This window comes from Poromitra crassiceps, assembly GCF_964638095.1.
Source record: "Poromitra crassiceps genome assembly, chromosome: 10".
Classification (NCBI taxonomy): domain Eukaryota; kingdom Metazoa; phylum Chordata; class Actinopteri; order Beryciformes; family Melamphaidae; genus Poromitra; species Poromitra crassiceps.
The window spans coordinates 53,182,709-53,254,797 of NC_139631.1; the positions used below are offsets into that span (position 1 = coordinate 53,182,709).

General features: G+C 43.1%; 2 protein-coding genes and 2 long non-coding RNA genes across 5 annotated transcripts; 2 read left to right on the plus strand and 2 right to left on the minus strand.

Moving 5' to 3' along the window:
- Window positions 1–4,198: 4,198 nt before the first annotated feature.
- Window positions 4,199–22,208, minus strand: LOC310783144 (endophilin-B2-like). Of its 2 annotated transcripts, none has more exons than XM_083643936.1 (11): window positions 22,084–22,208; window positions 20,285–20,426; window positions 17,035–17,163; window positions 15,832–15,965; window positions 14,346–14,438; window positions 11,088–11,150; window positions 8,732–8,755; window positions 7,167–7,256; window positions 5,927–6,027; window positions 5,113–5,317; window positions 4,199–4,755 (listed from the first exon to the last, which is right to left on the minus strand). In XM_083643936.1, the coding sequence occupies exons 1-11, from the start codon at window positions 22,144–22,146 to the stop codon at window positions 4,648–4,650; spliced, it is 1,152 nt and encodes a 383-aa protein (XP_083500062.1). In that variant the 5' UTR covers window positions 22,147–22,208; the 3' UTR covers window positions 4,199–4,647. The 2 variants fall into 2 exon arrangements, with proteins under 2 accessions (XP_083500062.1, XP_083500061.1); XM_083643935.1 differs by having other exon boundaries at window positions 14,334–14,438.
- A 1,230-nt stretch (window positions 22,209–23,438) lies between these two features.
- On the minus strand, window positions 23,439–33,726 carry LOC310783247 (phosphatidylinositol 4-phosphate 5-kinase-like protein 1). Its single transcript, XM_083644069.1, has 10 exons — window positions 33,631–33,726; window positions 31,149–31,330; window positions 30,992–31,042; window positions 30,129–30,283; window positions 29,186–29,310; window positions 28,282–28,316; window positions 28,115–28,170; window positions 26,989–27,101; window positions 25,479–25,641; window positions 23,439–24,294 (listed from the first exon to the last, which is right to left on the minus strand). The coding sequence occupies exons 2-10, from the start codon at window positions 31,323–31,325 to the stop codon at window positions 23,880–23,882; spliced, it is 1,290 nt and encodes a 429-aa protein (XP_083500195.1). The 5' UTR covers window positions 31,326–31,330; window positions 33,631–33,726; the 3' UTR covers window positions 23,439–23,879.
- A 9,709-nt stretch (window positions 33,727–43,435) lies between these two features.
- On the plus strand, window positions 43,436–45,559 carry LOC310783871. Its single transcript, XR_014553111.1, has 4 exons — window positions 43,436–43,518; window positions 44,709–44,826; window positions 44,935–45,015; window positions 45,156–45,559. It is a non-coding gene; the product is annotated as an uncharacterized lncRNA (long non-coding RNA).
- Window positions 45,560–64,381: 18,822 nt separating this feature from the next.
- LOC310783867 lies at window positions 64,382–65,991 on the plus strand. Its single transcript, XR_014553107.1, has 4 exons — window positions 64,382–64,504; window positions 65,208–65,331; window positions 65,440–65,520; window positions 65,655–65,991. It is a non-coding gene; the product is annotated as an uncharacterized lncRNA (long non-coding RNA).
- The last annotated feature ends 6,098 nt before the right edge of the window (window positions 65,992–72,089 follow it).

Here is a 72,089-nt window from a genome sequence, read left to right on the forward strand (position 1 = left end):
CCTTAGAGCTGTTCAAAGCACTAATTATGTCAATGACCTCAGGTACAGAGATTTCCTGGATGGTAAAAATTGGTACTCCATTGACTGTAGGGTTATTCACCATATTTACAGAGCATGTGGATACGCCAAACTGTTTCGAGATGTCATCAATAGATTTTATGAAGAAGGTGTTGAGTTTTTCAGCCAAGGTGACAGGGTTGCTCACCAGCCGGTTGTCGACATTTAATTCCATAGCTTTAGTGTCCTGTTTCATTTGTTCAACTGTTCAACTGCACAGTTCAGAGATCCCTCCCCCCACACGCACACAAACATCAGATTCATGATGTTTTACAGCAGCGATTTAACTTTTGTACCCTGGGTTTCCTGTGGGCGAGAGACATAGGCAGTGATAGAGAGAGAGAGAAAAAACAGAATTTGGTTAAAAAAAGTTAAACACGAGATCCCGCTGTAAAAAGTTCAAACTGTGTGTGAGACAGGCAGAGGCAGGTTGAACTTTTTTTAACCAGGTATCCTGCAGTGTTTGATATGTCACCTGGACCAGATCTTTCCAGGTACTAAATCGGCTGGGATCCAGTAGATCTGGATGGATCTACATGCTATGGATGTATGGATTTACATGGTATCCCTTGGATCTTTTATTGTCTCTATATCCATGAATAAAGTCAATGAATCAAAAGGCTTATTTTCATTGTGGACTTTTTCTTACCCTGATATTAACCTAACCAATCATCACTCCTCATGCCTAAACCCAACCAATCATCACACTGCATGCCTAAACCTAACCAATCACTCCTCATGCCTAAACCTTTGAGTGTGAAAGTTTTTGCCATTGCTTTGTGATCACTTGTAGTATTACAGCTATATATTTTTTATATTCTTTGGCCAAATTCATTTAAAAACTACATTTATTTTGAATGTGCTAATGTGCTGTGTGCCATATCTGGCTTTATTTGGGCGCGGGGGGGGACTTCATTATAAAGGAACTTTGAAATCATGAAAATTTACTATTTTCTTAGCCCGCCCACAGATTGGTCTAGCCTCCCCCAACCCCCATCCTTAGAGAAAATCCTGGAGCCTGTTCCTTTCATTTTATTGCCCAAAATTGTAGTTTGTAGTTTTAGTTAAACTACATCAAAATGACCAAAAAGTAGTTTAACTACTTGACTCACTACGCAAATATGCATGTAGTTGAACTACCAGCACGCTACTGCAAAATGTAGTTAACCTATGTAGTTCAACTACATGTAGTTCACTACTCCCCAACACTGCCTATGCTGTGTGTGCGTGCGCTCACGCACTTGTGTCTGTACTTCATAAGTGTGTAGGGCCCCGTCAAAACTGCCTTTCATGTACGCCACTGCATATAGGCCTATTTGTGTATGCATGCATGGTTAATCAGACCTGAGAGTATACAAATTATTACTTTACTTTTTATTAAATCCCATACATTTCATTCATTCAGCACAGTTTAGAGACAGGCAATAAATATTTGTGACAAAAAAAAAGAAGGCAAAAATAAATACAAGGTGAGATAAAACAGAACCACAGCAGCAAAGGTAAAACCCAACACAGTTTGACTCAATTTACTGAACCAAGTGCAAATTCTGAAGCAGATTACGTGTTGAGATGATGTTTTTCCGCCACAAAAGGATTACGACATAAGTGCAGACTGGACATCCAATTTTCATGCGTTGCGTTTAGGCAAGTAATACACTTGAATTAAGGTTGGGGCTGGATTTAGGTAACAGACTATTTGGTTAGGGTTAGGTTAAGGGGTTTGGTTGTGGTTAAATAGGAAAAATGTTTGCTGAAAATGAGAACTTCTCGTCACAAATTTGGAATTGAACTGAACTCAGGTCGCATGCACGACCTCCACACCCATACTTTCCATCTTGCTGATTCAGCGTCAAACTACTTCCTGTTTCCAGTCTTACACCACCTCCTGGTGATGGGTAAAGCCTCTGACGTTTCATGCACAGAGCACGTTATCTGCATTTCAAGACATCACACTCGCTCCAAAACGTTGACGAAGTTGAGTGCATCATGCATGTACACATAGTGGATGTGCATCATGCATGTACACATACTGGATGTGCATCATGCATGTACACATACTGGATGTGCATCATGCATGTACACATACTGGATGTGCATCATGCATGTACACATACTGGATGTGCATCATGCATGTACACATACTGGATGTGCATCATGCATGTACACATACTGGATGTGCATCATGCATGTACACATACTGGATGTGCATCATGCATGTACACATACTGGATGTGCATCATGCATGTACACATACTGGATGTGCATCATGCATGTACACATACTGGATGTGCATCATGCATGTACACATACTGGATGTGCATCATGCATGTACACATACTGGATGTGCGAGGAGGACCACATTTCTCATTGTGCAAACGCTTTGGTACTCCTGAAAACATCCAACAGGGACAGGCTACGAGGAGTAGCACATGCAGCACTAAGACAAAGACACTTCAATGTTTTAACAGACAAAATGGCAACGGAAGAGAACCTTGACTGGGAAAACCTTCCTGCTCAGATCGCAAACTCACTGCGTTTGGTTCTGCGGATTTGTAGAGCGAGACGGAACGTGAGGCGACATTATCAGGATGGTTTTAACCAGGCTAACAAAAACCACTAACGAGGCAAAAGCAAACGGGCAGAATACATCTTCATTATAAGGAGTTCGAGTCTTGCATGCTGTAATGTGCTGCACAGTGGAGTCTCTGCTTCAGTAGAGCCTGGACGTCGCTTTGTGAAGAGCACATTCTCTGGGTTACAGCAGATGGCCTCAGCAGCTCCTTCACATCGTCTTAAGGCAGTTAGGATGGGAACGCTTCATATTTGTTTGCTGCAAGAGTTTTCCTACCATGAGGACATCTCCATCTTCAGTGCTATGGGTGAAGGTGTGAGAAGCGAAGGAACATGACAACATGGGGAACGTTGTGTCAGGAAACGCAAAGGATGCAACAACAACTCTGTCACTAGCAAGTCTTCCATCCAACAGTCAAGTCAATGTTTTCACACGTCGTGCGAAGAAAAATCGGAATTAGGTACAAAAAACAAAAGCATCCATGAAAGACGGGGATAATTTCAAGAACTGTATTGATGAGTGTTGGGCAAGTTGTTATGATGTGACTTAGTGTCGGCATCGACCGTCTACAAATATGGACAGTCAGCGTGGCGTCACCCATTGGTTTGGCCGTGTTGAAGCGTAGTGCGGCCGTCGCCATTTTGGACACTTGCCAGCTCGCACGAGACCAGGGGTTTCCCTAGAGCCGCAGCTCCGCCTGCTATTGCTCCATGACCTGTTAAGCACCCCCAAAACAGTCTTTTCTCTCATCTATTTGACTCTAAACAGGCGAGTTATATAAAAATTCACACCCCTTACAGTTGTTGTGAAAGGTGAAATTAGCTATAGGCTATAGGCCAAAATGTGTTTTGGCCCAGGCTGTAAACATGCTTAATCCTGTTGTAAACTCGGGCATTTTAACATGGGGATGAACAGGGAACGACTCCCTTTTGGATACAGCCTCAAGTGGCCATTCGACGAACTACAGCTTTCAGTATCACTTCCGCGGCTTCCTCTGCCAAAGCCCGAGCTAGCCCACTGAGCTAGCCACTGAGCTAGCCACTGACTATCAGCTAATAGTCATATGTCGTGCTTTCATCTGAAGACAGAAAAGAGAAGAAAAATAAGCAATATTCTAATGCTGTCATAACAGAAGAAGCAAAAACACAGTTTGTCGTTGCTTCATCTTGAAAGTGTTCAACTTGTTGAATCCCCACATCCAAAATCATTGGCATTGATGAATTTAAAATCGACCATAAAGGGACTGCGGCAGATATTGCTTGTTTTTATAGTGCATCATATCATCTCAACTCTTCCTGCTATCAGCTTTCCTCAGAACTTGGCTGGAAACCCTGCTAATGACAGTATCTGCTTGTTGTCATAGCCAGACTTTATCTGGCCTTTAAACGTTTGTTAGATGCATGATTACCTGAACCTTGGGGATGCACAACAATAAACAAGAAAAAACGATATATTAAACGACCAAACCAATCAAAAGGAATGTTGTTGTTTTTATCACCACCTATAATTTTTCAGTATTGTCTCCATAATCGCTGCCGTTTAGTTAACACATATTTTTGTTATTGAAAACCAGGTGTGAGTGTGTTGTTTTGTTATTGTACTGAAAACCAGGTGTGAGTGTGTTTTTTTGTTATTGTACTGAAAACCAGGTGTGAGTGTGTTTTTTTGTTATTGTACTGAAAACCAGGTGTGAGTGTGTTGTTTTGTTATTGTACTGAAAACCAGGTGTGAGTGTGTTGTGTTGTTATTGTACTGAAAACCAGGTGTGAGTGTGTTGTTTTGTTATTGTACTGAAAACCAGGTGTGAGTGTGTTGTTTTGTTATTGTACTGAAAACCAGGTGTGAGTGTGTTGTTTTGTTATTGTACTGAAAACCAGGTGTGAGTGTGTTGTTTTGTTATTGTACTGAAAACCAGGTGTGAGTGTGTGTTTCAAATCAATTATTTTTGCGCATGCTTACAGTGGAAGAGAGAGAAATGCATTGGAAGTCAATGACAGGTCCTCATGGCTGTGGTGTGTTTAGCTGAGCAGCTCCAGGTATGTGACAGGCACTTTTCCTTTCAGGTTGCCTCTCTCTCCAACCAGCCAATCAGAGTCCATGCCTGGCACCGTGTAAACTGTGATGAGCTGAAACACACAACAAACACAACAACAAACACACATTTACACGTTATACAGACAGTATCAGCCACACTGATAGGAGATCTCTTCCTACTGGGATTGGTATCATTTTGTATTTTTCCGATACCGGTGGTAAAACGGTAAAAATGGTACTGGTTGCCTAAATAGTGCCTGAACCGATACTTTACAGGAGATTTTAAGTGTCTTTTGGGTAAAAAAGAAAAGAAAAGAGGATTTCAATTGCATTGCGCCAATGCAAATATTTTTTGTAACCGAGTTCCTCGAGGAACTCGTTTCAGTTCAAAGCGTGCATATTATTTCTGTCCGCTAGGCGCTACTTGCTGGTTGATGGTGCAGCCTCACCTCATCAGCCAGAAGGGAGAGCTCACTGGAGTCCGCAGCATCATAATCATAGAGGACTTTGGCCTTCCGGCTTCCCGTAGCTGGTGGCTGCACCTCCTCGATCTCCAGGGTGTCTGCCTCCAGAGGGCTGCCCAGGGCCCCGGGCAGAGGAGGGCTAGCCGGGGCCGAGGGCTGAGCAGAGTTGACGGCGAAGGAATTGGGAAATCTGAGGGAAAGCAGGCAGAGGCCAGAGGTCAGAGGTCACCGCCAGGTCACAGAGAAGAAAGGCACATAACAGGAAACATGAGCACAGCACGAGTGATACTCACACATCTCCACTGCTGCTGAGGGCATGGGAAACAGCAGAGACAAGGCGTCATTTATCTGACTCTCCATAAACAACACACACTGTACTGTACATATATATATATATATACATATATATACAGTACATATACATACATACATATATATATATATATATATATATATATATATATATATATATATATATATATACATACATATCTTTCTCTGGTAGGAGACTCATGTCTCTTAAGTGCAGATAATCTCGCTTCAGGAACAGCACATATCCTGAGGCTGTTCGTTTCCTGAACTCCGACGTGCTTTTTACCTGCACTTTGAATGTAGACCGCAGCTGCACAAAGGAACATGCACCTTAATGTGCGTGTTGTAATGCACTTTATAACGGCTCTCACCCTATTGGTATGTTTGTATAACTGTTTTTGCTGTTCTTATTTCTTTTTATGTCCGTTTTTGTCTGTTTTTAGAGCTGCAGTGAAACAAATTCATGATAGATGGATGTGGTCCTCACCTGCCCAGCTCTTTCTGTAGCTCCATGCAGTGGAGGTGACACTGCTTATAGTAAGCTGCCTGGGCCTCCACAAACTCATGCAAGCAGCGCAAGTGGTTCACCTGCAGAGAAACAGCAACAAACCAGAGTCACTTCTAAAGCTATGGCTGACACAACTTTGACAGGGTTCAACGTAAAAAAAGAAAAAAAATACAAAGAAAGAAAACTGCGTGACGTTTAGTTAGGGGGTAGACTGAGTGTTTTCTCATTTATAAATGTGTTCATGTTTTCACCCCTTCTGATCATTTTTCATATTGTGAAAACAGTTCATAAAGCACGGCGCGCTGCGAAAATAATTCCACCTGCTCTAATAATGACTGTAGGCTAACATTTATAATATATATTATAATATAGTATCATGAACATTGTACATCGAATTTGCCACATTTTGTTGGAAAATAGACATAAAATAAACTCAATATGATACAAAGTCACAAAGAGCAAGCTCCATTTATTTATTTCAGTTTGATCGTCTTCAATGTTTCTTTAATGTTGCTCAATCTGTGATGCAATACAGGAGTGTTCATGTAATGGTCTGCGGGCAGCAATCAAAACATCCACCCTGCAGCTGTGGCAGCAGCCAGCTGGTGATGTGCCATGTCAACAGGAAGCAGTGACGGCCATTTCTGCAGTTCACGATAAGGCCAGAGGGTTGGGCCTGGGATACAACACTACACTTCTGAATGGCAGTGTTTTGGGGGGTGTAGTGGGTGTGGGGCAGAGGGGTAGAGACCCCCTGGGGGGGGGGGGGGGGGGTCACGGGACACCGATGGGTGGGTCACGAGATGATTTCCAGAATGTGTGAAATTGTCCGAAAGAATGGTGTCAAGTACAGAATGTGTGAAATCCAATTTAAAAACGATTAAAAACAGCATTTTTAACCATAATTTTATGTTATGCTTTGTTTTGCTTATGAAATTCTCCGTTTCAATATTTATTGTTGCCAATACCCTTTAAAAAATAATTTTCCAAGAGGAGGCGTGCACCTGTAAAGGAGGCGTGTACCTGTTGTAAAGTGGTGGCCTGCAACCATCAAACAGCACCTATGGCCATATCCACAGTGCTGTGCCACCCAAATAAAACAACAAAATAAAAGATGGCAGAATGATGTGTGTGTGTGTGTGTGTGTGTGTGTGTGTGTGAGACATACATGTGTGTGAGACATACATGTGTGTGTGACATACATGTGTGTGTAACATACATGTGTACTGCTGATGCCCTCCAGAAGCAGCCGGGTGACCTCCTGCTGTCGCTCAAACTCTGTCTGGGCCACACGGAGCTCCTGTTCAGCCTGAGACAAGAACAATTAGACACGTTTACTTTTTCTTTTCTCCACAACTGTACAGTACTATAATCCCCCTGTCGATCTGTGGAGAGCTGTTTCTCTGACACATGTGCAGTCACCAGCCCTTTCTCTGACACATGTGCAGTCACCAGCCCTTTCTCTGATACATGTGCAGTCACCAGCCCTTTCTCTGACACATGTGCAGTCACCAGCCCTTTCTCTGATACATGTGCAGTCACCAGCTGTTTCTCTGACACATGTGCAGTCACCAGCCCTTTCTCTGATACATGTGCAGTCACCAGCTGTTTCTCTGACACATGTGCAGTCACCAGCTGTTTCTCTGATACATGTGCAGTCACCAGCTGTTTCTCTGATACATGTGCAGTCACCAGCCGTTTCTCTGATACATGTGCAGTCACCAGCTGTTTCTCTGATACATGTGCAGTCACCAGCTGTTTCTCTGATACATGTGCAGTCACCAGCTGTTTCTCTGATACATGTGCAGTCACCAGCTGTTTCTCTGATACATGTGCAGTCACCAGCTGTTTCTCTGATACATGTGCAGTCACCAGCTGTTTCTCTGATACATGTGCAGTCACCAGCTGTTTCTCTGATACATGTGCAGTCACCAGCTGTTTCTCTGATACATGTGCAGTCACCAGCCCTTTCTCTGATACATGTGCAGTCACCAGCTGTTTCTCTGATACATGTGCAGTCACCAGCCCTTTCTCTGATACATGTGCAGTCACCAGCCCTTTCTTTTCACCTGACAGCAAGGAGTTTCACCGGCAGGATGTAGTGCGTGTGGGAGGATCACCTTATTCCCCCCAGTTCCCCTCCCCCCAAACAACCAGAGGAGGCCCTAGTGCGGCGACCAGGACTCATACCCCACCGGCTTCCCACCCGCAGACACGGCCAATGGTGTCTGTAGGAATGCCTGACCAAGCTGGAAAGAATTGACCCTGGGTCTCTGCGATGTTAGGTGAGTGCTTTGACTTCGCCCCCTTTGACACGTTTACTTCTTCTAACTAATAATAACTCGATATGCACATATGTTTGTTTAAAGGCATTCTGGGAAATGTAGGAAATCACTACCTGAAGTAGTAGTCGTGGACGAGGCAGTTTGAGGGGAAAGTGGGTTCCCCCCCAAAAATACCTTTATCTAACCGTGATCTAAAAGTGTGAGAAGAGCCACCTGGGTGGGATTTCCCTTGAAGGCAGTCAGTATGGGAATGTCATATTTCTGCTGCAGATGTGTTCATATTGTGTGCGAGGTCAGGGGATGTTCATCTTGCTCATCATCTTGCTCTGGCCAAAACAATTCTACAGAAACAAGTTTCTGCTTTCACATCCATGTTTAAAATGGTCAAACCCTTGTAGATATGTAACATGTCATGTGAACTTGTGATTTGCTGTAGGTGTGGTGTGATGAGGTCACACAGCCTGGTGAAGCCTGCTGACACTGTTGCAATAATACTCACTTTTACTACTTCCTCACTCCAGAGCTGCGAGGCACAAAGCACCAGAAGAAGAGGGAGAGAGAGACACATTAGAACAGAATCACAGCTGCGAGGCACAAAGCACCAGAAGAAGAAGAGGGAGAGAAAGACATGTTAGAACAGAATCACAGCTGGGAGGTTAAAGCACCAGAAGAAGAAGAAGAGGGAGAGAAAGACACATTAGAACAGAATCACAGCTGGGAGGCACAAAGCACCAGAAGAAGAAGAGGGAGAGAAAGACACATTAGAACAGAATCACAGCTGGGAGGCACAAAGCACCAGAAGAAGAGGGAGAGAAAGACATGTTAGAACAGAATCACAGCTGGGAGGCACAAAGCACCAGAAGAAGAAGAGGGAGAGAAAGACACATTAGAACAGAATCACAGCTGGGAGGCACAAAGCACCAGAAGAAGAAGAGGAAGAGAAAGACACATTAGAACAGAATCACAGCGTTGGCACAACCAGTACCAACGTAACGTTACCTACAACTCAATAAAGAATCATCAATGATTTTCAACATCTACCAATGCACTATAAGATAAGAGGCTTTGAGAACGATTAAGAGAAGGATAATGTCTTATCCACTTTATTTCTAGCCGCCATGATGTGTAATTTTTACACTGTTTTAACTTGACAAAAAAAACGTCTATGAGGATTTCACAGCAGAGCCATTCTGCTCTACAGCCGTGTCGTTCGGGCGCTGGGATAACGTAATGCATTGTAGGTAGTCGGCTACTGTGGCTAATGCTAGCGGCTAGCATAATAGTTACTTTACATGGCAGTAAAACGCCACTGAATGCCCAAATTGATTTAACTTTTAACCATTTCGAGTAACACAGTTTCCATACGGACCCCCAGCGTTGGTTAGTTGTTTATAGCGTGACTATATTTATAACTTTTGTAACGGACTCCAGTTTCTGGTTTATAATTCGGGTCTGCAGCCGAGTATAACAAAGGAAATGGCAAGCTGCAACAATAAGTCACGTTAAACCGGACCTTGTACCCACAATTATTTTTTACAGTGGGGCATTCAAAAATAAGGTGGATAATGACTGTAGGGACTTTGCCATTTTTAGCTCCTGTAATAACATTCTTGAAGGGACTGAGTTTTGCTGTGATATACTGTCGTTTTACAGTAGAAGCATACTAAGCCACTTTTAAACATGAAGTCTGGATCATGTCTGGCTAGCCAGAGCAGGATATTTTCCGGTTTTACCTTTTTAAAACATGAGGGGTCTTTGTTTAGAAACAGCTGGAAATGGTCAGTATTCTCTCTGCCAGTGGGCGGGGGGAGGGGGTGCGGGAGCATGCACGTTATTCCCTACAAGGCAAATAGTTGTCGTGTGAGTCGTCGTTGGCGCTGTGCTAAGTTGAAACAGCTTTAGCGAATCTGTAACCAAACTCCAGTCAAAAACATGCCATTTTAACGGAGCTACGGAGGGTCCATTCCGACCACGAGGGGTGGCAATGTGCCAAAAATGAGCGCTTCCGCCTTTCTTACATAAAGCCGCCCAGTCAAAATAGTGGTCGGACCATCGTCAATCACTGTGGGTGATTTATTTTATAAGTGGCATTCAAGTCATATCTGACTAGTTTTCAATGTATTTCTCCCCACAAAAGTTAGGCTAGGCCTATGTCTCACTTTTTCTGACATGGGATTAAGCAAGCAGCGCAGCAGTAAGCGTCCCTCCTCTGTGATGCACAGGACCTGTCTGCCTGCATAGCTGAAGCGCGTTGGGATCCCTAGGCTCTACCAAACAATTCAAGCCGTTTGCAGCACTTGAGGAAACCGTGAGTTTGCTCGTTTAATTCGTTGATATAAGCGATTGCCCGAACGATTCATTAATTAATAAACTACGTGAACGTGAAGTGCCACCACCCGCCCACTCAGACATAGCAGCTACATGATCAGGATCATGACCTGCCAGTGTTTAACTACAGCTGCTTTTCCTATAATGCGGATCTTATACAAGGGGTTTTGATGGATATGATACGGACTCACGGGAGTGCGCGTAAGCCGGCTAATTGTTGTTTAACATGCAGGCCAACCGGCTAGGAGCTGGTTATAATCCTGATTCCACTGCATGTTAAGAAGTGGCTCATGTGTCTAATAAGTTAATACGCTAATTAGCTTGTTGCATTAGGGGCATCTTCATTTATTGGTTTCAAATGAGAAAACAGAAATGTTGCCGCTATAAATAAAGTCAAATTGATTCTCTATTTCTTTACTGTGTATAGAGAGAGATATACCCAAAAGAAAAGCCACATTTAATACTCAGAAAGATTTTTTTTTTTTTACCGAAATAAGGAAAATAAAAATATTCCATCAACTCCTTACCGCAGAGGCGCTGGCAGAAAGCACATAGTTGCGGGGTCTGGTCTCCTGAAAGTCAGGTGCCATCTACAGGAACAATACAGTAGTGTAACATACGGTAACATCTACAGCAACAATACAGTAGTGTAACATACGGTAACATCTACAGCAGGGGTGCCCAATACGTCGATCGCGATCGACCGGTCGATCGCGAAGGTAGTGTGGTAGATCGCATGGCATTGAGGGATTTTTTTTTTTTTTTTTTTTATAATAAAATAAAATATAATGGAAGTACATGCAGTTGTTTATTTTAATTATGGATCATAATACAATGCAATTATATTGTAAAGTGAGAAAAAATAAATCATGTATTGGGGGAAAAAGTGATGCATCGATTTAAGATGCATCGATAATCGTAATCGAATCGAATCGTAGCCCTCTGAATCGTAATCGAATCGAATCATGTGGCCAGTGAAGATTCACAGCCCTAATGTCAAGTGGTTGTGGGACAACGAGAAAGTGTTGTGAGGTTAGTTACTGCAGGCTGGAAACGATGTGTGTGCGTTTGCGATGTTGAAACTGGACTGGTAGATCTCGGGAGGCTGGCTACTTGAAAAGTAGATCTTGGGTCAAAAAAGTATGGGCACCCCTGATCTACAGGAACAATACAATAGTAGTGTAACATACGATAACATAGAGACATGGCAAACCAGTGCAACAAAATGAACAAATAGCATGCACAGAGAGCTACGGACGAATGAAACGGAAGACAGTGAAGACATGAAACCATTATCTCTGAAGTGGCTGCTACTAAACAGCTAAAAGCTAAAAGCACTGATGATGACTTTAGAACTTTAGAACAGTCCATCTATGTGTTTGTGCTGGACCGCTCGCTATATGTTTGCCAATATATGGGGCAGAGATTTTCCTTTGATTCAAAATCAAATATCAGCCTCTGGTTTCTCCCTGACCTGCCTTGTTTTTGGTAGATTTAGTTTATAATTGCTCAATAAAGTTTCTGTAAATTAATTCTTCATTTAGAGGCAGTACTGTGTCCAAGATTTCCCCCTGCCATTGAATAAGAGGGTGGGTCACCCTGCTGACACGAAAATATTGTTTCTATTTTAGTGTCCTAAATATTGTTTCAGAGGCTGCAAACTCGACAAGAAGAAAAATCTGGGCGAAACACTATTTGATAAAAAAAAAAAAAAGCATAAAATCAGACCAATTTAAACATTGAATATCAGTACACAACGTCAGCGATCAGCAGTTTTAGTCGACAAATGTTGGCGTCAGCCTTCAAAGAGCAGTGATGGTCACACCTTGCTGGACTTGCAGTTATGCCAACATGTACCCGAGTCTATTTGATCAGAACTTTCATCACCTCGGCTGTGTTTGTGACTAACGATAAAAGAAAGGTGCAGTCATGTGATGCAATGGCTTATGTAAACATCCTTCCTAAGCGGGAAATGAGTCGTGACTCATCCGCTACAAAATACATAGTCTTTGTCTACAACACCTGTTTGCTGCCTGGCAGAGACAACTCATGAACATGCACAACATGCCCACATGCATACAGGTTGCACACGTCTGATTTGATCTTTGTCAATGAGCAGAATTATGCCTCCATCATCACTCTACTGAGAACAAAGATAGTCAGATTAGATAGTCAAAATCAGATCTTTCACCTCCAAAGGGAGCAACCAGAACAAACGTAAGCATTTCAAGTGTCCCCACAAGAAAGGCAGTGGGGAGTTAGAAGGCACAGACGTTCCTTGGTACATGGTGTAATGGGGCAAGCATGATGTCGATTAGGAACTTCTAGTCCAGGCAAACAATGGAAAGTAAGCAGAGCCACACTGGATCTCAATATCACATGTTGTTATTGTTGTTGTGTTTGTCCCAACATCCAAGACGCAGGAACAGTCTGCCACCAAACTGGATTGTTGGACTTTGGAGGGAGAAGAGTAGCCTGTACTCACCCCCTGGTCTAATGATGCTCGAATGCCTGGACTCAAAAGTACCAATGGACTAGTCCCCGTTTTCCAAGGAAGGAAACAACCTTTTTCTTCTCCAGGCCACAGTGCCTGTATGTCCTTCAATTCAGCAGCCACTTTCACAATTCAGCTAGCCAACTAGCTTTTAAAGCCCAATTCATGGTCAAAGTTTTTCTCTCGTTCCCTTGCTTTGCTCTTCTGTTAGCATAGCTCAGATGCATTTTAGCATTGCTAATTTCCTCAAATGCATGTTTTAATGCAGTGTTTCTCAACTGGTGGGTCGGGACCTAAAAGTGGGTCGCGGGGCCGTTTTGAGTGGGTCGCAGATGTGTGCATGAGAACAAAACAGTTATTCTGGTCATTGAGGACGCTGCCAACATGACTGTCTTTCAGAGGCTCATTTTGAAAGGCAGAGTGAAGATACTGAAGGTACCATATGATACTAGAAGACCTAAGGCATCCATTGGTACCCACATGCCATGCTAGCTTGTTGCAAAGGGGCTAAATGACACAAATAAATTGGACAAAATTCTGAAAATTGGGCCGTGGCTTAATGACTAAGGAAAAGTGTGGGTCATGAGGCTAGACCAGTTGAGAACCACTGTTTTAACGGGTTTCTCTGAATGGGAAAAGCATGTGAGACGGGAAAAAGAAATAAGCCAAAGTGAGCATCTGAATTCTTTAATACTCACTTCTCCCTCACACTGTGAACATTTAAGACACAGACATGGTTAGTAGGGGGCGGGGCTAATCCCGGTGGCAGCTAGAGAGTGATTAATGACAATGAGTATTGATTAGGGGTGGTGTGGGGTGTAGGGCCATATGATTTCCACAGTGAAAAAGAAATGTAATCCAATTTTAAACATGGAATATTGCAGAATTTTCTATAATTTGGCTGAAATTTATAAAAGTAGGCCTAATTATCAAACTCAAAAGTAGACCTAATTTTTGTAGTAGCCTAAAGTATTTCATTAAAAAAATGTAAAATAAGACTAGAGAAATAATTCAATTTCAACTGGGGTGTTTTGAGAGGGGGGGTCAGTCTTGCATTGGGACCCTTACGTCACTTCACAACTTGGTTTTCACTTTGAGAAACAAGTCGACGAGGCTGTCAGAGAGTCAAGTCATTAAAAAAAAATCTGAAACCCCTCAATTAAAATCAAATTTGAAAAATGTAATTTGACGAAAATAAAATGGAATTTGGGAAAAAGAAAAGGGAGATCAGAAGAAAAAACAGATTTCATATGGCCCTAGGGGTGGAGGAGGGGTTGACAGAGGGACTCACCGCAGCCTTGGCCTCTGCTGCCTGGGCCTTCTTTAGACGCGTTTTACAGGCGTCCAGATCCAGGCGACGATTCTCCAGCAGGCGGCGTTCTTTCTGAAAGCAGAAGACAACGACAGACAGCAGCTTCAGCCTCAGGAGCCAGAGACAACTGAAACACACACAAGTCAGGACCATGCTGCCCTCTAGTGGTTGTGTTCACAGTTCAAGGAGAAAAGCTTTGACTTCAGTGGGAATTAAACATGATAGTAATCCCATTTGCGATCAAATAAAATAAATTAAAAATACTTTTCCTCTATTGACTGTTACCCACTGAGCCACCATGTGCAAGTCCATGTGCAAGTCATATATTGAGAACCCATATTGGGAACCCGCAAAGTCTGTGTCAATACAAGTATTTAGGTAGATGTTAAATGATTTCAGATTCAGTTGCACTAACCTCGCAGTAAGCAACATTTGTCTCTTCGTTCACAGTAAAATGCTCCCAAATCGCTGACATTTTGCTATTTTAAAACGGTTAAAATGCAGCCTACACTTCACCCTACAATATAGGACCTCTGGGCATGGGCTCACTTCAGCCTGTATCCATAATTGCTTTTTAGGACAGCAAACAGTTGAAGGGAGTTCACCTGTAGGAACATGTGTACATAAAGGCCCTACATTAGACCAGGGACTCCCAAACTGTTCAGAGAAAGTACCACTATGCACCAAACTACATTTCCCAGGGAGCACTTCCACTGCAGATACCAACCATTTCTTCCCCATGAAATTTAATTTGCTGATTTAACGAGGCAATATATCATCAGAAAGGCTAAATAACACAACATAAGGCTATTGGTTCCAAATAGACTTGGGCCATTGGACGAATATATTACTGACCGACGATTGGCCGGGTCTACCTACGGTTGATTTTTGGGGAATCGAGCGCACCTTGCATGCAAGATGTCTTCACAAATGAGGACCACTTTTATGACTTCTGAAACGTTTGCTGTTTCATAAACTTTTGTTAAGCACAGACCTTATTTCAAGCATTTTTCTAAAATCCTCATACAAAAATTCCATTGACTTTTGCACATAGGAAGTGGAAGTGCTGCTAACATCCAGGTCTTCTGAACTCTTTCCTGCAGTACTCCACTGAGCTGCATTGTCGACATGTAAACCCCTTAATCGCACTACGACATCCTATCGGAGATTTTGCAGCATTTTGTGACATGTACGGCTGCTTGACCACGCATGCTCTAACTTCCAGCGAGTTGGTGCAACCTGTTTACAGAAGAAAAGATGGCTGCCATTGGTAAAAAGAAGAGCCAACATGTTGTCCCTAACACTGTAGCAACATGACAGACAGGAATATGAATGGAATATTCTATAAGCAACTAAACATCTTAATCAAAATATTGTCTTATCTAGATGAAGGTTAATAGTGGGATTATTGCAGTGCATGTAAACGTAGTCAGTGACCAGCAGTAGAATAGCGATTCAGACTCACTGAGATGGTCCTCCAGTCTCCTTCCAGGAAGTTCCTGAGTGGGGTGAGGAAGCTGATGGCTGAAGTCTGGATGAACTCCCTCTGTGCTCCTCCTAGTCTTCTCTCACATTCGCCCACCTTGATCAAAGTGCTCCCTAACAGGAAACACATTCGATCAGGTTCATATGCATTCTTCAGTCCTAAATTCCATACTTCTTTCAGGCTTTTCATGTGTAGATCTGACTGGATAAGAAGATTGTTGTCGATGTCAAATATGATTTATGCACGTCATGGCCGGGCCTGCCACTAATCCATATAAAGATTTGAGTGGCCATACATGGTGACAAGTCAAAGATATATTTATTGAAGGAATACGGTCAAGATATGATCGCTTCAGCAGAAGCGACAGGATCTGTGAATTTTAACCTTTGTGTTTATAGCGAGTTCCCTAATATGGTTGTCTGGCTTCCCGTTCTTGATTTGCTATCATCGAATAAGATCATCTAAGAGAGGAAGTATAGCTTTGTCCCTATATGAATAGTGAGAGTTAAGTGGACACAAACATCCAGAACTCTGCTGTCCTGAAAGTAGAGTCTGAGCTCCAGAACTCTGCTGTCCTGAAAGTAGAGTCTGAGCTCCAGAACTCTGCTGTCCTGAAAGTAGAGTCTGAGCTCCAGAACTCTGCTGTCCTGAAAGTAGAGTCTGAGCTCCAGAACTCTGCTGTCCTGAAAGTAGAGTCTGAGCTCCAGAACTCTGCTGTCCTGAAAGTAGAGTCTGAGCTCCAGAACTCTGCTGTCCTGAAAGTAGAGTCTGAGCTCCAGAACTCTGCTGTCCTGAAAGTAGAGTCTGAGCTCCAGAACTCTGCTGTCCTGAAAGTAGAGTCTGAGCTCCAGTGGCTTCAGTAACCCACACTGCATGAATAATGGAAGGCCTGCAGCCAACTTACTGGGTTTTCTGTTGTTTTTTTTTACAGTCGATGGTGAAAATGTTTGACATGCGTGCACACACACACACCACACACACACACACACACACACACACACACACACACACACACACACACACACACACACACACACACACACACACACCACACAACACACTCCCACTCCCACTCCCACCACCACCACCACCACACACCACACACACACACACACTCCCACCACACACTCCCACCACACACCGCACACACACTCCCACACACTCCCACACACTCCCACACACCATATTGACTTCCAGGGTCAAAATCCTTCCCGGCATCCTGCATATACTGGCCCAGCAGTTCTCCATTGGTGATTCTGCATGGTGCCTTCCTGTCCAGCTTCTCATACAGGAACTCCTCGATCCTGGCACCTGCAGAGAAGACAAGGAGAGCTTGACTGGTGGCACATGATCCTGGCACCTGCAGAGAAGACAAGGAGAGCTTGACTGGTGGCACATGATCCTGGCACCTGCAGAGAAGACAAGGAGAGCTTGACTGGTGGCACATGATCCTGGCACCTGCAGAGAAGACAAGGAGAGCTTGACTGGTGGCACATGATCCTGGCACCTGCAGAGAAGACAAGGAGAGCTTGACTGGTGGCACATGATCCTGGCACCTGCAGAGAAGACAGGGAGAGCTTGACTGGTGGCACATGATCCTGGCACCTGCAGAGAAGACAAGGAGAGCTTGACTGGTGGCACATGATCCTGGCACCTGCAGAGAAGACAAGGAGTGCTTGACTGGTGGCACATGAAGGCAAACCGCAGCAGCAGAGATGAGTTAGATCATGAGAGGCCTCATTCTCCAGGTGCAGCACCTGTAAACACAGCAATGCTAACTGCAATTTAAAGATGTCAACATGGGACTCACAAATGACGTCGCATGAGTGTAAAGGCAAGTTTATGGTTACTGCAGTGTGTTCACACAGCATGTATGTTACTGCAGTGTGTTCACACAGCATTTCATTTCAGTCGCGCACAGAATCAGCTATCAGTTTGCACAAAGTTTGTGCAAACTGCTAGCTGATTCTGTGTAGACTACTTCCCCAGGAACCATCTAACATACTGTAGCAACCATAGCAATCAGCCTCTGAACTGACTGTGGCGTTTGTGGAGGCATCCGCGGAGTGCAGAGCTCGGTGTGGACTCTCCACAGACCCCCTGCGGAGCTCTGCACTCGCCGAACAGACCCCCCCCCCCCCCCCACCTGCTGCACGCCACCACCAGACACACTGCAGTAAGTTGGCCTTAACGGCCCACCTGCCTGTTACTGCTATGTAGGAGATCAAAATGAATGGCACATCAAACAAAATGACACAAACACACTGGCTTCCTGAGTATATGCAGTGTTTTCCACAAGGACACCACAATCATTTTTTGTTTGTTTGAAATTTAAAGTTGTGACCTCATTTGATTTTTTTTTATTTTTTATGTTTGCACCATTACCATTCTGTTGTATCCTGCACCAATCACAGTGATGGGCTACCATGGTAGTGGGTGGTACTTGTGGAAAACAGAGTATGTCAAAACATATCTTTTACGGAAGAAATGCTGATTAAAAATCATTAAAGGAACAGCTCATCCTTAAATCGTAAAATACATATTTTTCCTCTCACCTGTAGTGCTATTTATCCATCTAGATTGCTTTGTGTTAGTTGCCTGAGTTTTGGAGATATCGGCCATAGAGATGTCTGCCTTCTCTCCAATACAATGGAACTGGATGGCACTCGGCTTGTGGTGCTCAAAGCGCAGAAAAAATACATTTGAAAAACTCAACAGCAATGTCTCTTTCCAGAAATCATGACCCGGTTACTCAAGATAATCCACAGGCCTTGTTGTGATCAGTTTCATGTGGGAACTATTTTCTTTGGCCGGAACTACACCCGCTAGCTAGCTAGCTGCTGCTCTAGCTGCAGTCTCATGTAGGAACTAGCTAGCAGCGAAAGAAAATAGTTCCTACATGAAACTGATCACAACAAGGTCTGCGGATTATCTTGAGTAACCGACCGGGTCATGATTTCTGGAAAGAGACATTGCTGTTCGATCTTTCAAATGTATTTATTCTGAGCTTTGAGCACCACAACGAGGCAGATCATCTCTACGACTGAGATCTCCAAAATGTGGCAGCTCACACCAAAACAATCTAGATGGATATTAGATACATGTTTAAGTTTAAGTTTATATAATTTATTTAAAAAAAAAGTGAGTATGCACAAACATTAATTATTTTGGGGGGGAAAGTTGTGTGCACCAGAGTTAGCAGTAAGCTAATTTCCATTCATAATAGCACTACAGGTGAGAGGAAACATATGTATTTTAGATTTTAGGGGTGAGCTGAGCGGTTCCTTTATAGACCACTAATGACACACTATACTCACCAGTGTGATCAACTGTAGCATGGAGAATAAAAAGTCACAAGTTAGAGCCCTCCTACTCTCCTACATGTCATTGCATATCACTGTATAATGCAGAAAACACGCTACAATGTCAAAGCCCTCTCCGTATGCGCCGAGGGCTGCGGCGCGGCTTGGCGAGCCTGCGGGCGCAGCTGGCATGGAGCTCCCGAAAAATGTGACTCGACGCAGCTGACGTGAACAGCGCAAGAATAATGTCATGTAGATGGGGAGATAACAGGAGAGAGTCTAAGTGTATATGCACTGCATTCTCTCCTTGGGCTAACTTAATAATAATAATAATATTACTACATGATATAATATAATTACATGATGATGATGTAATGATGACCAAGCTGATATTCTGTCTACTGTTCCCTGGGCCATCTTGGCTCCATTCGGGAAGCTACGCTAACGATGCTAAGGTGGCTAACGTAGTCTGGCTGGATCAGGTCTGGCTGCCTGTCAGTAGTGCCAAAGTCACTCCCTCTCCATTGGATTTCATCCGCCATTCATTTTTCCATAGAACTTTTGCATAAACTGCCTAGAAAAAATGTTTTACTTGGTTAAACCATGTGATTCAACTATACTTAGAATGAGGGGAGACCATAACATTTGACTCACACACACAAACGGGGTGGGCGAATTTAGATGAAAAGTCAACTTTGGCCCAGCAAATTTCAAATAGTGTTTTTGCTAGAAATGCCCATCATCCCTAATCAAAGGCCAAAGTGGCCTTACCCTAAAAATGACTTAATTCCAGGCTTGATACAGCCATGCAGAATATGGATAATAAACAATTGTAAAACACAAATATATCAATTACATTTCAATCAACACTGAAATGTAAAAGAAGAGCAGAATGATCTGAAGTAATGAGGGAACATAGGCCTGAGGGAACATAGGGCTGAGGGAACATAGGGCAGAGGGAACATAGGGCTGAGGGAACATAGGGCTGAGGGAACATAGGACTGAGGGAACATAGGACTGAGGGAACATAGGGCTGAGGGAACATAGGCCTGAGGGGACATGAGACTGAGGGAACATAGGGCCGACACCCCACTTTCCACCTTTGTTTATTTCAGTGACAGCCATCTTACTTGGGTTAGGCTGCAGCAGGACTTCTGTTTGTCTGAATATCTTCTCTGTCCAGTTTTTGGTGCAGTCTGCTCGGCTGGCCAGGTTCTCATAGCGAGCATCCAACTCCGTCTTCTCAGCCTGGCCCAGTTTCTCCTCTGTGAACTGAAGCAGAACAGTCACACCATCATAGACTATCTGTGTTCCTGACCTGGCCCAGTTTCTCCTCTGTGAACTGAAGCAGAGCAGACAGTCACACCATCATAAACTATCTGTGTTCCTGGCCCAGTTTCTCCTCTGTGAACTGAAGCAGAGCAGACAGTCACACCATCATAAACAATCTGTGTTCCTGGCCCAGTTTCTCCTCTGTGAATTGAAGCAGAGCAGACAGTCACACCAACATAAACTATCTGTGTTCCTGGCCCAGTTTCTCCTCTGTGAACTGAAGCAGAGCAGACAGTCACACCATCATAAACTATCTGTGTTCGTGGCCCAGTTTCTCCTCTGTGAACTGAAGCAGAGCACACAGTCACACCATCATAGACTATCTGTGTTCCTGGCCCAGTTTCTCCTCTGTGAATTGAAGCAGAGCAGACAGTCACACCATCATAGACTATCTGTGTTCCTGGCCCAGTTTCTCCTCTGTGAATTGAAGCAGAGCAGACAGTCACACCAACATAAACTATCTGTGTTCCTGGCCCAGTTTCTCCTCTGTGAACTGAAGCAGAGCAGACAGTCACACCATCATAAACTATCTGTGTTCCTGGCCCAGTTTCTCCTCTGTGAACTGAAGCAGAGCAGACAGTCACACCATCATAAACTATCTGTGTTCCTGGCCCAGTTTCTCCTCTGTGAACTGAAACAGAGCAGACAGTCACACCAACATAAACTATCTGTGTTCCTGGCCCAGTTTCTCCTCTGTGAACTGAAGCAGAGCAGACAGTCACACCATCATAAACTATCTGTGTTGCTGGCCCAGTTTCTCCTCTGTGAACTGAAGCAGAGCAGACAGTCACACCATCATAGACTATCTGTGTTCCTGACCTGGCCCAGTTTCTCCTCTGTGAACTGAAGCAGAGCACACAGTCACACCATCATAAACTATCTGTGTTCCTGACCTGGCCCAGTTTCTCCTCTGTGAACTGAAGCAGAGCACACAGTCACACCATCATAGACTATCTGTGTTCCTGGCCCAGTTTCTCCTCTGTGAACTGAAACAGAGCAGACAGTCACACCATCATAAACTATCTGTGTTCCTGGCCCAGTTTCTCCTCTGTGAACTGAAGCAGAGCAGACGGACCATCATAGCTCAGCTGGAACACATCCTCTGCTTCTTAGCATTATGGATGAATCCGGTTGATGACCTGGCCTTACTGGAGCCACCTGCCACTCCCTCTCCCTTCCCTGTTGCTCTCAGCTTCAACTTGGTTCAAGTAAATACAGAAAACATTGAGCTCAATAATACATTTGCGTTTCTTAACTGATTTAGCGTTAACATTCTGTTAATTTACATGTTAGCTAACCGACTGGTTAGAAACCCAACAGTTAACACGTTAGCATGTGAAACATCATTATAAGTGTTAGAACATTATCTGATAGGTAATGTAGTCCATTGAATTCGTTGCCGCCCCACCACCGTTAACGTTGGCAACAATGTTAACCATATGATCGCAGTAATAATAGTTGCTCGCTAACTAGCAGGCTAGCGTTGCTAACACAGTTAAACGTTAGCTTAGCTACTGCAGCGTCAGATCAGAACCCGTGTTTGATATAACAACAGGGGCTCAGCTGGCTGTCAACATGAGGGGGCGGTCATCATTACCTGGACAGCCCGTGTGAAGAACACGCCAGCATCGGAGGCTAGTTTCTTCATGTTGAAATCCATTCTGTCTGTTGTGTGCTAACGCTAAAGCCGTCTGTCTCTCTGCTCTCTAGTGATGTTTCATTTGATACCCAGCAGCAGCTATGATGAAGCTGAAGTCTAGTGTCGTGTCGAGTGAGGGCAGTTCCGCCAAAGAACGTACATTGATAAGAAGTCAGAGTTAATTAATCGCTCCATTGCAACATCAGCGAGCAGCAGCACGCCTCCACCATTTTGGCCCCCAAGGAGACTATAGTGAAACCTGTCTGTCTAAAGTGTCTATATGGTGGAAACAGCATCCAGTAAAACGTACCGTACCGCCATATAAAAGTACCTCTGCCAGTTGAACAATGAAGAAGTATAATGCTATTTTTATGGAGGTGCTATATAATTTAGGTTTAGGTTCTGGAGAGCTGTACACTGTATGCTCTTATGTTGAAGACAGGAAACGGAAGTCTGTGTGTGTTGTTGGCGGGGCGCTTGACGCTGTGTTATGCTAGACCCACACTAGCTGGGCACCTTCCACCCCGCTTTTTGTCATGGGGGCGTAAACCCCGGACCCAGAATTAACACCGGATGGCAATGCGCCTAACAACGTCTTTGTTGCCGTTAGCTTGACGCGGTGATGTTACCTAAACTAGAGTCTGATCAAAACAAAGCTAGCGTTACATAAAACAAAACGTTTATGCAATATGGCATCTCCGCCACCACCGCCTGACACACCGGTCAAAACGGTGAAAGAGGATTCTGATACTTGGGTCAAATTGTCAAGTTAACGTGAAAGTTGACGAGCTAGAAACGCTGCCATCCGGTCTAGGGCGGGCTCTAGGCGGGAACCAGTAGGGTGACAAAATCAATTGTGGGCGGGAGCCAGGCTCTTTCTCGCCGAGAAGAGCCTGGTGACGCGAGGTTAACACTAGCTAGACCCAGAAGAAAAATAAAGCTGGCGTCTCGAGCTGAGATTGTTCAAGAGTGGAGTTGCCTCCGTTTATCGTTTCAAAGTATAGGCGCAGCCTAACGCTCAGTCACACTACGCTATTAACTTATTTATGTATTACATTTACGAAAGAATCAAAGCAGAAACATGTAGGCTAAAACATGTTTGTAAACATTCATACTTCTGTATTAAATTGTGCTCCTAAATATCCAAGAAGCTCCCTTTTTTCTCTTTATTACTGTAGTGTACAATTATTTGGCTGCTCTTTATTTTATTTTTTACCAGCAGGTGTCACTATGCAAATCTGAATTCTGTATGTGGTTTCTGGGTCTGATGTTTTGAAAAAGTGATCAGCCTAATTCTGGATTGGAAAAAAAAGAAGTTTAGAAAATCTGCTTAAAATATCCACACAGTTGCTTTTAAATAGCAGGCAACTTTCACACTCATTACAGGAGGTTGCTCATTTTGTTGAATGGCTGAAATGTTATTTTCTGTTTCAAACATGACCAATTTGTGTACATTTGTCATGTCAAGAAGAAAGGATCGTAGGAACTGGCCTTTATTGTCTTCACTCGCAGGTTAGTGTGTAAAAAGTTGCCTTTATTTTGAAGTAGTAGAGTCTTTGAATTTCTGACCCTTCTGAAAGTAACTCATGCTAAAAGCTAAATATCTCACATGTATCTAATTAACAGTAGGTGCAACATGTAAAGAAACATGCAAAATAGCATGGCATGCTACACGGTATAGCATACAGTCATCAGCATAAAGACATAAAGACAGGTTAGACTTATATGTCAATGATTTGGCTTTCTGCATTCTGTCACTGACTGTGCTTGTCTACCCAATGGCAGAACCTGTGTGAATAGTCAGGGGGGTTGACGGTGGAGAAGGCCCTGCCGGGGAAGCGAAGTCTTTTCCACACATTCTCCAGTCTTTTGCGCACACCGTAGACTGTGAAAATATCGATAATGCCCACAAAGTAGCGGCCGTCCGGCCCGTCTATGACATGAACCGCATTCTTGAAATTGGGCAGCAGCCTGCGGTGATGGGTGTGGAACTCCTGCAGGTCGGATTTGGCACTCTCCATCTCCTGGAGAGAAATCCCATCACCAGCGCCCTCTGGTGGATCTGACCCGCGCTCTGTAGTTTCTAGTACCACCTGGCTTGGGTTGTCCTCCAGTAATGGAACGGACGGGGGGTCTGGCTCGGTGGGACTGTCATCTAGGTCCATGGACCTATGAAAGACAAAAGAGAACAGAATTAGGAGACATTAAAGGATAAGTTCAGCAATTTTAGACGTATATATAATTTGTCTCTTACAGCATATGTAGTGCTTGGACTGACAGACAATATTGGCTCCAGAGTCAGCTGTCAGTTAAAATGGTGAGCTCTGTTGCCTCTTGCTGCTAACAATTGCTCCAAATATGCTTTGTCAAAAATATCCAAAATATCCCAAAATGGTATTTGTAGCCATCACAGGGAACTTAAGTTAAGTTATCCTTTATTGCCCCCATGGGGAAATGCATCCTCTGCATTTGACCCATCCTCTACTAGCAACCTTCTAGGAGCAGTGGGCAGTGGGACCAACACCAATACGATTGCCAGTGCCTTGCTCAGGGGCCTGTGCAATAATCACGCTGTTTAATCAGCATCTTGGTATGTCACACCTGTCAGGTGGATGATCTTGGCAAAGGAGAAGTGCTCACTAACGTGTGGACAGAAAAAGTATTACATCTTTTATTCCAACTCGTGAAAAATGGGAGCAAAAACAAAAGTGTTGCATTTATTTTGGTCCAGTATACATTTATGTATACTGTATGTATGTATGTATGTATGTAGTATGTATTCTCTGTGTGCATGCTTGTATGCTTATTTGTATGTATTCTTATCGTTTCTGCTTTGTCTTTGTGAAGTACTTTGTAACAGCAGGCAAATTGCTCTATAAATACAGTTTTTCTACATCTTCAAATTACTCTCAACAAAATTGGAAAATGCATCACTTCCTGTGTAGCAGAGGATGTTTCCCCCCATGAAGGACAGATCTCATTAGCATCATTAGCATCATAGCATCATTAGCATCATCATAGCATCATAACATCATAGCATCATAGCATCATAGCATCATTAGCATCATTAGCATCATAGCATCATAGCATCATAGCATCATCGCATCATAGGTGTTTAGAGCAGCAAATAGCAGCTTTCACAAACTGGCTACAGGATGAATCACTACTGTATCAGTCAGCGACCGATTATGACTTGACTTTCCCTTTAAGGGAACCATTCTGAGGCCGTTTTGTGGACACGTTTCTTTATCAAAGTTAAGTTGCACAGTCTTCATTTACAGAAGAAGGATCTCTCTGATGGACAACAAAATACGACTGGCTTTATCCTCCCACTATGTTGATATGAAACCTACATTGTAGTGCGAACAATGAGGTTTGCAAAAGAGTGCTTCCCGTCCAGCTCATCTCGGTGCAGAGGTTGGTTGGCCAGTAGGAGACTGTAGTCGAGGACATTGAGCCCACGGAGGAAGGCAGCGTCAATTTTCAGCTGCTCGACAAACCAGGACTTCTGTTGATCTGAGAACACAAGAATTTCACTTTTTTCACTTTCAATTCCATAGAGCCGCTAAAGTAAAAAAAAAAATCTGTTTTTCTTCTTGTTCCCACAGTTGGATGTCTGAGCTTCACTATGTGCAGAATGATGTCTGTGCAGAGTTTGAAGCTAGAAGGCTGTTTCCACAATCTTCTGCTGAAAGTGGAACGTCTCTCTGTGCTCATTGAAAACCACATTTTGACGGGGCGGGGCCTACGAGCAGGATTTATGGCATCAGGGGGCGGGCCTACGAGCAGGATTTATGGCATCAGGGGGCGGGCCTACGAGCAGGATTTATGGCATCAGGGGGCGGGCCTACGAGCAGGATTTATGGCATCAGGGGGCGGGCCTACGAGCGGGATTTATGGCATCAGGGGGCGGGCCTACGAGCAGGATTTATGGCATCAGGGGGCGGGCCTACGAGCAGGATTTATGACATCAGTCACAAATAGATTGGAAGGCAATTCTGCTCCAATATTCAACTTGCATAAGTGTGATGTGGAAATTGAACATGAAGCCTTGGACATCTTGTGCTGCAGGAAAACCTTTGAGGTTAAAACATATTTTCATATTCATAGATCCTGGGATTTTTTATGGGGAAAAAGGAGTAGATGTCATTTTAAAGCTCCCCTACAGTCAGTGTTTTGACCTGTTTAATGGTTCATGTTCTATTTCAAACATTCTATGAGCGCCTGGTATATTCTATATGGTATATTCTATATGGTATATTCTATATGGTATATTCTATAGTCGCACATCATCTGATTCTGTGCTACGCTATTTGCGTAAGCTACACTGACTGGAAACAGATCGTAGCCTATTCACAGATGCGCCACTGAAATCCGTGTGAGTCGTACTTGCGAGACGTGTTTCAGTCACATCAGCGGTGTTTTGCGCCTGAAGTAGCTTTAGTACAGTGGTTCTCAAATGGGGGTCCGGGGACCCCCAGGGGTCCGTGGCACTTTGCCAGGGGGTCCGTGAAAAGTTTTCAGGAAAATAAAAATATAACACTTTTTTTTGTTGCAAAAGCTTCATAGTTCAACGAAAATATTGTATGCTTTGAATCTAAAATTGTTCATGGATTACATTCTAATCTAACAAACCTATCAATTTAAAAGTCAAGCACGTTACCGTGGAAACAATTAAGCTTAGTCCAAAATCACAAATCAGAATGAGGGGGTCCCCGGTATATTTTCTATCTTGTATCAATAAGACACCAATTATTATTTAAAGTAGATAATAATATAACTTTCTTTTGCAGCTGAAACAGAAACCAGGGGGAAAAAAAACTTAACAGCAGCATCAAAAGAGGAAATAAACAACAGTCTTACCCAGTGCAATGTGCTGTCCTTCAAAGTTATTATCCTTCAGCACTTTGATCATTTGGCGCCCCTCTGTGGCAGGGTTAGTCCATCGACCCACCTCACAGCCTTTGATGTCATATCTAGGTGAAGAAAAATGTCCAGTACTGTCATACACCCATTATCTACAATCAACGTCTATACAAGACTACAACCACACCCATTATCTACAATCAAAGTTTATACAAGACTACAACCACACCCATTATCTACAATCAAAGTTTATACAAGACTACAACCACACCCATTATCTACAATCAAAGTTTATACAAGACTACAACCACACCCATTATCTACAATCAAAGTCTATACAAGACTACAACCACACCCATTATCTACAATCAAAGTTTATACAAGACTACAACCACACCCATTATCTACAATCAAAGTTTATACAAGACTACAACCACACCCATTATCTACAATCAAAGTTTATACAAGACTACAACCACACTGTATTACACTTCAGTCCATCTTCGATAACAAAGTTATTAACCTGGCAAATAGAGTTCGGACTGATCCAAACCACATCCTCTACTCGGAGTACGAGATGCTACCCTCGGGCAGACGGTTCAGAGCCAGCCGCTGCAAAAGCAATAGATATAGTCTCTCCTTCCTTCCAACTTCTATAGCACTGCTGAATAGACAGCGAGCCCCTTCCTCACGGGTGAAACACCTGCACTGATGGGAGGTGGCAGTATGGAAGCGCACTTGTTCTTTTCTTTTAGTCCTTCTCGTGGTTTCTCCTTGTTTTTATTTCGCCATGGTTTTATGCTTCTATGATTTTATGATTTTTATGGTTATATGCTTTTATTTATCTTATTATTTTATCATCTTATTTTCACATGATAGTGTAATAAGGGTCAGTGTAATATGGGCGGGTGCAATTTTTCTTGCCTAAACAGGCACCGCCTGTTCCAGCCGGGTTCTGTGCAAGTCTTTGTTTAAATGCCACTGTTGTCTTGTTGTCATGTTGTTGTTTTTCTTTTGTTGGTACATGTTACTGCTGATCGACATGCTGTAATGCACTTTGTTGCCCAAGACAAATTTCCCCTCGGGGACAATAAAGTTTATCTGATCTGATCTGATGTATTACCTAATATTGATCCTCTCATCGGGATAAAACACACTCTGCATCACGATGAAGTACTTCTGGAAAACAGACAGAGGGCGACAGAGGGCATGGTATGGAACATACAATAGGATACTGTACAGATATAGTGGATGTAATAGATAATCTGTTAATATGTTGATAAAAAATACCTTTATTTGATTTGGGATAACAATCCTGTGGACACCTGGAATGTGGAAAGGAACATGTGCATCTTACCAGTGTTGGGCAGTCAAGTAAAGTAACATGTTACTGTCATTGTATTACTTTCCCAGTAACTATGAATGTAAGGGATTACTATTTCCAAAATTATATTACACTTAGTACTAATCCAAGTCAGTTCAAGTTACTGCATTACTTTCTCCAGTGCTGGCCTCATGGCACAGTTGTTACTCAATTAGTTTGAGCACTTTGCTGCAGTACTACCTTAATGCCACAGCAGCTGTGTGGCAGCAGTGAGGGAGATGTTTTGTCAAGAAGACAGACAACTTTGACCGCTGTGGCAGTACATTGTAAAAGCCAGCAGTAATGAAGAACATTCTGTAACTGTGGCTCTGTGAGACTAACTGCGTTGTCAGAATGTGATTCCTTTTTTGCCCTAGGCAAATAAATAACATGTGTGTCGTTTGTTGATTGCTGACTCCTCCTCTAAGGTTAATTATTGTTCCAATAAAGAGGATTCAGTTCTAAAAGGAGCTGGTTGTACAGGTTGTTGTACATCACTTTTTCAGAGGGGGGGTAGCGAAAGTGATATAGTGAATTAACAAGTAACGTTACATTACTTTTGATACCAAGTAATAAGTAAAGTCATTCTATTACTTTTTAAAGGAGTAATAAGTAACCAATTACATTTCCCGAGTAGCTTGCCCAACAATGAGACACACACACACACACACACACACACACACACACACACACACACACGCATACACACAGACACACACACACAGACACACACACACACACACACACACACACACACACACACACACACACACACACACACACACACACACAGCTACGTTCTTACCATTGATAGTACAAAATAGTTCTTACCTAGGAACCTCACCATCAGCGAATGGGGGTACTTGTCCAAGTGGTCCACATACGCCTGCAGATTGGACAGGAGGAACTTGACCTCTCGTTTACTCTGGGTCTTCACGAAGAACCTCTTGTCATTCCTACAACCAGGAACACAGAAGTGAGAAAAAGCCCACCAGCTACGGGACGGCTCCATGCAGCTGCCTGAACAGACACTTACAGACTCAAATTTCAAATTAATTGTACATTTAAAACAAATTACATGCTTATAAACCAACCTATGAGAAGTGAAAACAGCTCTTCACAGGGTTGGTTAGAGTGGTTCTCAAACGTTTTCACGTCAAGGACCACTTCACTGACACAAATTTGACCACCAAGAGTTTTGCTTGTAGATGCTTTCTTACAGAAAGTGTATGAAACCATGACCAAAAAAGTAATGTGATTGTTTTTATGGATGGAATTACAGTATAGTGAAAATAAATTATTACCCTTTTTTGCTGGGGACCCCCTGGAACCCCACCAAGGCCCCCTGGGGATCCCCAGACCCCACTTTAAGAACCACTTGGTTAGAGCCTCCGCTACTGACCATGTAGGTATTTTAAAGGATAATAATTATTTTTTCTTTTATAACCTGGACCTTATTTCCAGCTTTAAATAGGATTTTTAAGTCACCCTGATCAGTTCGGTTTGATTCCCATGCACTGAAACGATAATTTGTTTTGAACTGCGACCTGAAAACCAGGAAAACGGGGCATCCTGTGAATACATCAGTCCATCTCCACGTAACGTTACTAAACATGTGTGAGAGGATGTTCGCTTGCAGCATTGCCTGTATATTTCTATACAGAAAGAGAGCAGCATTTTACATACAAACACTGACTCCATCAAAGATCAAATCTGGATATGTAGATGAGACAAAGTACAAAAACAACTCGTCGTTTCAGAGGATTCTTCTCACGTGACAAAGAAGTCCGCCTTGCTCTTGGAGTTGCTGACAAACTGGAGGTAGCAGCCGTCCGAGCACAGCGAGCTCTGATATTCCTCCTCCTGGATGTCCAGTGAGCGCCTCAGGCTGGCGAACACCGGCCCCGCAAACGTCTGCATCTCAAACCCCTGGAAGGCAGAGATCAAACAGTCTCAAATCATTCTTACCGTCTGTTTGAACCTGCTTGGAGTGACACATGGGTGGGGTTCAAACCAATCAGCATGAAGCTCCGCCTCCATCCCACCCATCTGTTTCTCCAAGGAGGTTCAAACGTAATGAACTGAAGACAAACTCGTTATGCTGATGTAATTGATTTAGCCTTGGCCTATACTATCTATCCGGGTCATTGTAACCCATTTTTCTATCTGTGTATTTGTAGTGTATGATATGTGATGCTGTTTTGTATCTGTTTGTATGCGTTTTGTTTTCTAATTGTATTTGTGTCTATAGGACACACCCCCTCGCTACATCTCAAGGGGCTGCTATCCTTTTTAATAAATGATCTCAATTCTCTAAAAAATGAAAGGAACCAAGTCATAGCATTAAGAACGTACAGCACACTGCCCCCAAAAGTTTGGCGACACCTCACTGAATGTGTTCTATTTTCCATGACCTTAAATCCATTTTGATCTAAAGACTTATATTGACATTTTTTCTTAGACAAATTATATAAGTAATGAATTTGATGCCTAAGAATCTAGAATACAAGATAGTTTTGATTTAACACTTTGTTTGTTGATCACCGTATAATTCCATATTATGTGTTATTTTATCGTTTTGATGTCTTTAGGCTACTATGATTCTAAAATGCGGGAAGGAGGGAAATGGCCACTCGCCTCATGGACTTGAGTCTCCTCTGCTTTGAAATGTTCAGCCGTGAGTGTGTCCTTCAAAGTCAAAAAGCAGGTGTGAGTGAACTCATGTCTCCAGAGGACATTATTATGATTATGTTTCATGACTGAACCGTGGCCTGATGGTTAGCAGCCTGCTCACCGGCTGCTCCTTGCGGCCGCTCTGCACGGCGGTGCGTATACCGTCTTTCATCAGTGCGGTCAGGTGGTAGAACTCGTGCTGGGGGTCGATCTCGAACACCCCCAGCATCCTGCAGCGCTGCCTCAGGTGCCACCAGCGCCTGCGGCCGGTGGCCTCAGCTGCCTTTCCCTGTGGCATCTATTCTGTAACACAGAAGAGCACGCTGGAGGAGACGTGATGCTGGCTTCTACCTGCCTGCTGGCTTCTACCTGCCTGTTGGCTTCTACCTGCCTGCTGGCTTCTACCTGCCTGCTGGCTTCTACCTGCCTGCTGGCTTCTACCTGCCTGCTGGCTTCTACCTGCCTGCTGGCTTCTACCTGCCTGCTGGCTTCTACCTGCCTGCTGGCTTCTACCTGCCTGCTGGCTTCTACCTGCCTGCTGGCTTCTACCTGCCTGCTGGCTTCTACCTGCCTGTTGGCTTCTACCTGCCTGCTGGCTTCTACCTGCCTGCTGGCTTCTACCTGCCTGCTGGCTTCTACCTGCCTGCTGGCTTCCACCTGCCTGCTGGCTTCTACCTGCCTGCTGGCTTCTACCTGCCTGTTGGCTTCTACCTGCCTGCTGGCTTCTACCTGCCTGCTGACTTCTACCTGCCTGCTGGCTTCTACCTGCCTGCTGGCTTCTACCTGCCTGCTGGCTTCTACCTGCCTGCTGGCTTCTACCTGCCTGCTGGCTTCTACCTGCCTGCTGGCTTCTACCTGCCTGCTGGCTTCTACCTGCCTGCTGGCTTCTACCTGCCTGCTGGCTTCTACCTGCCTGCTGGCTTCTACCTGCCTGCTGGCTTCTACCTGCCTGCTGGCTTCTACCTGCCTGCTGGCTTCTACCTGCCTGCTGGCTTCTACCTGCCTGCTGGCTTCTACCTGCCTGGCTTCTACCTGCCTGCTGGCTTCTACCTGCTGGCTTCTACCTGCCTGCTGGCTTCTACCTGCCTGCTGGCTTCTACCTGCCTGCTGGATTCTACCTGCCTGCTGGCTTCTACCTGCCTGCTGGCTTCTACCTGCCTGCTGGCTTGAGGGGGGAAAAGTCAGCAAAGATGTTGGACTGAGTGCTAAGTTCTGGAAGTACGGGGGCATTTTATTGCATCATATTAGAAGTGGATGCCACTGACTGCCTCATATATATTTTATTTTGGTTTCACTTTTATTTCACCAGGCAGGTCAGCTCAATTACAACAAATCCTTATTTACAATGATTAGCCCAAAGCCAAAAGGTTAATATGAGCTCAATGAATCAGACTAACCTTAGTGACTTCATCTGAAACACTTGACATATTCAGTAATGCTTTAGAATATAGCCCGCAAATAACCCTGTAACTACAGGGTAACAAGATCTATACTTATAGGGTAATTACGGGGTACCACACCTGTACTTACAGGGTAACTACGGGGTACAAGAAGTGAATTTAGCCTGTAACTAGAGGGTAACAAGATCTATACTTATAGGGTAATTACGGGGTACCACACCTGTACTTACAGGGTAACTACGGGGTACAGACGCTGTACTTATAGGGTTATTCGCGGGCTGTATTCTAAAGTGTTACCACATATTCTATTCCATACATATTACATACATGACATCATGTGTTCATCATATCTGGGCAACCAATTCTAACATCTGTGTGGCATTTCCATCCATAATTAGATATTAGCTTGCAGCAAAACATGAATCAAATTCAATGTTTCTCTTCTGAGTTTAAAACAGCAAAACACTCACTCACCCACCCACTCACTCACTCACTCACCCACCCACTCACTCACTCAGTCACTCACCCACCCACCCACTCACTCACTCACTCACTCACTCACTCACTCACTCACTCACTCACCCACTCACTCACTCACTCACTCACTCACTCACCCACTCACTCACTCACTCACTCACAAACACATTATACAGTTTCATACGGAATAAGTTGATACAAACACTCACTCACTCACTCACTCACACACACACACACACACACACACACACTCACTCACTCACTCACTCACTCACTCACACACACACTCACTCACTCACTCACACACACACACACACACACACACACACACACACATTCACTCACTCACACACACACTCACTCACTCACTCACTCACAAACACATTATACAGTTTCATACAGAATAAGTTGATACAAACACTCACTCACTCACTCACTCACTCACACACACACACACACACACACACACACACACAGACACACACACACACAGACACACACACACACACACACACACTCACAAACACATTATACAGTTTCATACAGAATACGTTGATACAAACACTCACTCACAAACACATGGAACGTACAGGTTCCTACAGAACAAGTGTCATCACTAACAGAGTGGGTCGAACTAAACAGAGCATCAGACAGTTTCTACAGAGACGATCCATTTGGTTATTAAGTGAGTGTGAAATATGAAGTCATGTTAAGGTCTTGTCTTACCTGGGTTCTTTGGACGAGATCTTAAAACACAATTTGGATCAAAGTTCAAGCCGAATAAGAGCCCCGTCTGTCGTGTAACACTGGTGCCGCATTCCATCCAGGTGAGCTGTGCTGGGTGTGTCACTCAGGTGTACAGGGAGTGGGTGTGTCACTCAGGTGTACAGGGAGTGGGTGTGTCACTCAGGTGTACAGGGAGTGGGTGTGTCACTCAGGTGTACAGTGAGTGGGTGTGTCACTCAGGTGTACAGGGAGTGGGTGTGTCACTCAGGTGTACAGGGAGTGGGTGTGTCACTCAGGTGTACAGGGAGTGGGTGTGTCACTCAGGTGCACAGTGTGGGCTGGGCCTTTTATGTACAAAGTGTAGCCTACAGATACAGAGAGGAAACTGATGAGAGCAAACACAAGCAAACCGACATGACACCATTATGAGACCAATTAGCAAACTGGATCATAACAAAAGTATTTGTTATTGTCTGAATGCAAAATTGTATTCACACAATAAATACTATAGCAAAGATGGTAATTGATTAAAACTTGAATTGTGGTTGTATTGGGAAAAGTTAGCCTATTCAACTCAAAATTCATAATTGTCGTTGGTCGAATGGATGTTTCTGTTAATGTCAATTTAATGTTCTATGGTTACCCCGTCTTCACTTTCACACCCACACACAACTTGTAAACTACGCATACAATATTTTACTATTATAATATAATATAATATAATATAATATAATATAATATTATATTATATTATATTAAATCATTAGAATTTGAAACTTGGTGACTTTGATGGCCCCTTAAGTCCGGTGGAAGCAATTACATGAATTTGCTCCTAAATATAAATGGAAAAATCACACCCAGGTGTTGAAGTAAGCAGTGCAGGTTGCGCAGGTCAGCCCCTTCTCCACCACCCCCTCTCCATACGCATAGGCTACTCCTGAGTGGTCTATCTATGCCAGGGGTGGCCAAACTTTTTTGGTTGTGGGCCGCATACAGAAAAATATAAGGAGTCGCGGGCCAAACAATATTAAGCGCGGCAGTTTTCGCGGCAAAAAAATTGGACCAGAAAACCCTTGTGCCATCAAAAATTGAATTTCTAAATAAATATATGACACATAGTTTATTGATGCGCTCACCTATTACAATGGGTATTTCTGTATGTTATCAAATTTTCTTTTCCTGTGCCAACAGGTTAAGACAGAGATAATTTAATATAACATTAGTATTAACTCATTGAGTGCCAGCCACTTTTGGAGAACGGACGCTCCCAGTGCCAGAGTTTCAGAGCGTTTTCAGTGATTTCTCGAGGCCCACAGAATATTGTGTGATATTACTATGTAAACACTGAACACGCACAAAGAACGATGAGACTCTATTCTATCATCTGCAAAAAAAAGTTTATTGATCCCATTTTCCGTTCTTTAGTTATGAGCCGGAGAAGATAGCTTGATTCATCCAAAAATAGCAATTTTTTTCTAGAAGCTGAGATAATTGGCCTTTTGTGAAATTAATCATTTCAAGCACATCACTGACTCTGAAGCTAATCTTTTCTAATGTAGTCACACCTCAAAAATAATTTCCTTCAATAAAACAGTTTAGGCCAGGGAATTTTGTTTGGCAGAATAATATTTTTAGCTACAACCAGCAGCGCTGGCCCCTGCGTGCGCTGCTGGTTGCAGCTTCTTGCTGGTTTTGATTTGCTGCTGGTGGGTATCGGATATTCTGGCTTGCGTTTGTCAATCCTGTCCTGCTGCCTGGGTCTGTCTGGGTGTTGTGTGTGTGCTGCTCTGCGTGCCCCCCCCCGCCCCGCCCCGCCTCGCCTCAACTGCACACTCCTCCTCCTGTCTGTGGTGGCTCTCTGCTGAGTTTGCTGTGCGCACAGTGAAGGGTGCGGAACAGCCAGGCTTTTTTACAGCGTTCCGCGTGTGTTTGTCACCGGCAACGATGCTTCCAGTTGAGAATAATAACTCCACGGTGTGGATGTGCTGTCGTGCTGTCGCAACCGACACAGAGCGGCTCAATTGTGGGAGCAGATTGGCTGCTGCAGGCACAGCTGCAGTAACGTGCTTCAGGATATCGATGCATACGGATGCGATGCGATTTCCGTTTCCATAACGACTTCTTCTTTGTTTTTTCCTTGCCTTTCTGTTATGTGGAGAGCACTGTCGCCACCTAAGGGTTCTGTAAAATAGGTTATAGACCTCCAATAGCTACAATAGTTGTACCAGAGATGTATCAGGGATTGATCCACGTCCCACCGTCAAAAAACGCAATTGACGACAACCGTCGTCATTGGCACTCTACGTCAGTATTTGAATTGACGACAGCTGTCGTCATTGGCATTCAATGAGTTAAACATTAATTTTTTTTTTTTTTTTATAAATAGACCATGTCAGGGTGCCCAAGTATAACCCATTTTCAATGGTTTTAAATTGAAAAAACGAAATGTTTTTTCCCCCGTTTTCGTTTTCGTTTTCCGTTTTAAACTTTGAAACAGAAAAACGGAAAAACGTTTTTAGCAAAAAAAAAAAAAAAAAAAAAAAAATGTAAATTCATGGCGGGCCACTTAAAAACGGGCAGCGGGCCGCAGTTGGCCCGCGGGCCGTAGTTTGGCCACCCCTGATCTATGCTTTCATGCTACAAACAGACATCATGCTACAAAAGGACACATGCTCGTTTCCCTAGCTCTGCCCCCCCCCCCCCCCCCCCCGGCCGACAGTAGCCACTCCCCCTCCCCGCCCCTCAAATCATTCCCGACGCTCTACCACCTTCCTATCCCGAGCTATGGCCCCCTTTCACTAGCCCCGCCCTCTTCCTTTCCCCCTCCCTGCTTGATGAACCAATACTGTGTGAAGGGCCACACATAGTATATTTTGAGAGACGAGCCGAGGGCCACTTCAAATCTGTCGGCGGGCCACATGTGGCCCCCGGGCCAGACTTTGGACATGCCTGGAATAGGGGAAAGGTGGAAAAAAAGGGTTTTCTGATAAATGACAGAAAAACAAACGAGTCATCTTTTCCTATCACCACAAAAGTAAAATAGAAAAACACAATGTATTTGTATTTGTATCAATATAACTAAATTCCCCACACAAATATAAATATATGTATTCATTAAACATCCGTATTTGATGCTGAATGATGGTATTTGAGATGCTGCCACACAACAGACTGTGTCATCTGAGCACAGTGGAGCCATAGGAATGCCTGGAATGGCTAATCACCTTTATTCTAATTACTTTTCTACCATCACCATGCTGTCAAGTGCTACTTCCCTCATGAGCCCGCTTCAACAGAGGACTCCCTCCCGCTCTGCTCGCCTACATCCAGCTCAGCTGTAGTGTGTAGATACACCGTCAATATGAGCTCTCCAGCCGCTCTCTTCACGTTAGCGCTTTGTTTTAGCATCTTCTCCTCCTCGCTCTCCGCTCAGCCCAAGAAGACGGGCTGCTTCAAAGTCAACGACTGCAAATGCATCATGATGGACGGCACGGGGGTGATCGACCTGACAGCCATGGGAGATGCGGAGGGCTTCCTGGGCCATTTGAAGCCTGTGCTGCTGTCCAGCAGTGCTCCACAGCAGGCCAGTGCAGAGGTGCTCCTCTCCTTCAGCCCCTGCCAGCCCTTCTCAGAGCCAGAGGACCTGGCGGGAACCGACTGCACCGATGTTGCCGCCTGCCTCGTTGTCAGGTGAGACTTTATTCAAGACGCACATTCAGTTCTTTGATTCACAAAATATGGCAATGCAGATTTGACGAAGGCTTTGATAGTCAAAAATAGCCATGGTCATTGAGAGTGCTTGAATTTATACATTTTGTGTAAGAATAGAGGTTCTTTTGATTTGTGTATGGAATAGGCTATGTTCTACGTACTGTCTGCATCATCCACGCCTTGAAAGCTTCTGTGAAGCCTGCTAGATCTCTCAACCTTACTAAAATAAATAGATCTCTATCTCAAACTAGGCCATGGTCGATGGGTCCTTGATTCTGAGGGAATTGGGCCTGGAAAGTCCTTGAAAAGTCTTTGAATTTGATGTTTTTAAAAGGTGTGGGAACCCTGATCTGTATTAACTTCACAATTTACCTTCTCATTCCACATCTTCTGTCTAGGTTCCACAGAGCCAGCAGATACATCAGCCGCTACATCAGCTATGGCAGGCATGAGGGGAATGAATTCCACTACAATGACACAACCAAGACGCTGTCTGTGTTTTACTTTGGTAAGCTACAGACAACAGACACCACCAAGACGCTGTCTGTGTTTTACTTTGGTAAGCTACAGACAACAGACACCACCAAGACGCTGTCTGTGTTTTACTTTGGTAAGCTACAGACAACAGACACAAGCAAGACGCTGCCTGTGTTTTACTTTGGTAAGCTACAGACAACAGACACAACCAAGACGCTGTCTGTGTTTTACTTTGGTAAGCTACAGACAACAGACACCACCAAGACGCTGTCTGTGTTTTACTTTGGTAAGCTACAGACAACAGACACAAGCAAGACGCTGTCTGTGTTTTACTTTGGTAAGCTACAGACAACAGACACAACCAAGACGCTGTCTGTGTTTTACTTTGGTAAGCTACAGACAACAGACACCACCAAGACGCTGTCTGTGTTTTACTTTGGTAAGCTACAGACAACAGACACCACCAAGACGCTGTCTGTGTTTTACTTTGGTAAGCTACAGACAACAGGACGACTAGGAGTCACTTCACCTGTAGGATCACCTGATAAGCCAATCTTCCTCGCGGTCGTCAGAATAAATTGTACAGCATTGTACGCAATCCATGGATACATATCGCGTTTCTGAACCAAACATATGTTGCATATCACGTTCCTAGATGCATGTATATCATCGTTATCAGTGTTGGGCAAGTTACTGAAAATTGGTAATTAGTTACAGTTACTAGTTACTTCTCTCAAAAAGTAATTTAACTACTTTAAAGTTACCAGTTACTTCAAAGTAATTAGTTACTAGGGAAAGTCACTTTTGCGTTACTTTTAAAAGTCTGCTTCGATTGTTATTAATGCACACATTATGTTAGTGTTGCTGTGCCACAGTGTGGCATTGAACATTCACTTATTGGGGGGGTGTATAGTCTATCAAGGTCATTAGCCTCTGGGGCTCTGGCTGCAGCTCTCTCCCCGGACTAGGTCTGAGGATCAGAAACCAGATAATCCTCTGAAGTTGTCCGTTATTTTCATGTCCTAAAGTAACTAGTAACTAGCCCAGTTACTATTTTAGTAACTGTAACTGAGTTACTAAATTGGAAAAGTAATTAGTTATATTACTAGTTACTGCAAAAAGTAGTTAAGTTACAGTAACTAGTTACTCCCAACACTGATCGTTATACACATTATAGAGTCTGCTATTGAAACAGTGCGGATCGTGGAGGATTTAACCTTTTTTGTGATTAAAGTCTAACCCAAACCATAACCCTAATCTTAACCAAGTTGTTTTACTTGCCTACACAAAACCAACGTTGTTAAAGTTGTTTTATTTGCATTTAACGTTGGCAAAGCAGCAAAGGTTTTCAAATGAACTGCTGCTTTGTTTCAGATTGACGGTGTGATTGTAGGTAACTGGGGAACGTATACAATGCCAACATGTGGTTCCTCTCCAGCACCAGCTCATGAGGACCAGCCGCTGACGATAGTGCACTACCACTGCAGTCCAAACCAGTCCACGTCTGTCATCCAAGCCCAGGACCTGAGCACGGACCAGCCCCTGCAGCTGTGGGTGGAGAGTCCCTGTGCCTGTCCTAACGCCTGTGCCATAGGGGACTTGGGTTTGGGCACCATCTTCCTCATCATCCTCTCCCTCAGTGCTGCTGCCTACTGCATTCTGGGTAAATCTTTGCATCAGGTTCATAGATGATGCTGCCAAGGTTGAAAGGCATCACTTATCAATCCAGAAGAATATATACGGTATATATATATGTATATTATGTATATGTATATACTGTATATATATATATATATATGGTATATATATATATATACACATACATAAATACATTGGATAGTTTATATATATATGGTAGGTATATATATATGTACATATATATACACATACATACATACATACATAGGATAGTTTACCCACCTCTGTATTTACCACTACAGCCCTGGGCACAATCCTCCTAACCCTGCTCTCCTGTGCTGTGTGTGTGTGTGTGTGTGCGTGCATGTGTGTGTGTGTGTGTGTGTGTGCTGTGGGCTGTGTGTGTGTGTGTGTGCTGTGGGCTGTGTGTGTGTGTGTGTGCGCGTGTGCGTGCTGTGGGCTGTGTGTGTGTGTGTGTGCGTGCTGTGTGTGTGTGTGTGTGTGTGTGTGTGTGTGTGTGTGTGTGTGTGTGTGTGTGCGTGCTGTGGGCAGGCTCGTGCGCGCTCAGGCCTGTGCGCAGCAGCAGCAGCGGGGTGCAGATCTCTCCAGAGCAGAGCGTCTGGTGCATGATCTGTTACCTCTGTACCGACGACGAGGAGGGGGGACGGTCAGGAAGGAGGCCGCGCCACTGAGCTTCACTCTGGAAGACTGTGAGGTATCTCAAGATGGTGCTTGTTTTTGGATCTTCCGCCCGGAGCTACCACTTCCACGCAGCGGTGCCTTTTAAAAACATACATTGCGTCGCTTTTACGTCAGAATTCGTATAAATTCACTCGCGCTCGGGACCGGAACTCTTATATTCGCCAGTACAACAACAGAGCAGCACTGCGCGGAGGCGGAAGTCCCGGGTGGAAGATTCACGCTGTACAGGAAGCCTAAAAAAAGGTACGGCTGTCTCAGAGTCTATTTACGTTCCCAGATTGGGCTCAGAACTGGCTCAGATTCCGGCAAATCAGAAGTTCTGTTGGATCCAAGATTCGCACCTTTGAAGTGCTCCCAAATGAACATGCTTTTTTCAATGTATTGCTGAGCCCTCACTCCAAGCATCTTATCTCTATATTTGTATGTCTGTTTCACAACTGCAACACAGCCTCTACTACTGAGAGGATCAGAGAAGCATGGCAGGGGGAACTTGGTATTGATTTATCTGACATTATGTGGGAAAGGAGTCTGTCGGTTGTACAACTCTGCTCAGCAGACACCAGCTGATCCAATTTAAAGTTGCTCACCGTCTTCACTACTCCAAGCATAGATTGCACAACATCTTCCCTTCTGTCTCACCACTGTGTGTGTCAGGTGTCAGAGGGCACACTATCTCATGCCTTCTGGTTCTGCCCTTCATTAACAGGATTCTGGGCCAAAATATTTGACTGGTACTCTAAGGACTACAAAGTAACCCTGCAGCCGGAGGCAGAACTCGCCATCTTCGGCTGCACGGAGTCCTCTCTGAACTTCCCTACAGCCGTGCAGCAATCTCTGACACTGGGGACAACTGTCGCCAAAAGACTCATTCTGAAGGAATGGAAGTCCACCTCTTCACCTTCTTTTCAGGTGTGACTGATGGACATGATCTCTGTTATACAGATGGAGGGACTCAGGTCTCTAAAGCAACTCACTTAAAAGGTTCTCAACTATCTGGGAGCCGTTTTTGGCCGACTTTGACGAGTAGTAACTGAGCATCATATTGTCATGTTGAATGTCGATGATGTATGTGTTTTCCCCCTTTCTTTTCCTGTGTCTGGGCCTGTTTGTCTTGTATATTGTTCTATATTGTTCTATAAACAATTGAAAATAAAATATATAAAAAATAAATTCACTGAAATTAATCAAATTACACATATTTACAAAGTCCCTCCCTAGTACAATATATACACCATATTTACAAAGTCCCTAGTACTATATATTATATACACCATTTTGCCATAACCTTTATTCTAGCATTGCTGGACAACACATTTGCTACATGGTGTGTTATTGTTAAAGGGTTGTATAAAGGCCTACTTGGTAAAAGTGAAATTGTCTTGGAGAACGTTTCTTGTTTTGTGATGATTTCTTGGAAGAAGTCATATCTGCATGTATCAAGTGAAGATTATTTAGTGCACCATATGATGATGATGAACACATCAGGCAGAGAGAGTGAAAGCACCTAGGCCCTTACTTACTTCTCAACATTGTGTACGTAGAGATATTATACGTGCATAAACCACCTGCATGGACATCTGTAAGCAAAGATTGGGATTTTAAGTGAAGTTTAAGTTTAAGTGAAGCGCAGCAGCACCAGAAAGACAGAACACAGATGGTAAACCGACATTTTCAGAATGAGTATAAACTAATTAGGCTACAATAGCTCATATTAAAAGTGCACATTATACCATTCAAACATTTTGGACCGTGCATATTGTCCAGTTATAGGCCTATCTACCATTTAAGCATACTGACTTAAAATGACAAATTAACAATCATTTTTAGACAGATATGGTATAGTTTTGTATTAAAATGAAACATGGACACACAATCTAAGATTTTGAAGATATTGTGCAATTTTGTTTCCAGTGTGGCATTTTTTGCCTAGATGAAGTAAAGAGGTTGAATGCTTCTGTTATTTTTAAATATATACATTCCCATAGTTTCTTCAGTTGTGCTGTTGTGCTCTGTTGGACAGAATATGTGCTTTGCATGGAGCTGAAAATGCCAGATCAGATCAGTCAGTGCATCCTGAAGTAACACTGCTGTCACAGCACAGTGAAGGAGGCCAAATGTCACAGTTGGCATTGCATCACAGCATGATGTAAGGCCACAGGAAGCTGGACAACCTGTCGAGGACGGGGATCCCCATCTCCCGCTTTTTCCCTGAAGGCAACCTGTTTCACTTTCACTTCCCATTTCCCTGAAACGCTTAGCCCTGTGAAGAGGCTATGCCTTGCCTTGCTCTTCTTTAGCTTCAGAGCTTCTGATAAGTTGCCGTTTTGCAAGAAATTAGGTTTTCACCCGACAGTGAAAACACGCAAATAATTTTCATCTTGAGCATTGCAAAGCCAGGCGGAGTATCCTGGTTCTTGCTGCATCATGTCTGTCACAGCTACATGCTTTCATTCCCAAAATGTGCTTGGATTTTTATTGTGTCACTGAAGTTAATGTAATCTAATGTAATGTAATGTAATGTAATGTAATAATATATTGATGTAGATTATTTGGTTTGCCAAATGACATGATGAGGACATGATGACATGAAGATCCTTTACTGAACACTCCACTATGATGTTCAGGGCAAAGCACACAAATTCATATGCTTTCAAATCTATGGACCTAGTTGAATTTAAAATGATTGAAATGCCTTACATAAATGTATCAATGTATTTGTTGGTATGGTTTAAATGCCTTACATAAATGTATCAATGTATTTGTTGGTATGGTTTAAATGCCTTACATAAATGTATCAATGTATTTGTTGGTATAGTTTAAATGCCTTACATAAATGTATCAATGTATTTGTTGGTATCGTTTAAATGCCTTACATAAATGTATCAATGTATTTGTTGTATACTTGACTGGGAAAACAATAAACTAACATAAGTCAGTAACTAGCTCTCCTCCATCAGTATTACAGAGATGCAGAGACATTCTGCAGCCGTCCTCATCAGAGGTTTTAGGCTTTTCTGCCTAAAACGGGTCGATTCCGGGAAATCCAGAGGAGGAAGGAGAGAGCAGAGTGTGAGGAGAGGAAGGAGAGAGGGAAAGTACATTTTACAACATCTGGACTTCTAGTGAATGGGAGGAAGGAGGGGAGAGGAGAGAAGTAGGGAAATGAGAGAGTGAAAGTAGTCACTACATGATCATCTGGCCAGCCTCCAAGCTGAGTGGGTCGGTGTCTCTGAGAGGATATAAAGAAGACTTGGATCTCCTTCAGTCACAAGCAGCAACCTTCTCCAGCCGGCACAATGAACTCAGCTGTCCTCTCCTCTCTCCTCGTCTGCCTGCTCGCCCTCCATGTCCAAGGACATGGTAACGTGTTTTTACTGGATTCACTACATAGTGTTTACATGAATGTATGGAGGGATTTCTGTGGCAATAATTGTCCATTTTAATAGTAAATTTACAGCACTGTTCAAAGGTCTTAGGTACTCTAGATTGTTTCCATACATTTTGTCTGAGATGTTTATTCATTTGTTTTCTGCATTAGCGTGTCAGTAGACTGCTCTTTATAGTCAACTTTAAATTATTATTTTATATATTTAGAAACTTTTCATTCTTTTTGAAGGCATCTTCGCTTTATGGATTTTGTTGTGCCTTATTAAGACTTTTGCACAGTACAGTATGTAATCAAATTAATAGAAATAGAAATGGAAAAGATAAATACTATAATTCATGACAGAACACAAAGAGCAAATCATTTATTTGTGGATGTGAGATAAATTTGTTTCTGTATTTTTTGCATTCGACCATTTTAATACATAATGTGAATTGTAGTATTTAGTCATCTTTTTCCATTTCAATCATGAGAGACCAGAGGGTAGAGTTAACAAGCAAGCTTTATTCAACTATGGCATGGCGATAAGATCTATGGCATGAAACAGTATGGCAACTAATTCTGATGGCATGGCAGCGTAATGACTCCGTGGTAGCATCTGCTCGGACTAGAATAGAGAATCCCCCCCGTAGGGGATTCTTCAGGAGTCAAGACATTGGTGGTGGACTGGGGAGGTGGGTGGGGCGAAACACAGCTTTCAGAGAATGGGATGCGATCAGCTCAGGTACAGCGACCAGAAGGATCAGGGAAAGAGAACGATGACACGCTGAGCATGGCTATAAATACTGCTACTAATACTAATACTAATAATATAAATACTGCTATGTCATAGCCTCGGCACTGACGACATTACCGGCGTCATATTGGCAAGTGCGTCACACGGACATCACACTAGGATTACACTTGTCGTCACACTAGGATTACATATGATGTGAGGCAGCGTGTCTGGTCTTCATCTTGAAACTAGGTCGAGACCACCATTCATATTTATTTGTATTTTATTACACATACTTGTTCTTATTGACACAGAATCTCTCCATATGCTCTACTATCTGCAGTTACTTTGCGCTGTTATTTTATTTCTTTGCGATGCTGTTTGCATTGCATTGTTAATGTACATGTACCATACCAGCCCTTAACCATGCTGTATCCCTCCTCTCCACAGGGCAACTAGGCCGAACTTCTTGCCTATGTTCCACATTGCTCAAAGGTATCAACCCGAAACTCATAACGGCTTATCAGGTATACGAGCCAGCTCTCAACTGCCCAAAGACGGAGCTTATGTAAGTAAATTAGCCCAAACTCATAAACCATATTTGTTGCAATGCCATTGTTTTCATCTGCTACTCTCCATCTTCTGTCTCTAACATTGTTCTTGTTTTCCTCTCCAGTGTCGAAACATCGGAAGGGAGGAAATGTCTGAATCCAGAGTCACCATTGGGCAAGAGGCTCGTACAGAGATTGAGAAGCAGGTAAACTAGACTGGATTGTGCTCATAAAGACACACAAATCAATACTTGTGTTCTAAGACAAAATAGTGTATTACAAGTGTGTTATTATGTTCCCATGACTTTTTAATAATAATAATAATGCAATGACATCTTTTTTTCAGTTCACGAGGTGAGCGCCACAACCTCCGGTGAAATGACAAATGTGACCTCAACAACTGCCCAAACATCTCAGCTGTAGGTGTGTGGAAGAGGAGCGACTGAAACATCTCAGCTGTAGGTCTGTGGAAGAGGAGCGACTGAAACATCTCAGCTGTAGGTGTGTGGAAGAGGAGCGACCTAAACATCTCAGCTGTAGGTGTGTGGAAGAGGAGCGACCGAAACATTGCACTATGGGACTACAGCACTGAAAGACTTCTTAATAACAGCAGTTCATTACCATGAAGCCATAAGTCATGATGTGGATCATTTGTGTTCTCCTCACTGAATGTACATGTAAATATTTCGATAAATGTGAATATTTATATATTTATTACACTTTTGTATTTCTACTTTTCTATTTGTCAAAAAATAAACCGTACTTTATTGTACCTTTTTTGTCCTGTATATTTCTAGTTATCTCCTGCACCAACCACCACATTATGCAAACGCGGGGGTGTATAGAATAGGCACAAATAATCCAGTGACTATAGATGCAAAAGTGGTTCACACTCTCACCACCAGAAGAAAAATCCCCTTAAACGTAGATATCAGAGCACAAAAAGGGTTTTCAGGCAGCTGCATCCAAAAGATCTATTGAAGAGACACACAAGTGGACACCTACATGTAGGGAATAGAGAGACATGGGCCACAGTAGCTGCAGACTATCACAAGGAAAGGAGGACCAATAATGACAACATTTGTTATTGTTGATGACTATTGTTACTATTGTTGATGACTATATTCCTTACAGGAAATTAATTAGGACAATACCCACTAATTATCAAAACTGTGCATTGTACTGATCCCTGTACTAGGGATGTCACCGTGTACACAACTACACGGGTACACGGATATTAAATCATATCCGTTTAGAAAGATCAATAACCGTTTACACGTCTTTTTCCTGTGTCCTTTTAAATAAAGTTTTGACAATGATTTTACCGTGTTCTGGACTCGCAATCATTCATTTCTCATCAAAAGTAAACTGCGTGTGTCCAATAAGCGTGTTCCTGTCAGTACGCTGGTGTGCGGTGATCCCAGCGAGGAAGGAGATTGAAAATAAACTCAGCAGTGGCTTCAGAAAGGCGCTGGTGCGGGGCCATCGTTTTCAGGCAACTAATAACGGAGAAACTATCACAACAGAGACAGAAAGGCTCAATTGTGGGAGCCGATTGGCTAGACACTTAATGGTGAGTGCTGTGCTTTTTATCACAGCACGTGTTATCTGTGAGGTATCAAGCTAGCTACCGCTACTAACGTTATCTTCAGTCTACGTCCTGGTGGTGAGAACGTCAGTCCCATCATCCTCATCACCAATGTTATGTCTGAAGTAGGGATGTTAATGATTAACCGGTAGTCGGTTAACTGCTGTTAGGAATGTAGCCGATTAAAATTAATGAACTGTTTTGACCGACAACATTGTTACTTTGTATCATCAATTCAGTCTTCATAGCCCACAGTGTGTTAATTATACCAGTCCAGCAGAGGGCGTACCTCATGCAGCTAGCGCAACAGAAGGAGTGGTCACGTGAGAAGGTCGTCATGCATGTCATGCATGTATGAGGAAGTAGGAAGTGTATTGAGCAAACCCCAGGAAACAAAACAGATGGTAGAATTAGCAGCAAGCTCGCGCTAGCAACAGCATGGAAGCATGACACACTAAAAGTACATTATGTAAATATTGCCACGCCGTTCTCAAAATTCAGCTCCAGGGGCAATTTATGATTCCATCGACGATTATCGCTGAACGTCACCTTACGTTCCATTATCGCTGGATGCTGATTTTGGACGCTGTCACTCATAAAATGTATAGCTAAATATTAAATACTGGGCGATTTGAGCAGGCATCTTGCGTGCAGAGACAATAACACAGAAGCCTTGCTTTATGGTGGAAAAGGAGATCCTGCCCTAACCCTAACCCGATATCTACCCCACCCCATCCCCCATTCCGTGCTACCACAAAAACAAGACATTCTTGCAACAAGTGCAGGCACGAGGGGCACGTATACAGAGAGGTAATTGCACAATATCACCTGAATTCACCTCACCACATCACCTCACCTGAACGCAGGTTTACAGATCAGAGTCAAAGCCAATCTTAGAAAAGCACTTATCTTTAAACCACCTTTGGATTATCTTTAAACCACAAAATCGACTGTCTCGTGAACAGTCTAGTCTAGTGGTTTCCATTTGATTTGATAATCTTTATTTCGAACATATAGGAAGGAAGGAAGTTTAAAAACAAAAACAAAAAAGCAGAAACAGATAAATATATAGCCGCAAGCAGCAATGGCAGGGGTTCAAGCCTTGCGCAAATTGAAGACCTAATAGTCCTTGAGGCAAATTTGTAGAGCACGTTCAGGTGAACATGTGGAAACAAGTTGCTTGTTCCGATAGAAACAAGGTCCCACAGCAGTCTAGCAATGGAACTGGCCCAGCACAGTCTAGCAATGAAACTGGCTACGGCGGACCTGCTGACTTCCATTCGATTCCAGTCTTGATTTCATACAGACATAATACTTTCCCCCCAACACGATCTGTCTCTAAATCAGACTTAATCTCCATTCCCCTTGTAAAGCAAACGATACAAGTTCCAGGCTCTAAAAATATTAAAGCCGCACTCCTTAATGTTAGGTCGCTGTCAAATAAATCTCTCCTCATCAGTGATCTGATTACCAGTTATAATCTGGATTTAATGTTCCTCACCGAAACCTGGCTCGATATGAACAACAGAGTGGCTGTTCTGTCCGAATCAGCACCGCCTAATTATAGCTTCATTGACACTCCCAGAGCTGATAAGAGGGGGGGGGGGGGTAGCGATTGTCTTTTCTGATATGTTTCAATAGCAGGTAACATTTGGAGACTTCTCATCGTTCGAATACCTTGCTGCTATTCTGAAATGCTCAACTACTGTGTTACTGCTGAATATCTATAGACCACCAAAATACTCAGGCAGCTTTCTCGTTGAATTTGCTGATCTACTCTCCTTAATTTTCATGGAACATGACTGTATATCTATTGCTGGGGATTTCAATATTCATATTGATAACCCCAATGATAATTTTGCCAAAGAACTGAATATCTTACTTGACACTTTTGATCTGTCTCAACATGTTTCAGGGCCTACTCACATCTGAGGCCATACCCTGGATTTAGTTATTACTAGGGGCTTTAAATCCTCTTCTGTGTTGACTATTGATGTTGCGTTGTCTGACCATCTTTGCATCTTTTCTTAAAAGGAAGTCTCCCCTGAGATCATTAATAGGTCACAAACCGTTAAAAGACGAGACATTAATGCAGGCACCAGCGCGCTGTTTATGGAGACATTTTCTTTATCTCCTCCCACATCAGCTTCTGTCAATGACATTCTCGATAACTTCAATCCAACAATTCTGAAAACTATTGATAGCGTGGCGCCTGTTAGGTTAAAAATGCTGTCTGGCAAGATTAAAGCACCCTGGCGAAATTCTGCATCCGTTAGATGCAAAAAGAAAGATTGCAGGAAAGCTGGGCGGAAAACTAATCTTCACATTCATATGATATTTACAAAGAAAGCCTTCACTCCTACAACCTCGAACTGAAAAGGTCGAGACAATCGTTCTTTTCCGATATAATTAACAAAAATTCAGAACAATGCACGCACTCTATTTGCCACAGTTGATAGACTGACTAACCCGCCTCTCTGTGTAGCACCTGAGTTCCTCTCTACTGTCAAATGTAATGAGTTTGCTGCCTTTTTTACGGACAAAATTATTAATGTCAGGCAGGCTATTAGTGGCTCCACACCAAGAAATGCTGTGACATCATCCTACCCGCAGATCCCTAGTTCGATAAATTTGTCCCAGTTCAGCGTTATTGACCGCGACATCTTAGAGGAAACTGTGCAAGGCCTTAAATCATCTTCGTGCTGTCTCGATACTCTTCCAACAAGCTTTTTTAAAAGCGTTTATAACTGTCTGTCGTCGGACCTATTACAAATAGTTAATAGCTCCCTTTTGACCGGCACTTTTCCTGAGTCCCTGGTGTTATTATTGATTCCGATCTCAACTTTAACTCCCACATTAAGTCAATCAGAAAATCAGCTTTTTATCATCTTAAAAATATAGCAAGAATTAGGGGATACATGTCCAGACAGGATCTAGAAAAACTAATTCACGCCTTCATCTATAGTAGGTTAGACTACTGCAATAGCCTTTTCTCTGGTTTCTCCAAAAAAGAACTTAGGCAACTTCAACTCATTCAGAATGCTGCTGCTAGAGTTCTAACAAAGACTAAGAAAGCTGATCATATCACTCCAGTTCTTAAGTCCTTACACTGGTTGCCAGTGTGTCATAGAATAGATTTTAAAATACTGTTATTAGTCTATAAATCACTTAATGGCCTAGGCCCAAAATACATAGCTGAATTGCTCCCACGCTACAAACCGTCTAGAATTCTTAGGTCAACAGGGTCCAGCTTATTAACTGTCCCTAGGATCAAATCAAATCATGGGAAGGCTGCATTTACCCACTATGCTTCTGCTAGCTGGAACAAATTGCCTGAAGACCTCAGATCTGCCCCAACCTTACTTACTTTTAACAAGGCCAGGTCGAAACCTGGCATAGCCCCGGTGCATGGTATCGTCACGCATTTTTTCCAAAGGTGGGTTGTATCATTTTAGATAGTTATTGTCATGCTAATGCATGTGCAAGTGGTCATTTTTCTGATCAGTTTGTTTTTAAGTACTTATTTGACATATAAAAAGGGCTGATTGACAGCTGTGGCAGCCAGTCTCAAGCCATCATCTACAGCAGTGGTTCCCAACCTTTTTACACCAAGTACCACCTGAGAAAGTAGTTGGCTCTCCAAGTACCACCATATGACCGACGTTAAAATACAGTCTATTCAGCCAGGCCCGTAGCCAGGGTTTGAGAAATACCGAGGTCATTTTAGCGCGGCGTGGGGGGACCAGGGGGGGCTGTGCACCCCCGGATAGAAAATTTTGTCCATTTTAAAGTAAAATGCTTCAATCTGGTGCACTTTGAGAGCAAAATGAAGAGGCTAGATCTATAAAGAACTACATACATCATGTTAGATTAATATCCTCTTTACTGTGCTGTTGCTTTAAAATGATACAAAAAATAAATGTCTCCCCATATGATATAATTTATATTCTGCATACAGGTCACATGGCAGAATACTGCTCAATTAAATACAATGGCCCATCTACATAAACATCACTTACAGGGGAGTTACTTACCCATTCACTTCAATAGAACTGTCCCCAAAGTCTAGCCCCAATCTAGCCTCAATGCAAAATCTGAATGTTGTGAGTTATCTCTCTTCTATAGCACACAGAGAGGAAGCAAATTGTTGCATTTCCGATCAACTGTCGCATTAAAACATCAATGACAGATTAATAGATCTGGGGACCAGGGCTATTTTTCAAAAAAAATTGGTGTGGAAAATACCGAGGTCATGACCTCGGTGTCCTCAATGGTAGCTACGGGCCTGTATTCAGCTATGCACAGTTCACGCAGGAGGCAAATTTATTCCAACCTGCAGCCTATGTGCAACCTGCAGCAGCTGCACTTGTGCTGGGTTGACTGCTGTCTTCACCTCCTTGTGCTTCATCGTTGCTGCTCTCCTCTACTACAGCTCTTTTACGATTCCCTCCCGTTTTGATCCACTTCATAATTTAAACATTGGGATTCCAGGGATCAAGTACCACCAGCAGGGGGGGCGCAAGTACCACCTACCTTGAGAAACACTGCCAATAATATTAATTATTATTATTATTATTTCACTTTCACATGTTTGAAAACTACTACTAATGACCACCATGGATTTTGCACAAAAACTATTTTTTTTTTTTTTTTTTTTTTCACAGAGCCTTCCAAGTACCACCAGCAGGGGTCGCAAGTACCACCTACGGTACGCGTACCATAGGTTGGGAACCACTGATCTACAGGCTACAGGCTCTTCACCTTATAGATCTGTTTTAGATAGAGAAGACACTGCTTGGTAAAACAAAAGGAAGACACTGCTTGATCTGTCTACCAGACTGTATATCGATGGACCGCAATAAAAAGGACATTGTTTTGAGAAAGCTGCGCGAAGTTGGTTGGGGACTTAAGTAAGTTCAGAAAATAATGTGTTTTATTAGTTACTCCAGCTACGTTATCGTTTATTTTAATACACAATGGTTTTAATGGAAGCAGACTAGCATTAACCGCTTGTCTGTTTTGCCGGTTTTTGTCGGCTTCATATTACTCTAACCTAACAACCGATAACGATAGCTGGAATAACACAATAATAGACACATATTTTCAGAACTTACCAGGTTTTCCAACTACCTGCATATGCCAGGAAATGTGTTTTATAATGTTAACTCCCGGGTCTAACCATAACATGGGGCCTACACAAGTGTACACAACAACCAGCCAATAGCTAATCGCTAACGCGTTAGCGTTAGCTTACAGACACTGGAGGTTTTATTTTTGGTATTAAAGCAATAAACGTTTTTATATAGATATCTCAGGGAAGTGCTTTGACTGTGGGGATGTTCGTTCAATCTTCACAAGCTCCTCTCTTAGCTGGATATACAGAGAAGAGACCAGGCAGGCTGGCTAACATTGTGTAAAACAGAAGGAACACACTGCTTTATCTGTCTACCAGACTGTATATCGATGGACCGCGTTAGCTAGCTAATTAGCCATGTTAGCTGCCTCAGTAGGTAACGTTAGCCTATAGAGAGTATTTATCTGACGTTTATGTTAGCTACTCCTCAAACCTGCGGGTGATAATGGTTTATGCGATGCGATGTATGTTGAAGCAAGACAACGTTTTAATGTACCTTGAATTTGACAAATTACGACGGGTCGTGCTCACGCAGATCTAAGCCCTGGCCATCCTAGGCTCAACGCGAGACTCATCAGTCATTCGGATGAGTCTTGCATTGAGGCTATGGCCATCTGTATTTTTACAAACGCCGAAATATTCCCATACAGCCAACGTTTTTAGATGGGGGAAAGTTCAGGGGGGTCCTTGCGTTCTCCTGCTTTATCACACACATGATTGTAAACACACAGGTAAGCCGCGTAAGCTGCATTCTGCAAAGCGACCTGGGCACGTTGTTTTGGGGAAACAGCTGATACCGTGAGGAAGGTATGACGGCAAATCTTAGTGGGGCAGCGGCGCCCTCTAGTGGCCGGCCGCCATTTAGTCGCCTAAAAAGGTGCATAATAGTCTTGGCGAAATGCGGGAATGTAAGGCCCCTGGTGCATTACCAGCACCGGGGCCAAAAATAGACTAAAGACTTTAATGTTTACCGTTGCTTTAAACTGCTGACAGCTATTATGCAAACCCAATGAGTCCTCTATAAGTTTTTAGCTCTTTTTGCAACTGCTGTGCCTGTTGCTTAATGCACTTTTTATACTCTTTTTTAAAGTTTTGTTGTGATGCTTTTAAATGTCCATTTTATTCTCTTCTTTTCTTTTCTTTTCCTGTCAACCATTTTATGTGAAGCACTTTGAATTGCCTTTGTGTATGAAATGTGCTATACAAATAAACTTGACTTGACTTGTTGAAAATTGGAGAAATGGCAGTTGGGAATTTTAACCTGTAATTACAGCGCCCCAATTAGGCCGATTCAAATATATTTCCTGGCGGTTTTGGTGGAAATCGGTCAAACGGTCTAGGAGGAGATGTCAAAAATGTGTTTTCCAAACTTTTCAAAATATCTCACAAATCTTTCAGACGGACCTTGAGGCAAATTTGTAGAGCAGGTTCACCTGAACATCTGGAAAACAAATGGTTGAAAATCGGACAAACGGCGTGGAAGTTAAGGCATTTAACGTAAAACCTTTAATTATAGAGCCACCTTCAGGCTGATTCGAAAAATATTTTTTGAGCAGAAACTAGCACCCAATATCTCTCATTGTGCCAGATTTCAGGTCTCTGCCATTTACCAACTCACGGGAATTTGCATCGAGGCAGATTAGCAACAACAAGGAGAACACAAAAACAAAAACAATAGGGCTTCAACCCCTAAAAAGAAATTCGCTGAAATTAATCAAATTACACATATTTACAAAGTCCCTACTACTATGTATTATATACACCATTTTGCCATAACCTTTATTCTAGCATTGCTGGACAACACATTCACTACATGGTGTGTTATTGTTAAAGGGCTGTATAAAGGCCTACTTGGTAAAAGTGAAATTGTCTTGGAGAACGTTTCTTGTTTTGTGATGATTTCTTGGAAGAAGTCATATCTGCATGTATCAAGTGAAGATGATTTAGTGCACCATGTGATGATGATGAACACATCAGGCAGAGAGAGTGAAAGCACCTAGGCCCTTACTTACTTCTCAACATTGTGTACGTAGAGATATTATACGTGTATAAAACACCTGCATGGACATCTGTAAGCAAAGATTGGGATTTTAAGTGAAGTTTAAGTTTAAGTGAAGCGCAGCAGCACCAGAAAGACAGAACACAGATGGTAAACCGACATTTTCAGAATGAATATAAACTAATTAGGCTACAATAGCTCATATTAAAAGTGCACATTATACCATTCAAACATTTTGGACAGTGCATATTATACAGTTATAGGCCTATCTGCCATTTAAGCATACTGACTTAAAATGACAAATTAACAATCATTTTTAGACAGATATGGTATAGTTTTGTATTAAAATGAAACATGGACACACAATCTAAGATTTTGAAGATATTGTGCAATTTTGTTTCCAGTGTGGCATTTTTTGCCTAGATGAAGTAAAGAGGTTGAATGCTTCTGTTATTTTTTAAATATATACATTCCCATAGTTTCTTCAGTTGTGCTGTTGTGCTCTGTTGGACAGATTATGTGCTTTGCATGGAGCTGAAAATGCCAGATCAGATCAGTCAGTGCATCCTGAAGTAACACTGCTGTCACAGCACAGTGAAGGAGGCCAAATGTCACAGTTGGCATTGCATCAAAGCATGATGTAAGGCCACAGGAAGCTGGACAACCTGCTGAGGACGGGGATCCCCATCTCCCGCTTTTTCCCTGAAGTCAACCTGTTTCACTTTCACTTCCCATTTCCCTGAAACGCTCCTGCCACAGCAAACAGATGTGTGAGGAAGAAGGACCAGAGGACGCATGCTGAGTGTGCATGTGTGATATACTATAGAGAGGCAAAGTGAACGTCACTTCCTCCTTTTCTCCCTGTGCCAGCGCTGGAAAAAATATGAATGGCGGTGAACGGAGAATAACGTTACTTTTTTGAATTGTGCCACGGGGTGCCAACGTTAATTTTGTCAATTTAAAACACAACTTTGCATGTCAAGAAAGTCGCAGTTTGTCGCCAAAACTGTTGCACTATAAGTTATAAATCAGAAAGACTACATACACTGTCGCCTAAGTGACGTCACTTTCTCTACCGGCAAAGCTGAAGACCGGCGACATGCCACGAGCTATGTAGTTTTTAAACGAAACTAACCCCTACGTTTCAGGTTGACGACAAACTGTATGTTTTAAATTGACAAAATTAACGTTGGCACCCCGTGGCACAATTCAAACAGGATCAACAAAGTAACGTTATTCTCCGTTCACCGGCATTCATATTTTTTTCAGCGGTGGTTCAGGGAGAAAGCAGGAAGTGACGTTCACTTTGGCTCTCAATTTAAATATATTGTGCACTTCTCCAGAGGCCTGTAACTTGAGCCCATTATAATGCAAGCCTGGTGGTTTAACAGGCCAAAGTTGCCCCCCCGCCAACGGGGCAAAGCATCTTGGATTATTTATTAATTTGTTTGTTTAATTTTGCCTGGAAGCTGCATCATAGCTTTTTGAATTGATTGTGTTTTCACAGAATCTATAACTTCATGCTAAAAGGTCAAAAAGGCACACGCATCCAACAATCAAACGTTGAAGAGCAGGTGCAGGACCGAAGTGCAAGTGAAGATAAGAACAAGTAGAGTTAAATGCTAAATGCTGCTCCCAACGATTTATTCAGTTACCAACACACGCGTGTGACACAAAGCCCTTCCTCAGACATGAAACAAGTGCAAAGACACACCCCTCAAATACCCTCTCAGGGGTCACCTGACCAATCATGTGATACGCGGATACATAGAGCAAATAGAAAACATACAATAAATATACAATTCGACCATACACAATAGTCAAACAGGTCAGATACCAGCAATATCAAAACTTGAATATCACATAAACAAAAGCATAAACCGTCATAATGAAATGCAATATCAAGAAGAACGTTTCACAGAAAGTATATAGAAATATTGGAAAAAAAGAGTATCTGTGCTTTCTTGGTTTACAAGACGTTTCTCTAAGAATCTGTTGGGGTTGCTTCCCTTTTCCACCAGATAGCCTGACGTCACTGGAAGCTGAATCCAGCTAACTTCATGATTTCTCAAAGACAAATTATCTCCTTTTCTTTCCCTGATTGGCTGCTGCTCGTCAAGAAGCAGACTTAATTAGGACATACTGCAATATCTGCCCTCATACGATTGGCTGACATCAGCATCTCTCTTTGTTGGGGGTCCATTATGTGTGTATGTACGTGGGTGTGCCTGCATGTGTGTGTGTGTGTGTGTGTGTGTGTGTGTGTGTGGAGGGGGGGTCCCTCTTGTAAATGGTGGTTAGACAGTGACCGAAGAGGTCACAAAAAAGAACACCTTGTTACACTTTCTAGGCTTCGGTTCTGTTGTGCTATTTTTATTCTCTCCCATAGGCCTACATAGTAGGGTAATCTGTGGCACTTCCGTGACCGTGGAGAGCGAAGGTCCGTTTCTCAATGGATTTGTCATCTAGGAGGGTTAATAAACAAATTTAGCCGGGGTGTATTTTTAAAAAAGACGGGGAAAATATTTGAGAGACCAAAATCCAAAATGGCTGCTGTGGAAATGAACTTTTTAATGCTTTGACCTACAATGATGCACAATACATGGTTTCAGAGCTTATTCTGGTCAAGGAATACATATTTGGTGTTTATATAATGATTTGACCTATTTTTGACCTTCAAATCCAAGATGGCTGCCAATTTTGAGGCAGTTTTTTCAAAATCGTCATAGAGCCTTCATATTAGGCTTGAATGACAGGTCTTCTCATGATGAGTTGAATAATATACAGTATAAGTACACAGAAGTAATCTCTGAGGTCAATAAAGTCAATGTTTGTGTGTAAACAACAGTTGCTGATTTGCGGTTTCCCATTAAATAGGGTAGGCTACTGAGAATATGGGGCTCTATTCTCCCACAGGCCATCGGCGCTATTACGGGCCTTAACCGCAAAAAAACGTGCCTTGCGCCTGTTTCGGCAAGATAGCAATAGGCTTTAGGCTGCCAAATGCGCTTTAGGCCGAATGGGCGTGGCGCAGTCCCAAAGTGGGCGTGTCGGCGCTAAATACCAGCCTAGTCATATCTTGGGAGCTGGCCTACATTTAGCGCTTTGCGCTTTTCAAAAGCAGGCCTATTCTTTGCCTTCACTGCTTCTTCTCTGTCACCCTTCTCTCTCTCTCTCTCTGAGTTCCCAGCATGCATTGTGTTTCTTCATTTCGCTACTAAATAGCCACCAAATGAGCCAAAATAGATATAAAAGGTAGTTCTAAATTAATGTGTAATGGTAACACAGCCTGCCATTGTCAACATTTCAATATTGGACCAAATAAAACCTCGAAATGAAAACACCACCCTATGTGAAACATATATGTCCTCCTGGGCATATATATACCCCTTGTCGAGTTAACGTGATTTAGAGAAGTAACAGCGGAAGCGCTTCGGAACGCGCTTCTAATGGCATCTGCTATACTGTGATGTCCGTCCAATAACTTGGCCCTATTTCACATTTAGTTTTACAATAAAAACACATTTATGCAATGACTTGACATAATGTAGGGTATATTTATGTGCATCATCCTTCCTGCAGCAGGCGAGAGAAAATGATATCTTTCTGGACAAACTTTCACCAATCTAATAGGCTATATTTTTCTAGCTGATGCATAGAACATTATTTTCACTTTGATCTTGCTATAGTGTAGCGTATTTACATGCTTGCAGTATTGAAACTGCAGTTAGATTGGTTTGAGAAGCATAATAATATGGAATAATAGCCTATAATGCAGACAGACAGGCTGGATGAAGGGAGGGGGGGGGGGGGGCAGAGCGTTTGGCTTTCGTCTGGTTTTGCGGGATCACTGGAATTGGAGCTAAAAAGGCAAGCGTGCGATTCGTTTATTGCACTTATCCAATGAGCATGACGGTGCATAATTTTACGCCTAAAAGGCGTGGTTGTAATGCTTTGGGCTGCATCTAGCGCCAGCACGACGATATCAAGTGCGCCTTTCCACGCCCACTGCTTTGATCTGCGCCTGCCGCTCGGCCTAGAAACTGCGCCGATGCAACGATAGGGGCCATGGTGTCCAGTTCATCCCATCACATTTTCATAATGAACCAAAAACAATTTTGCACTATAGCCTAACATAAAATAATATTCTGTATGCAAAGCTAGCAAGGTTAGTTGCTTGAGCTGAATTTAAAGGTCAACTCAAAACAAACAATGAAATTAACTTTTAAATTAAAACTGAATCCTAGGCTACTAAATTTCATCAGCACACAGTAAAGGAAACTTGTCTTTGAACTCAGCTGACTGTCTAGCAGGGGCGGTTTTAGCATCAGAGCTTTGGGTGGGCTCAGCCCACCCAAAGCAGGGATTGCAATCTTGCAGGGATGCAATCTCAGGAGTGAACACAGTATCCGCAGCCACATTCAGACACTGTTTCACAAAGTCACCACATGAAAAAGCGTGTCCACCCTTTGCAATCAGTGCAGATATCTGATAACTTGCCCGAGTTGTATTCTGGATTAAAAAAAAGTCGCTGTGAGGGGGGGCCCGTGAGGAGGCCCGGCCCAGGGGCCCGTGAAGTCATAATCCGTCTATGGGTATCAAGAGAGCTGTTTGAGCTCTATACCACCGTTAACGCTTAATATGGCACTTTTATAAGTTTAGAAAAAAATTGAGTCGGTCAAAGTAACTATTTAGATTACCCCTGAGTGCTCAGTTTATTAAAATAATGGCTATTTAGAAATCTGATTTTCGTTCTGGTCAGCTGACAGAAGCCGGGCTCTCAGCTGTCAACTGTCAAACCCTCTGTTTACAACTTGCAGCAACCAGCAGCCAGGCGCTCTGGGAGAGCGCGCGCTGCCTCTTTACAAATCAAGTCAAAGAGGAAAAAGACGAGATCAACAAAAAGAAAACAACGAAATGGGCAGTTAACAGCAACACACTGAGAGACGTCCTTGTACAAAACATACCTGGACTCCAACATACTGAAAGCAGATAGTTTTCAGTCTACTCCTGCCTCGCACCATTTACGTCTTATAAGACCCGCAAATGCAATTCCCTGGAATGCGAGTTTAAACGACCCAGTTACATGGCGTTGCATTCTTAGACATTGCCGTTTTATTTTGTATGTTGTTACATAGGCTACAATTGGCCAAATTATTAGTTAGCTTGATTCTAGAATTGTGCCAGGTGTAGAAACTAAGCAGCCATTTTATCCAATGATAGCCTAATCTCGAGGGGACTATTTTATCTCGCCGGTTCTCAACTCATATTCAAGGTTATGAAAACTAGATTTTGATTGCAAAATGCATGAAAATATAAATGAATGGTCTTGTTTTGTTTCATTGGCAAGTGACCATGGTATAAGCGGGTTAATGCACTTCGAGGTGTCCATTATCACTTTTTAAGGGACCTCGGCTGTGCCTCGGACCGGTTCATGCCTCTCGTGTCGTCCCTTAAAAAGTGATAATGGACACCTCGTCGTGCATTAACCCTTACATAAATTCACCTGTATTTCAATACTGTCCAAAATGAATGTGAATGTTCACATTTTACCAGCCATAGATTACTTTTTTTTTTTTTTTGCTGGTGAATGAAGCAAATATACCGGCCATTTGCATATTTTACCAGTATTTGGCTGGTGGCAACTTTGGACCTTGTCTCGATAACACAGGATTTACAGCACAGGTACACTGAATTAAAGACAAAAGTACAATAACCTTCTAATTGTCCATAAACTTATGGAACATGTCAAAAATAAACGGTTGGAGGCCCTAAGGGATAATTTTGTCGCAGGCCCGGGAAGGTATGAGGTAGCCCTGTGAAGAGGCTCTGCCTTGTGGGCCTGGGCCTGGGCCTGGGCCTGGGCCTGGGCCTGGTAGGCCAGTTTGGTAATACATCCCTGAGCACGGATGGAATGCCTCTTGTCACATAAAAATTGATCGACCGACACTGGCTGCGTTTCCCAAAAGCTTCTTAGCGCTAAGAAGCTTCTTTGACCCTTCTTAAGCCTCCTCGTAAGAAGCCAAAGAAGCCAACGCGTTTCCAGATTGCTTCTTAGCCTAAGATGATCTTTCGTTAAGAAGGTTTTGTAAGAAGGGTCTGGGGCATTCTTAACACCTTCTTTTTTTTTTTTACTTATGATTTTATTGATTTTCCAATAAACATATAAAGCAAACAAAAAACATAGATAACATAAAAACGGATGGTATTTTTTGTACAAACATATCAGCATTCATTCACATATACAGTTCCAGTTTCATACATGAGTTACAAATAATGGTTAAATTAGCTTTCTTCAGTTAAAGGTGGTAAAGGCTTTAAGACAATAAGATTTATAGAAAAAAGGGGGAAGGGGAAGAGGAGGGAGAGGCCCCCATTTTTTAAGTGCCCTTAGTCGTTTCTTCTACATAGTCGATCCATTTTCCCCATTTCTTCTCAAATCCCACTGCATTTAGTCTTAAGATGAAAGTGAGCTTTTCCATTTGATAAATGTCAGTGACTATTTGAAACCAATTTTCCAAGCTTGGAGGCTCCATTTGCAGCCATTTACGTGTGATGGCCTTTTTCCCTGCCACTATAAAGACTTTCAGTAAATAAGCATCACTCCTCGGGATGTCATCCGGAATGTCCCCTAGGCACAGGGTAAGGCAAGTATTTGGTATTTGTAATTTCAAGATCTCTCGTATTTTGTCACAGAGACCACTCCAGAAAGGCACCACTCTTGGACACCCCCAAAAAACATGGAAATGGTTAGCCTCCCCCCCATCACAATTCCTCCAGCATGTTTGTGGAATTCCTAGCTGCCTTGATTTAACTTTGGGAGTAATGAAAAAACGTGTCATAGTTTTCCAGCAGAATTCTCGCCAGGTATTCGAGCTTGTAGTTGTGAATTGGGTATTACAAATATTTGACCATTGTTCAGCAGTAATTTCAGTACTCAGTTCCTTTTCCCATCGTTCCCTAATATAGTCTGTTGTATGTTTTCTAGAACCATTAATGCTTTGGTACAACCTCGACACTATTCCCCTTGTCCCCTTTGTATATGTCTGTACTAGTAATTCTATCAGTGGACTTGGTTGTACATGAAGACCTTGTTCCTGGATTTCGTGAATAAAGTAATTTCGTAACTGTAAATATCTGTGGAAGTCCAATTTCTCTAGGTTATACTCGTCTTTCAGAGCTTGAAAGTTCTTCAGTTTATCTCCTTCCATTATTTTACAAAAAGCTGTAATCCCCCTGTTACACCATGATTGGAATCTTTGATCCATCTTCCCTGGGACAAACGCTGTATCGTGTGCTATCCATCTTAGTTTCTTTGATTGTTTTTCTATCTTTAGTTGCTTGACAATGGTAAACCAATTCTGAAGGGTAAAGGTTGTGATTGGGTCTAGTTTATCGAATTTGGACTTGGCTAGCTTTTTATCTCCCAGTAGAGCTTGTATAGGTATTTCCAACCTACTTGTTTCCATAACCTTCCATTTAGCCACTACTTCTCCGTCACACCAAGACACAAGTGGTTTGAGTTGTGCAGCAAAGTAGTAGTCTCTGAGACTCGGTAGAGACATCCCTCCTCTGTCTTTGCTCAGTGTGAGCGTAGTATATCTAATTCTTGGTTTTTTACCATTCCAAATGAACCTCGATATTTGTTTGTCCCATTCATTGAATTGCTTAGGGGGGATTTTAACTGGCAGGGACATAAAGAGGTACAGTAATCTTGATAGGATATTCATTTTAATGGTCTCAATTCTGTTATTGAAGTTTAATGGGAGCAGAGACCATCGACTTAAATCGTCTTTTATTTTGGTGTTAATAGGGACATAATTCTTTTCATATAAGTCATCCAAATCTTGTGTTATCCAGACCCCCAGGTATTTTATAGCTTTAAGGTTCCAATTAAGTGGGAAATTCTGTCTAATACTATTTGGTGGGGTGAAGTTAAGGGATAAAACCTGCGTTTTCTGGATATTTAGCTTATAACCAGAATACCTGCCATATTCCTCAAGGAGATCAAATAGAGTGGGCAGGCAGACTTGAGGGTTACTCATGTACAATAATATGTCGTCTGCATACAGTGCAATTTTATGTTCCACGTCCTTCACGACCACTCCTTCTATTTTTTGATTTTGTCTAATTGCCTGTGCCAGTGGTTCAATATAGAAGGCGAATAGGCTGGGAGACAAAGGGCACCCCTGCCTCACCCCACGCTCTAGGTTGATGTTATCTGAGAGACCGCCATTCACTCTTATTCTAGCTATAGGTTTATGGTATAGTGCCTTTATACAATTTATTGATTCTTCTGAGAATCCAAATTTCCCTAATACTTGGAACAAAAACTGCCAGTTTGCACAGTCGAAAGCCTTCTCCGCATCCATACTTGCCAGCAGCACACTGCCCTGAGTCCGCCCAACATGGTGAAGAACATGAAGTGACCTCCTTATATTGTCCTGGGTCGTTCGTCCCCGAACAAAACCTGTCTGATCCTCCTCGATCAGTTCTGGGGCGAAAGAGTCAAGCCTTCTAGATATGATGGAAGCGTAAAGTTTGTAGTCCTGATTCAGGACTGATATTGGTCTATAAGAGCTACATAGTTCTCTATCCTTACCCTCTTTCGGGATAACCGAAATCAGAGCTTGTCTCCAAGATGGTGGTATAGTTGCTTCTTTAAGTACCCAATTAAAGCAGGACAGGAGAAGAGGCTTTATTTCCTGTTTGAATGCTTTGTACCACTCTGCTGGCAGACCATCCCCACCCGGCGACTTGTTATTTTTAAGTCTACTTATTGCTGCATCTAGTTCTTCATCTGTGATTGACTTTGTCAGCTGTTCGTTTTGTTCTGTTCCTATGGAGGGCAAGTCCAGTGAGTCCAGGAACGCACCCACCGTCTGGCTGCTCTCTTGATGTGGCTGTGTGTATAGTTTTTTATAGTATGATTCAAATGCCTTCTCTATTTCTTCAAGGTTGCTGGATGTCTTTCCTGTTTCTATGTCCTTAATTTTGTTTATCGTATTCAGTATTTGTTTTTTTCGTAAACGCCTTGCTAATAGACGTGTTGCTTTTGGGCCTACTTCATAATATGATTGTCTCAAAAATTTGTGTTTTTTCTCTATCTCTTCTGTATATATTTCATCTATTTCTTTCTTCACAGTTTTAATCTGATCCAGCAACTGGCGTGCTTTGCTTTCTTTATGTATTGTTTCTAAATTTTTAAGTTCCTCCTCCAGTGTTTTAAGTCTATGCTCCTTTAACTTCTTCCTAGCGGTACTGATTGCAATTATTTTCCCTCTAAGAACAGCCTTCAGTGCATCCCAGAGCATGACTGGACTCACCTCCCCATTATCATTTAGTTCGATGTAAGACTTTATTTCAGTTTTTATTTGTTCTAACACTGTTTTATTATTGAGTAAGCCCGAATTTAGCCTCCATGTTGTTTTTCTAGGTCTGCTGTCTAGGTATAATGAGAGATATAGTGCAGAGTGGTCCGAGACATCCATCAGCCCAATACTACATTCCTGTATTCTATGCCTGTCATTGCTATGTATAAAAAAGTAGTCGATTCTTGAGTAGCTGGTGTGTGGTGCTGAATAGAATGTATAATTTCGGTCTGTTGGGTGAAGGTCCCTCCAAATATCCATCAGCCCCGCTTCCTCTATGTACTTCCTGAATAATTTAGATTGTGTAGTTTGGTTTCTGTTATAACTTGTTGAGTCCCTCCTATTGTTCATCACCATGTTGAAATCGCCCCCACAGACCAGCGTGCCCTGTGCTTCCGAGTCTATCAAATCAAATAACTTCTTCAGGACATTTTGGCTATTTCCTGGAGGGATGTACACGTTACACAATGTAACCAGTCTGTCATCAATTTTGCACCGAACCATGACGAATCTGCCCTCTTTGTCTTTGATCTCCTTCAGTAATTCAAAATTAAGGCAGTTATGTATCAATATTGAAACACCTCTCTTATGACCCATTCTTAACACCTTCTTAATGACGAAACACTCGCAGATTCAGCCGCGTCAGGCAAAAGGAGATAATAATATAGTCCACTGTTGTGTTTTTCCCTTTTTCCTTTCTTTCATGCACCCTTTAGTGTTTAAAATTGGGGAACACTTGAAAATCTCTCCTCTATGTAATATGGTTACTTGTGTTTTAAATGTTTTACAGAAGGCTATATTCCTCTAATGAGAATTGATTATTTTTATAATAAGAATGTTGTGGATTTAATAGCACCTTTCACAGAACCCTTCTTAAGAGCCTTCTTTAGCGATGTGTTAAGAAGGCGTTTGGGAAACACTTCTTTGGAGCCTTCGTAACTCCTTATGAAGCTTCTTAACTTCTTAAGAAGCTTCTTATTTGGGACTTTCTAGGCTTCGGTTCTGTTGTGCTATTTTTATTCTCTCCCATAGGCCTACAAGTGGAGTATTATGCTAGTGTTTGTATAAGTAGGCTATAAGTACATTTACTTATTGATTAGTTGATGGAAGTAAAAAGTTTAATACCCCTCCCCCCCAGCGGGAAAAAAATAACCACTAACTAGCTCTCCTCCATCAGTATTACAGAGATGCAGAGGCACGCTCACATTCTGCAGCCTTGAATCGCAGGCAGCCGTCCTCATCAGAAGCTTCTGCCTAAAACGGGTCGATTCCGGGAAATCCAGAGGAGGAAGGAGAGAGCAGAGAGCAGAGTGTGAGGAGAGGAAGGAGAGAGCGAAAGTATTTACGACATCTGGACAGCAGCCAGGACAGATTTCTAGTGAATGGGAGGAAGGAGGGGAGAGGAGAGAACGTAGGGAAATGAGAGTGAAAGTCTGCCTATATAAAGAAGGCTGATCTCCTTCAGTCACAACAAGCAGCTCAGCAGTCAAGACTGAAGACATCCTGAGTCTGAAGCAGCAACCTTCTCCAGCCGGCACAATGAACTCAGCTGTCCTCTCCTCTCTCCTCGTCTGCCTGCTCACCCTCCATGTCCAAGGACAAGGTAATGTGTTTTTACTAGATTCACTACATACTGTAGGAAACAGCACTGCCTTTCATTTACTGTGTTTACATGAATGTATGGAGGGATTTCTGTGCCAATAATTGGCCATTTTAATAGTAAATTTACAGCACTGTTCAAAGGTCTTAGGTACTCTAGATTGTTTCCATAAATGTTGTCTGAGATGTTTATTTATTTGTTTTCTGCATTAGCGTGTCAGTAGACTGCTCTTTATAGTCAACTTTAAATTATTTTTTTATATATTTAGAAACTTTTCATTATTTTTTAAGGCATCTTTGCTTTATGGATTTTTGTGTGCCTTATTAAGACTTTTGCACAGTACATTATGTAATCAAATTAATAGAACTAGAAATGGAAAAAGATCAATACTATAATTCATGACAGAACACAAATAGCAAATCATTTAATTGGGGATGTGAGATAAATTTGTTTCTGTATTTTTTGGATTCAACCATTTTAATACATAATGTGAATTGTAGTATTTAGTCATCTTTTTCCATTTATATATTTTTTGTATTTTATTACATATATTTGTTATTATTGACACAGAATCTCTCCATATGCTCTACTATCTGCAGTTACTTTACGCTGTTATTTTATTTCTTTGCGATGCTGTTTGCATCCCATTGTTAATGTACATGTACCATACCAGCCCTTAACCATGCTGTATCCCTCCTCTCCACAGGGCAACGAGGCGGAGGTCAATCTTGCAAATGTTTAACCGGCGTGCTCGACCGTATGAACCCAAAACTCATAACGAGTTCTCAGCTACACGAGCCAACTATCTTCTGCACAAATACGGAGCTTATGTAAGTAAATTAGCCCAAACTCATAAACCATATTTGTTGCAATGCCATTGTTTTCATCTGCTGCTCTCCATCTTCTGTCTCTAACATTGTTCTTGTATTCCTCTCCAGTGTCGAAACATCGAGAGGGAGGAAATGTCTGAATCCAGAGTCACGACTTGGCCAGAGGCTCATACAGAAATTGAGAAGCAGGTAAGCTAGACTGGATTGCGTTAATAAAGACACACAAATCAATACTTGTGTTCTAAGACAAAATAGTGTTACAAGTGTGTTATTATGTCCCCATGACTTTTTAATAATAATAATGCAATGACATCTTTTTTCAGTTCTGGGAAGTGAAAAGTGTGACCTCAACAACTGCTGCCCAAACATCTCAGCTGTAGGTGTGTGGAAGAGGAGCGACTGAAACATCTCAGCTGTAGGTGTGTGGAAGAGGAGCGACTGAAACATCTCAGCTGTAGGTGTGTGGAAGAGGAGCGACTGAAACATTGCACTATGGGACTACAGCACTGAAAGACTTCTTAATAACAGCAGTTCATTACCATGAAGCCATGTGGATCATTTGTGTTCTCGTCACTGAATGTACATGTAAATATTTCGATAAATGTGAATATTTATATATTTATTACACTTTTGTATGTCTACTTTTCTATTTGTCGAAAAATAAACCATACTTTATTGTACCTTTTTTGTCCTGTATATTTCTAGTTATCTCCTGCACCAACCACCACATTATGCAAACACAGGGGTGTATAGAATAGGCACAAATAATCCGGTGACTATAGATGCAAAAGTGGTTCACACACTCACCACCAGAATAAAACTCCCCTTAAACGTAGATATCAGAGCACAAAAAGGGTTTTCAGGCAGCTGCATCCAAAAGATCTATTGAAGAGACACACAAGTGGACACCTACATGTAGGGAATAGAGAGACATGGGCCACAGTAGCTGCAGACTATCACAAGGAAAGGAAGATCAATAATCACAATGAGCAACCTTTTTACATCGTTGGACACATAGCCTACTGGGGACACCTTGCCTTTTCTAGCTTTTCAAAGTTGGCAGGATTTTCTGATTTATGGAGTGATAAAAAGAGATATCCAAAATATATCAACAAAATGAGACAAACATTTTGAACCTGACTTTATCCAATGTTCAGATTTATGTTCTGGAAATGCATGCAAATTCATGCATATTTCATTAGAGAATGCCGCATTTGCATATTCAAACTTAAGAAATTATAAGAATAATTGTAAGTAATCAAGTAGGGAAGTTTCATGGTGATATCTATTAGTTAAATTGGGATTCCATCTTTGATTTGTCAATAAATAAGTAACTGATGGTAATTTCACTGATTCAATTGTATTCCTTGAGCCCTAAAACCTGGGATTAGACACCAAAAGCACGTACTGTACCTTTCTAGGTTACCGTAATTGCTTAACATGATACCAACGTGAAAGATGCATGAAGTATGTGGGCAGTGACGATGATAACGTTTGAAACGGACGCATCTATTTACGTATGAAAATGGAGTATAAATGAGTCATTAAGACCCACCCATAGCGACGGGTCCGCTGTGCAGTATGCCCATATTCGCTCTACAGTCCTTTTTAATTGGATGTCTCTGATTGGCTTGGCATGAGGTCATGTGGTCATGAGGTCAGGACTTGAATATATTTGATCATCTTTGGGTCTGGAAGAAATTATATGTATGCATGGACTGTATTGCATTTTGAGCTGCACTGCACCAAATCCCATCAACTGGTTGAAATAGCAATAAAGTATTGAACTTGAACTGAAAATGAATTTGAGAATTTTGAACATTGTGGTCATTGAATGCATTTAGTGTCAAAGCAATGAAAATAAGAGTTTTGAAGACAAATGTCTGTAACCAATTTTAACAAACTGTATTATTACTGTATAAATTATAACGGGGCGTCTCAGTCGCTCACCTGGTAGAGCGTGTACCACAAAGGCTTAGTCCTTCACACGGCTGAACTGGGTTCGGATCCGACCCGTGGTCCTTTGCCGCATGTCATCCCCTCTCTCTCCATCTCTCTGCCCACTGTCCTGTCGAATAAAGGCAAAAATGCCCCAAAAATATATATTAATTTACATTATTACTACTTCTACTGCTACTGGACAAGAGATGAAACTGGTCACACAGGTCACAGTGATAAAAGCAAGGCACACTGTATTGTTCAGTATTGGTGGACTATACCATCCATCCCTAATGGGAGGTGTGTTTGCCTCCACGATCAATGCAGACCATTCAATGACATCCAGGCCCATTTCATTAGACGTGCTTTACAAAGAAGACAACACACGCCTTATCTGTGACCTGAATATGGTTCAGCCAGTGGTTTCCAACCTCAGGGTCGTGACCCCGGGTTAAGCCAATACCTCTGACCTTTTAATAATATCAACATACTGTACATGTCAAAGCATTGCCATCACACCATTATGCACATTATGCACAGCAACGTCACCTGATATTAGCTGACCAGCTGCTAGTTCAGTAATCAGCTGGTTAGTTAGCTGACCAGCTGCTAGTTCAGTAATCAGCTGGTTAGTTAGCTGACCAGCTGCTAGTTCGGTAATCAGCTGGTTAGTTAGCTGACCAGCTGCTAGTTTGGTAATCAGCTGGTTAGTTAGCTGACCAGCTGCTAGTTCAGTAATCAGCTGGTTAGTTAGCTGACCAGCTGCTAGTTTGGTAATCAGCTGGTTAGTTAGCTGACCAGCTGCTAGTTTGGTAATCAGCTGGTTAGTTAGCTGACCAGCTGCTAGTTCAGTAATCAGTTGGTTAGTTAGCTGACCAGCTGCTAGTTCAGTAATCAGCTGGTTAGTTAGCTGACCAGCTGCTAGTTCAGTAATCAGCTGGTTAGTTAGCTGACCAGCTGCTAGTTCAGTAATCAGCTGGTTAGTTAGCTGACCAGCTGCTAGTTCAGTAATCAGCTAGTTCAGTAATCAGCTGGTTAGTTAGCTGACCAGCTGCTAGTTCAGTAATCAGCTGGTTAGTTAGCTGGCCAGCTGCTAGTTCGGTAATCAGCTGGTTAGTGAGCTGACCAGCTGCTAGTTCAGTAATCAGCTGGTTAGTTAGCTGGCCAGCTGCTAGTTCAGTAATCAGCTGGTTAGTTAGCTGACCAGCTGCTAGTTCAGTAATCAGCTGGTTAGTTAGCTGACCAGCTGCTAGTTCACTAATCAGCTGGTTAGTTAGCTGGCCAGCTGCTAGTTCGGTAATCAGCTGGTTAGTGAGCTGACCAGCTGCTAGTTCGGTAATCAGCTGGTTAGTTAGCTGACCAGCTGCTAGTTCAGTAATCAGCTGGTTAGTTAGCTGACCAGCTGCTAGTTCAGTAATCAGCTGGTTAGTTAGCTGACCAGCTGCTAGTTCAGTAATCAGCTGGTTAGTGAGCTGACCAGCTGCTAGTTCAGTAATCAGCTGGTTAGTTAGCTGACCAGCTGCTAGTTCGGTAATCAGCTGGTTAGTTAGCTGACCAGCTGCTAGTTCGGTAATCAGCTGGTTAGTTAGCTGACCAGCTGCTAGTTCAGTAATCAGCTGGTTAGCACTTCAAGCAGACCAAACAGTGTTGTGGAACAAGCAAGTTTGGTTTACCAGATCATTCCCAATACATGTCTGGTATAATCCATACTGCCTTTAAGGTCGCTGTTACAATAATGCAAATTCACTGATTACATCGTATTTCTCAACCAGCTCTTTCACTTTCTCCATATTTGTTGTTGCTATGGGAAACGGCCAGCGTCTCCGTCACCCGGCGTCTTTCTGAGAAGTTCAACGTTTGACAACTTTGGAACGCCGGCTGCAACGCTTTTCAGGAGCAACCACTGCTGGTGCCCAGGGGAGGGAGGGTGTGTGTGTGTGTGTGTGTGTGTGTGTGTGTGTGTGTGTGTGTGTGTGTGGGTGTGGGGGAGGGTACACTATATGGACACGTGCTTTAAAACACACACATCATATGCACACGTCACAAACGCTACGCCTCCTCAACACATTGTATTTGCAGTCCATGAGTTGCTGAATGTCTTTTTTAACAGCTTTCTCTAATTGTTTAGTAACAACAGTCCCAGTTTCTACCAGTTGTGGCCCAAAATATTTCTGTTAGGCAACACAATGATGTCTCTTCAAAGCACTGTCTCTCTGAAGACCCCTATCAGACTGTGGGGGCGCTCATGGTGATCTAGGCGTGACCCTGTCCTAGACCCCACCCTCGACCCCATCCTAGACCCCACCCTCGACCCTGTCCTAGACCCCACCCTCGACCCTGTCCTAGACCCCACCCTCGACCCTGTCCTAGACCCCACCCTCGACCCTGTCCTAGACCCCACTCTCGACCCTGTCCTAGACCCCAGCTTTGCAGTAGTTCCTTGGTGCTCCGCAGGCTGTATTGCTACCCAGGTGAAGGAGCTGAGGTCTTTGGTTTTCTTATTGGTATAGATAGGGACAATAATATTCACCTGCATGTTTTACTTTCTGTCTCCCTTTTGTATCGGGTATTTTAGAACTTGTTTACCTCTGTTATTATGTGATCTTTAAAAAAAGTTGTGTTCTTGTTGAGAGACCTACTGTTTCAACAATTATGTATTTTGTAATGATCACAGGTGTCTGTCAACACCTGATTGGGGCACCACCATATGAGGTTATATAGATGCCCACAGAGAGCTTGTTCTTTGTACTGCCTGATGAAGACCAGTGAGGGTCGAAACATTTGCATTTCTGTAAATTAAAAACTCACCGTGGGAGCTTCAAAAACAGTGTGCAGGTTTTCTTTTTCTCTTTCTGAAGGAGCTAAGGTCACCACAGCTCCGCAGGTGGAGCAGACCAGGCCTCCTCCTGGGGGGCAGAGGGGGAGTCAGGTGGAGCAGACCAGGCCTCCTCCTGGGGGGCAGAGGGGGAGTCAGGTGGAGCAGACCAGGCCTCCTCCTGGGGGGCAGAGGGGGAGTCAGGTGGAGCAGACCAGGCCTCCTCCTGGGGGGCAGAGGGGGAGTCAGGTGGAGCAGACCAGGCCTCCTCCTGGGGGGCAGAGGGGGAGTCAGGTGGAGCAGACCAGGCCTCCTCCTGGGGGGCAGAGGGGGAGTCAGGTGGAGCAGACCAGGCCTCCTCCTGGGGGGCAGAGGGGGAGTCAGGTGGAGCAGACCAGGCCTCCTCCTGGGGAGCAGAGGGGGAGTCAGGTGGAGCAGACCAGGCCTCCTCCTGGGGGGCAGAGGGGGAGTCAGGTGGAGCAGACCAGGCCTCCTCCTGGGGGGCAGAGGGGGAGTCAGGTGGAGCAGACCAGGCCTCCTCCTGGGGAGCAGAGGGGGAGTCAGGTGGAGCAGACCAGGCCTCCTCCTGGGGGGCAGAGGGGGAGTCAGGTGGAGCAGACCAGGCCTCCTCCTGGGGGGCAGAGGGAGAGTCAGGTGGAGCAGACCAGGCCTCCTCCTGGGGGGCAGAGGGAGAGTCAGGTGGAGCAGACCAGGCCTCCTCCTGGGGGGCAGAGGGAGAGTCTGGGAGGAGCCGCCCTGCTGCTGCTGCTGAGGAGGTCGACGCCGGGAGACCACAGGCTGACTGGCCGGGAAACACTGGCCCATCTCCGTCTCAGTAAACACCTGAAAGGAAGCAGCAGTGTTAAGGCCTTAATGCTGTTGGAACGAGTCTAAATGATGAATCGCTTGTATCTGTATCTTGTATTTCAGAATGCCAAATTTAAGACTTTAAGATATTTTAATGCTACTTGTAAATACAAATAATACCAAGTTAAAAAACAAAACAAAGCTTGCAAACGTTGCAAACGTTGTGAAACTATAAATGGGCAGAACAAGAAAAAGAACACCAGGAATGAATTGTTAAGGGACATGAAGTTTGTTCAGTTGTGTTTAGTAGAGCAGAAAGGATCCATATCGTACTACTAACCCTGTACTAACCCTGTACTAACCCTGTTCTAACCCTGTCTAACCCTGTACTAACCCTGTACTAACCCTGTTCTAACCCTGTACTAACCCTGTACTAACCCTGTTCTAACCCTGTACTAACCCTGTTCTAACCCTGTACTAACCCTGTTCTAACCCTGTACTAACCCTGTTCTAACCCTGTTCTAACCCTGTTCTAACCCTGTACTAACCCTGTACTAACCCTGTTCTAACCCTGTACTAACCCTGTTCTAACCCTGTACTAACCCTGTTCTAACCCTGTACTAACCCTGTTCTAACCCTGTACTAACCCTGTTCTAACCCTGTGCTAACCCTGTTCTAACCCTGTACTAACCCTGTTCTAACCCTGTTCTAACCCTGTTCTAACCCTGTACTAACCCTGTACTAACCCTGTTCTAACCCTGTTCTAACCCTGTACTAACCCTGTTCTAACCCTGTACTAACCCTGTTCTAACCCTGTTCTAACCCTGTACTAACCCTGTTCTAACCCTGTACTAACCCTGTTCTAACCCTGTACTAACCCTGTTCTAACGCTGTTCTAACCCTGTTCTAACCCTGTACTAACCCTGTTCTAACCCTGTTCTAACCGCGTGGGCGCTGTGGTTGTGTTCCCCCCATATCTTCAGTGCCTACTGCCCAGGTGGGGTATCTCGTCGTAAGGGCCTTTCTGTCTGTGTGGAGTTTGCATGTTCTCCCCGTGCTCCCCCAGGGGGTTCCTCCGTATATAACCCCCCCCATTAAAAACATGCAGAAGATCAGATCATCATCGTCATCCGACCAGTGACGACAACATCCGAAGTCGGTCCCCGGGCGCTGTACGAGAAAAGCGACCACTGCTCCT

What these genes read in the sequence shown, in the direction of transcription:
- LOC310783247 (XM_083644069.1), bottom strand. Translation starts at nt 31,325, where the DNA reads ATGCCACAGGGAAAGGCAGCTGAGGCCACCGGCCGCAGGCGCTGGTGG. An exon ending in GCTGATGGTGAGGTTCCTAG is followed by an intron (nt 28,317 to 29,185) that starts GTAAGAACTATT and finishes TCCACATTCCAG; the next exon opens with GTGTCCACAGGATTGTTATC. An exon ending in CTCATTGTTCGCACTACAAT is followed by an intron (nt 24,295 to 25,478) that starts GTAGGTTTCATA and finishes TGTCTTTCATAG; the next exon opens with GTCCATGGACCTAGATGACA.
- LOC310783144 (XM_083643935.1), bottom strand. Translation starts at nt 22,146, where the DNA reads ATGGATTTCAACATGAAGAAACTAGCCTCCGATGCTGGCGTGTTCTTC. An exon ending in AGGCTGCGGTGAGTCCCTCT is followed by an intron (nt 11,151 to 14,333) that starts GTCAACCCCTCC and finishes TTGTTCCTGTAG; the next exon opens with ATGGCACCTGACTTTCAGGA. An exon ending in TTTCTGCCAGCGCCTCTGCG is followed by an intron (nt 8,756 to 11,087) that starts GTAAGGAGTTGA and finishes TGTGCCTCGCAG; the next exon opens with CTCTGGAGTGAGGAAGTAGT.